This window comes from Vigna umbellata, chromosome 2 (genome assembly GCF_029865625.1).
Source record: "Vigna umbellata cultivar VRB3 chromosome 2, Vumbellata_1.0, whole genome shotgun sequence".
Lineage (NCBI taxonomy): Eukaryota > Viridiplantae > Streptophyta > Magnoliopsida > Fabales > Fabaceae > Vigna > Vigna umbellata.
The window spans coordinates 2,151,039-2,211,986 of record NC_142166.1 but is presented as its reverse complement, the minus strand read 5'-3'; the positions used below and the strand labels follow the sequence as shown (position 1 = coordinate 2,211,986).

Sequence of the window (60,948 nt, the reverse complement as noted above, 5' to 3'; positions counted from 1 at the left end):
TCACGACCCAATCAACACCCATCACACTGGGTCCCACTCCTCCTTGTTCTCATGTACTAAAAATCCCCAAATTTCATTTATGACAGGGACAGCAACACTCTCTCCTACCACATCGCTGAGTGTTTCACACACTCTTTCCCCGGCGCGTCACTCCCTCTCCACAACACACTTTTCCATTAATCTATTCCGAGTTTCATTCCCATGTACCGCGAAGCACGCACCTTCGCCTGCAGTCACGGAACCAGATCTTGCCACGGAATATACTGGGAATGCTCCTGCTGAAGATGAGAGGGAGGTGCAGGGGATTAGGATGGTGAGGTGTGCAGGGGAGCTAAATCCGTGCCTTTTTCTTTAATGCATCTTTGCCATCATCTCCTCGTTGTTGCAATAAATAAGAGCTCCAGGGTGTTTGTAGAGAGAGAAAGTGCTTGTGTGGAGGGTAGAGAGAGAGAAAAGGTTGAGAAGAATCAGATAGGTTAAATTTATATATACATATAATAAAGAATAGATACACTTGGAGTTGGAGTTACACATTATTCTCTCTCTCACTCACACTCAGAGTGCTAGACAACGCTCACAGCGGGGGAGAGAGAGACAGAGAGAGAAAGATATGGAGGATCTCGAGGAGGAAGAGAACGTAGCGGAGGAGGTGTTGGGGTCAAGCTTGACTATGGAGAAGGTGGCGGCGGCGAAGAAGTTTATTGAGAATCATTATAGGGCTCAGATGAAGAACATCCAAGAGAGGAAGGAGAGGTACCGGAATTGTTGATTATTCAATTTCTTTCTTTTTTTTTCAGCTACTCTCCAACGCCAGTGTCTAGGGAACTTAGTCCTTTCGTTGAAATCGAGCTCAATGCTAATTAAGGGTTAGATCTTATAATTTAATTACCTTTTTCAACTTCTCATGCCTTCCTAGCTGAGGTAATCTCTGTGTGAATCACTGTATTTGGGCCTTCCTTCGCTCATAATTGATAATTGCTCAATTTAACTGATCCTTGTGTGAATCTGTTTGGTTTGACTAATGATTTTTAAAGTAATCCATAATTGCCACACTCCATTTGCTTTGTTTGGAAGTTCTGGTTCTAGAGTTGAAAGTTAATGCACGGGGTATTTGACACGGTAATCAATTCATCCACATAGTTGGTGTGAGACTCAATGGTTTTATTTGGTCTCACAGTGTAGAAGCTTTGGGTAGTTTAAGTAAATGCTGTGGTGTGCGATCTAGGCTCTTGATGATAACCCCGACTTTAATTTCTCAATTCTTGTCATCATAAGTTGCCAGGAGTACGCATGTAATCTGAAATCTTACACCAGTGCAAGTGATCAGTGAGTGAGGAGAAGCCCAAGTAAGTCTTGGAGTATCATCACACTCCTCAACTTGATATCTCTATGCTTGCTTTGGTTTGATATTTATTGTCAAGCTGTGAATCTATTAATTAATTACCTTCTCTTATTGTGGTTAGACAACTAGGACCGAACATGTCCGCCCTTTTTTTGTTTTTTGCCATCTTGTGATCATAAATCATAATTTAGCTATATTTGTTAATGTCTGAGTAAGGGTTGTACCATCGACCCTGATCTACAAAAATATGGGCCAGACTAGATTGTTTGGATTGACTTAAAAGACTTAAGATAGTTGTTTTAAAGATATGGAGACCTATGAATATTTTCTGCACAATTATCAAAAAACCAATTTTGGCTTTTCCTTTCATCCTTATTATTTTGTTTACACTGCACATCCCTAATTGCATTTATTACCAGTGGTTACATTCCTCTGTAATCTCTAAGTCTCATTGGTTTCCCAACTTCATGTCTTGTTCAGCCCTTCGCAATTGAAATCTCCTTCTCGGTATGGTGTTGTTATGCCATGTCAACATTTTGGTCAATGCTAGTTTGAGCTTTTCATATATCTGTTGTGTTTGGCGACTTCTCAGCTACAAATTTTCCAAAGTTCACATTGAACTCACTAGATTACATGGACCAACTAATATTTTATTTCTAACAAATGTGTCTTTCGGTCTTCATTCTATTTGTTAAGCACAGTAAACAGTCACATCAGCACCTGATGTTGTAATTCGATAGCAGGGACCAAATTAAGGGGAACTAAAGGACAATACTGATGTAATGAAAAGACATGGCTGCTAAATAGGAATAAACATTTGTCTCATCTTGCTTAGAATCATAAGCAATGTATCTTTAAACTGATTGTGCATTCTGGTCTCTGTTAATAAATGATTTGCCTCCTCTTGTTATAGTTAGACAACTTGAACTGTGCACTTTGTTTATTGTTCTTTTTTACTTTTTACATTGGCTTTGTGTAGATAATAATTTAGTTATATTTTCTGATGTGATTGACAAATATATGGGTGCATTATTAAAAGTACTCAAGAAAATTAATCTCATAATCATACAACCTTTTTATAGATTTTTTTTTTTAATTTTTATAATGGGGTCTTTCCATTTTCATACCATTTAGTAAGCATAGCAAACAGCCACACAAGCACCTCATTTGGTTCAATGCCAAGTGTCCAAATTAAATGAAGACTGAAAGTAAAGGACAATGTTGATGGAATCATAAGACTTGGAAGGGATAAGAAGTGTGTCTCAAACTACTTAGAATCATAAACAAGGACAATGATATTTTTTTTCTATAGATTGACTCTCTGGATCTCTGAGAATAATTAAATTATTTGCTTAGGAATTATCTTCAACACTATGGATGAAATAAACTATGTATTCTCAACTTTTTTTCTTTGGAAGGTATGCCATTATGACATGATGCCTGTGTAGCCATTAATGAATGAAATTATAATATTTAATGGCTTGACCATACTGAGGTATTCCCACATTGTGTGATATGACATCGTAGTTTGGCCAAATCTGGTCAAAGTGAAACAACCTAATGCATGCTCTTCCTTATGTGAGCTTCATCTGAAAAAAGAAACAGTTGAAGATGCTAAAGTGTATCCTGGCCTCTGTTCTAGTGGCCATGCTTATTTCTTTTCATAAAACAGTCTCTAGTATGGTGCAAATCTCTTGTTCACCCTGTGTTTTAGAGTTGCTGACGCTGACAATTTTTTTTATTCAAGGCGTTGGGTGTTGGAGAGAAAATTAGCATCTTCGGATGTGCCAAATGAGGAGCGGATCAATCTTATCAAAGATTTAGAGAGGAAGGAGACTGAATATATGCGATTGAAAAGGCACAAGATTTGTGTTAATGATTTTGAACTTTTGACCATCATTGGAAGGGGGGCTTTTGGGGAGGTTAGTACTGCCCTGGCGTGCATTTTTGTGCATGAAAAAATTCTTGCTGGATAAGATGCATTATATTATTATTGTGTTGTCTACAAATGGAAATCTTCTTTGTGCTGACTGCTTACTATGTAATGATATTATTTTATGCTAACTTGTTCAATTACAGGTCAGACTGTGTCGGGAGAAGAAATCTGGAAATATTTATGCTATGAAAAAGCTGAAGAAATCTGAAATGCTTAGGAGAGGCCAGGTGGGAAATATACACTGTGCTAAGTAGAACGAAAACTAAAAATTACTAATGGATGGATGTTCCATATGTAAATAACAGACTTGGCATGTAATTTAGTATTCTTCATAGTCCCTTAAAGCTCTGTTGTGGCTGAAATGTAATATTCCAATGTTAATGGGGTTATACTGTCTCCATTTTGGAAGGATCACCCATGTTAGTGAATGACTAAATGGCTTGAAGAATGCTTATTCGTTATTTTATTACAGGTGGAACATGTTAGAGCTGAGAGGAACTTGCTGGCTGAGGTTGCCAGTCATTGCATTGTGAAGCTTTACTACTCATTTCAAGATGCTGAGTACTTGTACTTGATTATGGAGTATCTGCCTGGGGGGGACATTATGACACTGCTGATGAGGGAAGACACCTTAAGTGAAAATGTTGCTAGATTTTATATTGCACAAAGTGTTATGGCCATAGAATCTATTCACAAACACAATTACATTCACAGGTTCAGTTTGGCTGTGCTCTTAAAGTTTTTAGCTTTATATGTTTTATCAGGGGTGATGGTTTATAGGATGATGATGAAATCTGTTGTTTTTACATGCTAGACAAACATATTAATATTTTCACTTGTCATCTATTTTTCAGAGATATTAAACCTGATAACCTACTTCTGGATAAAAATGGTCACATGAAGCTCTCTGATTTTGGTCTCTGTAAGCCTCTCGATTGTATTGCCTTGTCTACACTGCATGAAAATCAGACCATGGATGATGAGACATTGGCAGAGCCAATGGATGTTGATGGATGTTTGCGTGATGCGGACAATCGGAGCAGCTGGAGAAGTCCTCGTGAACAACTTCAGCATTGGCAGATGAACAGGAGGAAGTTGGTATGCTTTAGTTATTTAAACCCAAGAAGATATTTTCATAGAGATGGTCCTAACTTTCTTCTATGACACTCATGTCTCTGTATTTGGTTTCATAGTCTGGGTTTGGATTCTGTGGTCTAAATCAAAACCTGCATTGATATTAGAAGATTCCTTTTCTTCTTTGAATGATACAAAAGTAAACAGAGCTAGAATCTTAACATTATGTGTCTATTTTTTGGAGGGTGGGGGGGATAAAATTTTCAGGAGTTCTTTAAGGAAAAAATGTCTTTGAAGGCTCCTAACTCCACACTTTTATATTTTGAATTATGAAAATGGGGGAGGTTTAAAATTTTTTAAGCTATGGTCCTGTCTAAATTGTAAAATGACTCTGTCCCCCTATGTTCATTCTTATTGTATGGTTTGAGGATACTGTACCTTGGGCTGCTATGCAATTATTCTCTTTAGTAAGACCTTAGTTCTTGATGACGGTTGTTGTTGAATCCATTGCACATGAATTATGCTTTTTCAATTGCATGGTCTATAGTTACTATTGCACTTCTTATTCTAATACTTCTGAAATAAGAAAGCCTTTCATTGTTCTCTGTTTCCTTGTTTCTGTTTCAAGGCATTTTCAACAGTGGGGACACCGGACTACATTGCTCCTGAAGTACTTCTGAAAAAAGGCTATGGGATGGAATGTGATTGGTTAGTTCTTACCTGAAGTATTTCTGTTTTAGACCTTGTAAACTTATCAGCTGGGAGGATTGCTGCTCTTTTTTGTTGTATTTAATCAATAAGCTGTAGTTATGTTGAATGTGTTTGGCTGGTCATTTGAAATTTGTACAGTTTTAATTGGCTTGATCATATGGCAGGTGGTCACTGGGAGCAATAATGTATGAAATGCTGGTTGGTTACCCACCATTTTACTCCGATGACCCAATAACCACTTGCAGAAAGGTACCATTCTTAATTGGTTTAAAGACTTCACATTATAAATTAATATATTATTGCATCTCATATGTAGTTTAGTCTGACGGGGACTTGATACTTTGCACCATTTCCTATTGTTACCCCTTCTATTCTTTCTTAAACTCATTCTACCTCTTTACTATGTCCTCTAATGAAATCCTGGAAAACCAAAGGGAGACAAGCAGTTTAAGCTGATGTATGAATTGACACTGTCTCCTGTTGTTAGTACAAGTATTCTTTGAGACTCAAATATTTTATCCCCTCTCTCTATTCCCCTGATAAAACACGACAATTAATAAAAACCGGGGATAGGTGGCAAAATGCCTGATGATAGTTGTTTCATTGGTCAGGGACACTGTTCAATCATTTCAGTTAACCACTTGAGTCAACCCTCATTTGCACAATTATTTAATTTAAAGAATGTGAAAAGTTAACTAAAATAAGACACCAAGGTGTACTTGGATGGAGATGGGACGGGGAGGTTAGTTTATTTATTTATTTTTGAATTAGGATGGTTATATTATAGTAATAGTTTATTTATTTATTTTTGAATTAGGATTATTATATTGTATTAATTAGAATAATAAGGAACATTCGAAAAATGACCTATTGGAGATGTGATAAAACTATTTATGTGCCGTCACTAATAATAACTCTAGCTTTTTGGGAGATGTGATTTTTAAAACAGTAAAAGATCATTTGCTCGAAAATGATCTTGAGTTTGATTTTAAACAAGTTGTTGATCTTAGCCACCTATTTTAAATAGTAGTTAAGCTCAAGGTAAGGGGACCTCTATATCATCTGTGTCTCAAGCGCAGTCCACTTTTCTGTGAGGGAAAATGTAAGAGAAGTAATTATTGGGTGTATTTTGCGCCTTTTTAGTTATGTTACCCAGAAGAGTCAGTGTTCCCAAGATTCTGTTCTTTTTGGTTGGCACTAAGTTCACTAATTGTTTTCAGATTGTTCACTGGAGAAATCATTTAAGGTTTCCTGAAGATACCCAGTTAACACTTGAGGCCAAGGATCTAATTTATAGGTTGCTGTGTGATGTTGATCATAGGTTAGGTACTCGAGGGGCCCAAGAAATAAAGGTAAGGTGTTTTCATTTTATTTTAATTATTATAATATTGCCGAGATGCTGTCAGCCTCTTGTTTTTTTTTTTACCTGTCATACTTAATATACGTTCTGTATATACCAGGCTCATCCTTGGTTCCATGGTGTGGAGTGGGAGAAACTGTATGAAATGGAGGCAGCATTTAAACCTCAAGTCAACGGGGAGCTGGATACCCAAAACTTCATGAAGTTTGATGAGGTATAAAATAGGAACTCATCACGCTATCCCATTATTTATTGTTCTGTATATTTTCTTACAGAAGAACTGCCACGAATTGTTGGAAAAACTGCATATATCTAATTTTGCCGTTAATCATTTGAAAATTGTGCTTCAATGTTACCAGGGATTAGGGGTGTAAGTGGGTTGCGCCCAACCTGGTAACCCACCTAATCCAATCCAATCCTATTTCACTTTTGTAAGTTGAGTTGGGTTGTAATTTTTTAGTGCACCCAATTAGAATTGGTTTCTTCATGAGTTAGAGAGCCGATGAACTCGACCAACCGAACTGATGTTCTTATGTGTCTAATAATATTACTATAAAATGTTATATGTTTTATAATATGAATGTGTGTCATAAGTATTGTTTTTACCTTATAAATATTAAGAAACATTAAAAGTATTTATTTTGACAATTTTTTTTTTCAAAAGGTGATAATATTTTTAATATAATCCCATTTGATGCTCCAGTCCAACCCAATTATAATAGGTTTAGGCTGAATTGGGTTGTTAAATAAAATAAAGTTGAACTCAGTCCAACCCAATTATTTTAATTGGGTTGAGTTGCAAATGAGATTAAATTCAATCGAATCCAGACCTCTTACACTGCAACCAGCAATTTAGCTTGACGTAGTAGCAAAGTTTCTGTTGTTAAATGTTGATTTGTCTTGGCTATATATTTCTAAATTTTGATACTCTTCATGGCCAATATGGAACTTTTAAAATAAAAAAGGTAAATTCCTCCCCAACCCAGGATCTGATAATTGTTAAAAGCTTGGATTGTATGATATCTGGAAGTTTGTAGGAATCTTTGTACTAAAGGTGAAGCTTTACCCATCATGGGCAGTTAACATCTTAAATGTATTTTCCGTTCAATCTTTTAATATAATAAATTCAGCAACAGCCGTTAAGGAATTAGTTGTTGGTAGTTAGCTATAAATAGCAAAGAAAATCTTGGACAGAGATTTCAAATTTGTACATTGAACCTGCTATTGTTACTTTTCCTCTCTGTTGAATATAGTGAAAAACTATATTTGAATTAATCTCCCTTGTGTAAAATACACACATAGGGTTCTCTATTTATAATAGAAGAAATATGGGCTAAGCCCAAAATACAAATGAGAAATAATAACAAACTAATTAAAAGATAAAAGATATAATATATCTAACACTCCCCTCAAGCTGGAGCATACAAATTGTATGAACTAAGCTTGGAATAGATGAACTCAGTGTTGAACTAGATGATTTGTCTTCAAGAGTGTGAGGCAAACATAGATGGACTAACAACAGCTTGTGAAACTTCAACTTCAAAAGTGGATGAAGGAGAGCAGTGGTGGACAATGACAAGCTGCAAGGACTGATTCCCAATCAATGATGGATGAGTGACGGGATCAACAGTAGTAGCTGAAAGCTAAGAGCTACAAAACTGCAGGGACTACACTAAATCCTCATCAATGATGGATGGGTGATGGGATCAACAGTAGTAGCTGAAATCTACAAAACTGCAGGGACTACACCCATATTTATGTGACTTGCAGTGTCTTGGAAACGTACTCCCCTTAGTGTGAAGGTGGAAATGTGAAAGATCACAGTTGCTGAACCACTAAAACAAAACAAAATATTAAGCTACAATGCTGAAACAAAGGCATCAAAGATCCAAAGACATGTTGGAGGTCCAAAATTCTTTGCTGGACAACTCCCAAGTGGTGATACTTAGCCATGTATCACAAGAAGATCGGGCTAAACTCTAGCCCAAGAAGAACTGACGCAGTTGCGTCTGTCTGAGGCGGTAGCGACTGCAACGGCGGTTGACTGCTATAAAACTGTAGGGACTAAATTGCCATCACTGACTGATGGGGCCTGTAGTGGCTGGAAGCGACAAAACTACAGGGACTGCCATCACTAACTGACGAGGTGATGGGGGCCTACAGTGGTTGGAAGCATACGGTGCCTGGACAGCGGCAAACGGCGCGGGACAGCGGCAGACGGCGCGGGACAGCGGCAGACGGCGCGGGACAGCGGCAGACGGCGCGGGACAGCGGCAGACGGCGCGGACAGCGGCAGAACAATGGCTGGACAGCGGCAAAACAATGGCTGGACAGCGGCAAACAGTGCCTGTACAGCAGAAAACAGTGCCTGTACAGCAGAAAACGGTGCCTAGACAATCAACGGCGGAGACGAAGACAGACGAAGATGGCAGCAATGGCTGCTCTGGAAGGTCTGAACAGAGAGAGGGAGGTCCGGCAAGAGCTATGGAGGTGTCGCGGTGTAACTCTGACACCGGGAAGGCGACACGTGCAGAACACGCGGCCGAGACTGGCCAGAAAGAAGCGCTGCGTGGCAGTGCGTGACTGAGAAGTGGCTCTCGAAACCGGCGTGGTTGGCCGTCGCTCGAAGAGACGGTCCAGATCCGCAGGTTACCCGTCAAAACTGTGACGGTGACCGGCGGTGGCGACGGCGACGGAAGCGGCAGCGACGGTGGCCGGCCGCGGACAGAGGTTGGCGGCAGACAGTGGCTGGCGATGGTCGATGGCAGAGGCGACTGGTTGCACTGATACTAACTATGGCACAGATTTCAGAAGAAGAGAAAGGGCTGTCCACTGAAATTTTAGGGGCTGCCGGCGGCCATGGCGACCGGCCGCCGGCAGACAGCAGAGGCCACGAGAAGAGATCAGAGAACCTGCTCTGATACCATGTTGAATATAGTGAAAAACTATATTTGAATTAATCTCCCTTGTGTAAAATACACACATAGGGTTCTCTATTTATAATAGAAGAAATATGGGCTAAGCCCAAAATACAAATGAGAAATAATAACAAACTAATTAAAAGATAAAATATATAATATATCTAACACTCTCTAATACAGTTTTGGAACCCTTTCTTCTATAAGGTTCCCTTATGCTTGTTCTTCCAGTAACATGTATTCCTAGAACTAAGACTTACTACTTGCACTAAGAGTTCTTTAATCATCTTTCCACTTTGATGACATTTTTTGATATATTCTTGATTTCGTATAATGCCCATGTTTTTGTAGTGTAATTGGCTGTAAAAAAACCTTAATGATTTTCTCGTTGTATTCTTTGGTGAATTATTAGGTGGATCCACCAACAGCGGCAAGAAGTGGGTCTGGATCCTCACGAAAGGTACACTTGTTTGGATTAGTTTTTTTTACACTTTTTTTCACTAAATTTTTTTACTATCAATTGTTATATGTGAAAACATGTTATGGACTTGTTTGGGTAAATTTCCATCTTTACTTTTAGGTGAAGAAAAAAAAATTTAAATAGACTTCCTCATAGTTATGTATGATTTAAATATTACGTTTTAGAGAACAGTATACTTCCTCTTGTCAATTTGGTTTCACTGATTTGTAATACTTTTTCAATACCGTTGCTGATAACAGTTAAAAGTGATACATGAAAATAATTTTTTATTTATTGTTCTTTATATCAAAACTATTATATGATGAGTATGCTTTTCATAGAATAAGCAAAGTAACCGTTCGTCTTCTTGAATATATCTACTTAGGTGAGTGCATTTAATGGCTTAAAAAGGAATTTGTTGTATGTTTCCCACTTATCAAGGGTGGTAATCAACAATGGATACAAACCAGCTTCTATAAATTTTTGTTGGTGCTAAGCTGATAGTTCAAGAATTGTGTATTTCGACTTGTCCAAAAAAATGGGGAAAAAAATAACAATTTGTTTGGAAATCGATGGAGGTGCAATAGGCCATCAATAAAAGTCTGCCGTAGAAGAGAAAGAAGGTTTAGGGAATGGATAGCAATGGTTTTCTTATCTCTACAGAAGGGACAGTTGACATCAGGATAGTGGAGATGAGGTTGTGGCAATGACAGGAAAGGACATGTAGAGTGTGTGGAGGATGGGTAATTGGGTAGTGGCTGGGGTCACAGGGCAGGGAATGCACTGTTTCTATCCATGATATCTTTTTTATTTTATTTTAGCTTTATACGTTTCCTGCAAGTTCCACCGTAATCAGAGCTTTTCCTCTTAATTTCCTTCTTATTGTTGGTGAAGGATAAGTGCATACCGCATTATCATACATATTGTTAGGATATTTATCCTATTTATTATACTGTGTTAAGGGTTACCTTCTTTATCATGATTATATTGTGTCTAGAGTTACTCTATTTATCATGATTATAGTGTGTTTAGGGTTACTCTAATTATCATGATTATATTGTGTCTAGGGTTATCCTAATTATCATGTATTCTTGTATCAATTTATTTTTATATATAGAAGATTATGAGAGGATCAATCAGGCCTTTTAGAATTATTTTACAGTTTAATTTTCAAGTCATATTATATTTTTTATTGATATTTTTTTTTTCTTATATTGGAATCATGATTTTAAAAAACAGTTTGTGATCACAATTTCGTCAACGGATTGCAAATTTACAATAACTCTGATTTTCTGACCTCAATTTGTAGCTATAGTGGGCCCATTTATCTGCAATTTCCTGCAATATCAAGAAAAACTGCAAAGCTGGAATCGATTCAAAATCTTGATTAGAATTAAATAAATAAGCAATTCTTCTGTTTGTTTTATTTTTAGTCTTTCGTCTCTTTGATGTTAGTTACAATTGGAGCAACTCTTCCTTTCTAGTATCACTACCTTTCTTCTCATCTTCCTCTGCTTACTTAAACACTTGAAGTTGCATTCCATATACGATATTCTAGTATAACGTTTATGGGTCTTAGGCTCTCCGAGCTAGCTATCGTGGTGGGGTTCTCCAAAGATTCGTATTAATTGGCATTAGAGTCTTTCACCGTCCCTCTCAACTGCAAACAAGCAGAGCGGGTCGTGAAGTTGGCACTCACAATGTAGTGAAGTTGGCACTCACAATATAGTGTTTGTCCAGGATTAATCATGGACTAGTGCCAGCTCATATAAAAGGGCTGTGGAGTGTGGTGGGATTTTAGGAACCAATCCATAGACTTTAGGATCCCGTATTACTGTAGTTAGCTTTCGTGGTGTGGTTCTTCGCCCTCTTGAGATTCTTATATGCATGATTTGACTCAAGTCTTTACAGTCATTACCAAAAACCTCACGAGTTGTTTCGGCTGGCATCTTATCAATTTGTTTTGCCCTTGTGTTTTACTGTTATTACGTGATTCCAAAGTCAGAAGTCATTTGATTATTCTGGTTCATAGTTGGAGGGTGTTTCTCGGTCTTCAATAGCTAATTTTTTGCACTATTAACAAGAAATACTTGTTTATATGATTTTAAGGTGATTATTTTAACCGTTAACGAACTTACTATGCATTATTATTCTTTGATTGGATGACAATTGATTGCTTATTCTTCTTCCGTCCTTTTCTTTTAGAATGTAAGATGATGACATTTAATAGATCGTTGACTAGCGTATTTTTTTGTTTCAAAGTATCTGTGATACACCTTGCTATTATAGTTAGACAAAATGGCATAATTTAATGTTTCAACATCCACCTAATTCCTACAGATGCTAACTACCAAAGATCTAAGCTTCGTTGGTTACACTTACAAGAACTTCGATGCTGTAAAAGAAGGGCTTCGTCAATCTTTTGGTATGTCTAGTGATTACCTTCTGTGGCCATGAGAACAATTCCTAGTTATTTTCTTGGAAGTTAGCCTGCTTGTCTTCTTTCTCAATGTACGTGTGCATATCAAGCTGAATTTTCGCAATCATTTCAAAATAGTTAACTGTTGAATATGCTGGGTCAAACTAGTTTTAGTGTTCCTGAATACTACGCTGACATAGGATATAGGGATCGAAACGGTATTGCATGAAGGACCCAAGGACGAACACTAGTTCAAAAAAAAATTAAGTTTAGAAGCACTGCATTGGGTCTGGCATGAAACAGTTTGAACGAAACTTAAAGAGGAGCCAGACCAACCTAGTAGTTAATTAAAGTTGACAAGATTAATGATCTAATAATTATTTGCAGGTGATTCCATGCAAGAGTATGCTTCTAAACGGGCAGCTGAAGAAACAAGTTTACAAATGCTTGCATCTTCTGGAGATCCCATGTTACCATAACTTTGTGCAAATTGAAGTCCACCGTGTTGAGATTTTGTGTACTTGCTTTGGCTTTAAATATTGGCCAAGAACATGTATTATGGAACCGTAATTCCTATGCCATTTGCAAGAACAGTGTGTACAGCAAGTAGTTGAACAGCATTGTCAAAGCTTGTAGGGTAAACACCATGTGTGTATTTGAATTTTCAACTTAGGAACTGAAAGTTGTGCGATTGAGTGCTCCTGTCCTGGCTGCCCAGGTTGGCTGTGGAAGACTTGCCTTCTCTAGTGGCAGTTGCTGGTTTAATGTTAGTTATGGTCAAATTCCTGAGGAACCATTAAAGCATCCTGAAAATTATTCGATGTGATGTGTACATTTATTGGAAGATAGCAGAATTAAACTATTGAAACAAAGACAATGCATGGCATTGGATCCTGCTATTGTCTTTAGGTGCTCGGTTGCTTACCCTTTTACCTAAATCAATTTTATGTTGAAAAGTGCACTTAGTGACGTCTACCTCAATTGTCCTTCTCACTGGCTAATGCTTGAATTGAATGAATACCAACATTTTCTTAATCTCTAACACACCACTAAGGATTGGCCTTCAAGCCCATGGCCAACCATTTTCTGCTCTGTTTATCCATTGTGATTGATTCTCATTTTCTTTTCTTGAGAAAAAATGTCTGCCCTATTTTACGATTTTCTGGTGATTAAGAAATGAGATACAATCTTCGAAGTAATATTATCATCTTCAGCATGATTGTCTTCAAATGCTTCTGCCCTTACGTAATAAGTGAGGATTTCATAAAAATAAAGAATTTAACTTTATTTTGAGAAAAAAGTTTTTAAAAAAATTCATTCTTGTTTATAATCAATTTCAATATTACATCGTAGGAATGAAAAAACACACTTATAATTTTAATGGATGGAATGTTTTATGTTACAACTTGATAAATACTATGATAACAAATACTCGGCAATAACAATTTTTAAATGAGTAGACACATACAAATTATATTATATTAAATGCTATAGATAATGAAAAAAAAATTACTAGGTGCGTGTGTATTAATTCGTGGATGACTAAAGTAATGGTGGGTTGTGAGGCTCTCATTTCATTTGTGAGACATCCCTTTCAAACAACCAAAAACAAACACATTATATATGACGAAAAGTTTATTGTCTCATCTTTTTGCAATGAACACTTTCCAATGAAAATGTTGAAAGGATATTGTTTTTTTGTTAAACTTTTAAAATATATAGGACCTTGGAAAATATTGATTAGTTATGGTCAAAATCAATTAATCATTTGATTAATCATGTTAGTAATTTAAATTAAATAGAATTGGGTTATGAATAGGTTGATCATAATCAACTCTTAATAGATAACATTTTCCAATATCAAATAGGCAGAAGCATGGAGATTCACTAAATTATTATTCCATTTGAAGCGAGTAACCTATTCACGAACTTCATGTGCCACCTAATTATACCTTAAAATTTCGGTAACGATGTCAACGCGAATTTTCCCAACTATATGGTCGCTCCTTTCTCCTATGGCCTCTTCCTGACTTTGGTCCTCGATCAAACCTTTATTAGGAGCTTGAATAGGTGTCGTAACATAATTTACAGATATCAAGCTCTGCTTGGACGACACCTATACTTGAACGATGACCCGGTGACGACGATGTGGAGATATCATAGACATATATGATAAGTGTGATTAATACTTATAATTCATGTTTATTTCTTACCTTAGATTTGTATTTATTCATGTATTTGGTGTTTTCCTTGTGAGAAGATGTTATATTTTTTTGTTTAGTTCAAATTAAATGTTATTTTATCTTTTTGTAGAACATTTTGCAAGAAAATGAAGATTTGAAGAGTTTTGGAATTTCCTATCAGTATCCTTTTCACTCAGTCATGATCCATTCACTCGATGAAGAATAAAAATACTCACTCAACGAGACAAAGGAGTTAAGAGCAAATCAAAAGTTGATTTTTCGCTTAGCGAGTGTGTTCTCTCACTCAACGAGAGGTGAATTTTTGAAGGTGATTATTATGTAGTGAACTAATGAGAGGAAGTAGTTCTGAAGTATGGGAACACAAGAGAACTCATATTTTCAGTTAGAGACAACTCTAAGGCATCAAGACTTCGTGCAATCATCAATTTCCACCAATCTTGTATATTTTAGATGCATAGGAGCACTTAAACTCCTATTTCATTAGGATTGGATGTAATGGATTTAAATTGATGTAAATCTTCTTGTATAATATAATCTCGTCATGTTCGTATGTTCTATCTTGATTATAATTTTGTATGATGGAATATCATGATGTCGAAAATATTTAATCATTGCGAAATGAATTAGAATTTGAACATAGATAGAACAACCATGTGATATGAAATCTAGGGATAAACTCAATCATTTAGTCATTCTAAACACCTAATCTTAATGCAAATTGTATGTTAACTTGACTCAGAGATTAACAGTTTGACATATTGATTTATAACTAGTTGCTAAGATATTAGGACTAATATGTTTTAAATGTAAATGTATGAAAGAGATTGAGATATACTATATATAATTTTTGTAATATTTAATTCATGAAATCTAATCCTGATGAAACATTAATCAAATCAAATCACAAATTTTATAACTTAATTATTTACCATATGTTTTTATCCTTGTGAAGCCAACTATGAATTTTATTAAAGTTATAATTGATAAATAAGCAAAATTAGACAAACAAGCACAAATTCCAGAAAAAAAATAATATATGATTTTTTTTAAGATATCTCAATTAGAGACATTATTATCTTTAAAATGATAATTTTTTCTGAAACTAAACAATAAAAAATAAATCCGAAAATAACAGTGGTGAAAATGATGTGACCCATCTAGTCGTTATTTATTATAAAACTTTGAAAGTAACTACTAAATATAGTAACAAAAAAAAATAGCAGAACAAATAACAGAAAATTATTTACATACTTTTAATTCTACACCCAAAGTAAACTAATTTCCGCGAGCATGTGATAATATTTTAAGATTATAATTCATAGCATTTTTCTGTATCCCAAATGCTGACTTCATTGAGGCCCAGATGATCATACGTCACAAACAACTTCAATGATTGATTATAAAACACAGCCTTTTCCACACTCACTCTTTCGGCATTCCATTTCTTTTTAACTCAATTTCCTTCAATTTAAAACTTTCAAACTAAAATGGTCATTTGGTAATATAATAGGTTTTTATTTATATATATTCGGTTTAATGTGTGAGTTAAATTAACTTTTTATCGAATTGACTCAAGACCACTGATATAGGTACAGTATTGACACTCATTTTATTATGATTTTCAAAGTTAATTTTAATTATAATTTTGTTAACGAGAATTGTATTCAATATATTTTTATATTGTACCTTTCAATATTATTTTAACTATTAAATCAAATCACAAAAATTAAATAACTTACGACTCTTTCTCAAATCTTCGTGAATTTTAAAATTCAGTTAATAAAATAAATATAATAAGATCGTATTAGTTATATTTCATTAACGTTCCTTATATCCATATAGACAAAATTAAATTTGCGGCAAATATCTTTTTTCAATTATATTACCAAGTCATACTAAACCTTTTTCAATTAATAACATTTTAAAGATTTTTTTCCGAAATTTTTAAATATATAAATAATAATTACATTGTTTATTCTCAGTTAGTAATGATTGAGAACTGTTTTTTCGAATTTTGGCATACCTAAATGTAGTAATGTAGTATGTGAATCTTCAATATTCGGAAAATCATATTTCAAATAATTTAGTAGCAAATACATTTAATGTTTAAAAAATATATTATTAGAAAAGTAATTAATTGTAATTTTATTTTGAGACTAGATATAATACTTTTAGATTCTAATTACACCAATCAAATCTTTTAAGTACGAAGTTTTAACTTTTTTTTTCCAATTGAAATATATTTACATTTTAACATCATTTTTATTATAGGGTCATACTCAAATTATAAATTTAAGATTTGAGTATTACAATACATCTGATTGTTTTAGAGTCTGCTATAGGACAATGACAATAAATATAAGAAAATGTTTCTTTTTTTAAATTATAATAATAAATGTTTTCAAGTTAAAATTTACTGCATTTGAAATAAAAGAAATGTGTCACCATGATTTCTTTCGGGGGATAAGAAGTTATAAAATGGTTTAAATAGAAATTTGCTTTCTACTTTGTGAAGTTTGTTTAATTTTATTTTATTTTTTAATAAAACCATATTTTAATTTGATTTTTTAATGATCATTAATCTATGTGTCAGTTAAATTAATATTATATTAATTTATGTGTCAGTTAAATTAATATTATATAATGTGATGTGATAAGTTAATATTAATAGTATGTGTTAAGTTATTATGAATCTTACTGTCTTATACTCAATTCTATCAATTTGAAACGAAATAAATTGAAATTGAATTGAAAATTTAATTAAATATAAAACAATTACACGTAATATTAATACTGGTATTATTTAAAAACACTAAATTGATACGACCTTACACATTATTCATCTTTTATTAAAGATTTAAAAATTGTTATTAAAAAGAACTAAATTAATTAAAAGTCGATGAAAATTGAAATTTGATGGAAGAAAAAAAAATGAGGAAATTAAATGAATAAAATAGAGGAAAATAATGAGATTTAAGGCTTTAAAATAAATGCAAGATTAGATAGAATGGTGAAAAGTGAAGCCAGGTTGGGAACGGAGGAAAGGATGGGTGGAGATGCTTTAATATGCTCTTCAAGATTTGACATCTGTCCAACTCCATTGTCTTCTCTCACACAAAACCCAACACAACACCTTACTTCTCTTTTTTCTATGTCTCCTCTTTCTCTTTTAAGTCCATTTTTCTTTCATTAAAACTTTCTTTTTTTGCTTAAATTTTGGTCATTTTCTTTCTTTCTTCTCCACTCCCTTTCTCGCGCTTCCAACACACACCCCAACACACTCAGGTATGCTTATTATATCTATATCACACCCAGTAAAGCTCTTCATTTTTATTTACTTAAATGGTTTCGATTAAGGAAAGTCCATGCTTTTATTTTTTCTCTTGATTCTTTCTTCCTTCTTCCATCATGGTTCTCTGCTGTCACAGTCAGAAGATGAGGCAGTGAGAAGAGAAAACAAACCAAGGAAGGAAGTACGAAAGGAGACTCTACATGGTTGACAAAATTAGGTAATGAATCTCTTTTTCTTCTTTATTTCTTTTACCTTTTTTCTTTCTTTCTTTCATTTTATCATTATTATTATTGGACGAGGTTGAGTTGTGTTGCCTCAGATCCAGGCAACTCATGCGGTAGTGTGAAAAAAGGGTGTTATCTTTTGAGGGCTTCCTTGTGATTCCTGAGACTTTGCTTTTCCTGGGGTTCTTTCTCATGACCCTTTTCTTTTACTCAATATTTCTTGTGTGTAGAGATAATGAGTGTTAGCTTTGTTCCTTCTCTCTTTTTCTTTTATTTTGGTGGGTTTTAATCTTTTTTTGTTTTTTGCAGATAAAGTTTGTTTTTTTCAAGTTTCGGCTGATTCTTTCTCACCAGAGTTGACGAAGGTAGACAGAGAAGAATCTAGAAAATAATATGATAATAGTTGAAAAAGGGTGTATTTTAGCTAATTTCGATTGAAATTTCCGCAAATGGAATTTCGGATCCATTGTTGTTGACCAGATCTGACTATCCCCATTTCACTTTCGCCACCTTTTAACTATTCCATGATTTGCATAGGTTGAATTTGCCTCCGTCTCTGGGCTTCTTAGACATGGGAAATGGTTTTTTTACATCCACGTTTGTCATTCCAGGATCGTTTTCACTCATAAAAGACGATGATAATTTAGTTCAAATATGACAGGCTGTGGGATATCAGTAGGGTGGGAGGGTAACTTTTTGTACTACATAGATAAGGATTTTGATGGAGGAGATGTCAACCACGGTTGCAGTGCCATTGAGAGTAGGTAATTCAGTGTGTGATAAGCCAACCATTACTACTCACATGGATGTGTCCAGAATTAAGCTGATGACAGAGGCAGGGTTGTTATCCAATTCTATAACCAAGGTTTCTACTGATACTTTTATTGCTGATGAGGATCTGGACAGTAATTGTCTTGGGGAGGAAGTTGGTAGTGCAGCAGTCACACCTCCAGAAAAGGGAAGAGTAGAAGAAATTCCGATGTTGGGTATGGTGTCCCAAAATATAAACTCTTTGGTTGTCGGTGAAGAAGTTTTAACCCCAGAAATTGAGGATGATGATTTGATATCGCTAGAAGGTGATCCAATTATTGATAGTTCTCTTTCAGTAGCCAGCGAGAATAGTAGTTTTTGTGGAGATGAGTTCATCGGTTCTGAGATTTCTGCAGATTTAGGAACAAGAAGTTCCATAGAAATAGAGAAAAGCATCAACACTGTGAAAATTGCTGCCAGGGCTACTGATTTGGGTGTGTCAAATGTAGTCGCAGATGTAGCAGTTAGCGTTGGAGAAGAGACAGGAGTTATATCTGTCCCAGAGCCTACTACAGGTGTTCTTCATCAACTAACTCTAGAAAGATCTGTGAGTGGAACAGTTGGTAGAAGTGTTTTTGAATTAGATTGTACCCCACTTTGGGGATTTACATCTGTGTGTGGAAAAAGACCTGAGATGGAAGATGCACTTGCAACTGTACCTAGATTTTTGAAAATTCCTATTCAAATGCTAACCGGTGATAGGGTACCTGATGGCATAGACCAATGTTTCAGGGAGCAGACAATACATTTCTTTGGAGTCTATGATGGCCATGGTGGTTCTCAGGTAAAGTTTTATTTTGCTTTTTACGTGTTCTAATGTCCAACCATTGAGCATTCTTCACACGTAGCTTGTTTACTTTTAGGTGGCAAATTATTGCCGCGAGCGCATGCATTTAGCCTTGGCAGAGGAAATAGAATCTGTCAGAGAAGGTCTTTTAGTTGAAAGCACCAGGGATGATTGTCGAGATCTGTGGAAAAAAGCCTTCACCAGTTGCTTTTTAAAGGTTGATTCTGAAGTTGGAGGGGATGTTAATACTGATCCTGTTGCCCCAGAAACTGTTGGATCAACTGCTGTTGTTGCTGTTATATGTTCATCTCATATTGTAGTTTCAAACTGTGGTGATTCAAGAGCGGTTCTGTGTCGTGGCAAAGAACCCATGGCCCTATCAGTTGACCATAAAGTAAGCTACCTCAAATTGTAGTTGTCTCCTTTCGAAAGAATTTTAACTAAATAGAAGAAATTTATGTTTGATTGTTGTATGATAGCCAAATCGACCTGATGAATATGCAAGAATTGAGGCAGCTGGAGGCAGGGTGATACAATGGAATGGTCACCGAGTTTTTGGTGTTCTCGCAATGTCAAGGTCAATTGGTATGAGCTTAATCAGAAGTTTAATTTTATTTCCTGTGGTGTAATGATTTTGGTTACTTGGTGGTTTTTTTGGTGAGCATGGCTGACAAGGAATTTTTCTCAATGCACATATCGGTAACTTAGTGTGTGAATGGAAAAAGGAACATTGGTTGCATTCTTCATATCTGCACTCTTATCTCTGATAGAAATGGTGTTATTACGAAGATGGTGTAGTCTTTTCATTTCCTTATGATGCTGATCACATGAGTAATGTTATGTTTTCCTACTAATCCTTACTAATTTTCTATAAAATAAGTATTAATTGAAAAGGTAAATACATTTCATACCTTAGAAACGTAAAATGCATTCAATTCTTTCTGCATTTAGTAATTCAGAAGATATTATTGGAGGATTTAGTGGTCTTCTTTTTCACAGGACTAAAAGTCCTGCAATTTACCCTCCTCGCTGGTGCATATAGTAACCTTTGTACGATTTCCAACTGTCTTAACCGATTTTCTGTCATCTTTTTGTGTACAATTATTTTGTATTACGGCTTTTCTTGTGTGGTCAGAGAGATTCATATTACCCCTCGCATATCTGTTCTCACCTTTTCTCTCATGGGTCCTTTAAAGTCGAACATTCAATACATAATAATTATTATACTTTCCTCTAAGCTTGATAGACATTAAAATCACAAACCTTCAATATCCTTTTTCATTCAGCTATGATTTTATCTTCTATAACATCATTAATTTTCTCATCATTACTTCTGAGTCATGTTCCCAGTCCTTGCTAAAGTTGTAACGTACTCTCATTCTTATAAAGGGAAAATACTATTTTCGTCTCTGAAACTCAAGTTTAAAGTTAAATGCTTACTTATTCTTTTTAAAGTTGTTAGGCACGTACTCTCACTTATTCTTGTAACTGTGTAATTCCTTAATTAAAAGTTTTTCTTATGCAAAAAGCATGCAATTAGGGATAACATTTTGTGTCTTTGTTTTTACTTAGAATAAAAGTTACAATGAATGTACACAACTCTTATGCCAAGAATATCTTTCAACATTCAACGATTCACCCTATAAAGTTTAGCAGACTTTGTTTGGACAAGTTATATTACATGGGAAACGATGCCGAGAAAGCAATCTCCCTGGGGAGTTTCAAAATTGAAAGGTTTTGTTGAAAAGAAAGGGAATGTGAAGGGAACTGTCCTCAAGCTGAGCCTTTTTTTGCCCCCAGATTTGTGTACTTCTAAAAAAATTGTTTATTCATAAATTTACTTGACAAGTTTCATATGGGGTAATATGAAAATGGTTACTATGGACACTAAATATGGTTATGCTTTGTTTTCATTTTTTTGTCTTGGTTGCATTCTTTGTGCGTGTAGGTTTGATAATCTGTTGTGGCTCTAGTGTGTACTTGTGCAGTGAAGTTGCATGTCCTTGAAAAGTTTTTGTCGAAAGCGGTTTTTGTTTACTGTTGGCTTGATAATTATACAGGTGATAGGTATTTGAAGCCATGGATTATTCCAGACCCTGAGGTGATGTTTGTTCCTCGTGCCAAAGACGATGACTGCCTCATTCTGGCCAGTGACGGCCTGTGGGATGTCATGACAAACGAAGAGGTGTGCGACATTGCTCGGCGGCGCATACTTCTCTGGCACAAGAAAAATGGGCTGCCACTGCCCTCAGAACGGGGAGAAGGAATTGATCCTGCTGCACAAGCAGCTGCAGAGTACCTCTCAAATCGCGCCCTTCAGAAAGGAAGCAAAGACAACATCTCTGTGATTGTGGTGGATTTGAAAGCTCAGAGAAAATTTAAGAGCAAGACGTGACTGTTTCTTCAACTGCACCTGGGTGTTAGAAGATATGAAAAGCTGAATTATGATCGAATATAGGTTTTTTTTGCCCATAAATTTTTCATATGGGCATCATCAGAATAGCACCCTGTACAATACATCCACCTCTCTCCCCCCTAGATCACTCAACTGATTCAGAGTCTCCTTGTATACTGCCACATTGGGGCCATGTAAATCTTTGCTGCTTTTTTAGGTTTGGTATAGGAGACCAGTTCCATGTTTATCTGTCACCATATTGTATTCATTATTATGCCTCCGAGAACAAAGGCTCTGTGAGGTATTCACTTCATATTGTTTTAACCTGTGTTGTTTATAAAAAAAGGTAGTAGTTAATTGGCATTGTTCTTTACCCTTATAGTAATGTGGCAAAGCATTCTCTCTGTTTATGTCGGTGGTGTTGGTTTATGATGACTCAGTTCCAGTGGTTGTACTGCAATCATGATGATGGTGGGGACAGTTATGGACAAAGTTGCTTAAGAAAAATCCCAGTTATATATTTCTATTTTTATTTGCATTTTTGGTATTTGATGGTATAACTGTTCTTGTCCATGGTTGAGTAATATACTTAGGAATGTGGCTTCTTATCAAACACTATTAGACCTTGTCACATTCTTCTTTTCTTAAAAAGATCACTGTAGATTGATCAACTTTTAAGATATTTATTTATATTCATTCAACCATTCAGGTTGCCATTTTAAAGATATTTTCCTTTTTCATGGCTGTGATTTATGAAACATAAATATCCAAACATTGGAGTTCTGATTCAGATTGCTGCGAGCACTAGGACAGACTTTAGGTCCTACGTGTCTGCCTGTGTGCTGCTTTCTTCTTTTGCAACAAAATAAAACTGGAAGAAAATGACTTCTGAGCCGCCAGGGGCAAGGTTGTTGCATTCTCCAACTTTGTTTTGCACCTCTAAAATGTTTAATTTGCTAAAAATCAAAATAATACAGAAAACCACCAACTAAGAAATTAAGAATAGAAATATTTATAAGAATTAAAAGTTTTCTTGATTAAAATGTATTATCATGATTATTATTAAACAAATAACTTGTTATCCGTCAGAGCAAGGTTGAAGTTAAAATTTGTAACTTTAATTTCTACAAAGAATTTAAATGTTAAAGAAAATATAAAAGATAGTATCATAAAATGATTTTTTTACAGGAGTAAAATGTTCTTAAAGAATTAAAATTGAATATTCATAATTTCAAATATTCATCTGAACATTGATGTTCTAACACTTCATTTTTTTCTTAAATTAGTGTCTAATTAATTTTTCCTTTATCTCCTCCTTCACACCTCATAGCGCACCATTCATCAGAACACATCCTTCACATCTCAGAACGCACAGTTATAGAGCGATACTCCAGGAAACAGATATACAGTGGAGATGACGAGATGGAGCTGTAACTCAAAGGATTAGAGCACGTGACTACGAACCACAGGTGGCAAGGGTTCGAATCCCTTCTCGACCGGCCAAAAAAGGGACTTGAGGGTAAAAAAATCATGATCGGACTAGTAGACCCAAAGCTATGGAACTTGTGAATAGTTTGTAAAAATGGAACACTTCATTTTTTCTTTAAATTAGTGTCTAGTTATTTTCTTGATAAAAATCTACGAGTGCCTTATAAAGAAGAGTCATATACATATTACTACATTCTGAAAAAAGAAATAAAATAGTTATTGAACTCATCATTGTGTTCCAACTAACGTCTATAGTCTCTTAATCTTCGACAAACAAAGACATACACGTTTACAATTACACACACACAGTAACAGTGTTTAAATAAGATTAAATTATGTATGAAATCAGATTACTTTATGGCTGGTCCTTTGCTAAGCAGATAACTGGTGTAATTAGCAACTAGGTGGAGCCACATGACATGGAACTTTTGTCAAATTTCCCACATTAAAAATTCTAGCATAACTCATCTTCTAGTTATCTCTGCACACCCCACAAGCAGTACCCTAATCTACGAGACATGGTAGGACAGGCAAATGCTTCAAAGCTATGCGAGGTGTATAAAAACCAGTCAACAATATTGTGACAATCTATGTCACATTAATTATGGTAACTGGAGTAAAATAGGCCACTTTTAAATAACAAAAAAACCCACATTTAAAAAGGACACAATTGATATATTTAAACCCACGAAATGACATATTGAGTCTATTTTTATTCCTAGGTGAGGCAACTCGCGAGGTTCATCCTCAGCAAAGACAGTAAGGTTGACTGAGTGAAGAAAGTTTAAGTAACATGTTCAGAAAAGACAGCAAGACTAATATTTTCTGTATGCCAGTTCCCTCACAGCATCAGTAAGGCTGTCTTCCTTCCGAATACTCTCAACCCAGTTTGCGTTGATATTAACCCGCTCAAGGCTCTGCCTTAAAGTTCTTGCAATGGAAGGCGTAGCATGGCTAGCAAAGAATTCTTCTACCTCCTTGGCCTTCTCAAAGGATGCAAACTGCACCAACAATAAAAAATGGAGAATTATAGATAAACATTCCAGAGGGAAACTCGAGTATCAATGGGACAAAGCAGGTTGAAGAGGGTTTTTATGAGACGAACCGGTGAGACAACTGCACTGACAAAGCGGGTTATCAGAAATCCTGAACCATATGTTTTTATGAGGTGTTCCCAATTTTCCTGCATAACATTGAGAACATTGAGAATATCATAAAAGAATGGGGGAAAGGGTTTAAAAGAAAAGTGTACGTTTGTTTCATGAACTCGTGATCTCAATCAGAATTTTTGTTTTTTTTCGTCAAAATCAAATATAATCGTTGTACATCAATTGACAAAAAATGACATTGCTAAGGACAACTAACAAATACAAAATTTAATGTGTTTAAGTACTAGTTCTGGGTTGTTTATACCTTAAGCCATGCCCAAGCTACATCTCGTCCTTCTCTATTAACAGCAAGTCCAAAAACGGCATCCTGGCTCCGAACCTTAACATCATATAACAACATCGCAAGTTAACATTTTAATATACATTGCGCAAACCAAAAAAATAATCAGCTGATAATGTGAGTATGCGCATTCTGACTTCAAAATATCAGAAAAAAGGTTACCTCAGATGACAACATAAAGTTAAGAGCTTCAAGAATTAGATCTGGATCACGTGAAGATGACAGAGAGCCTACAATTGTAGAAAATATTAGTATCAAGACCCAGAAGCTAGTGTATGCTCTCAGAGAAGATATTTCATTACCAAGAATTCGTGTTTTCTCCTGGCTTAGGTCAGTTTCTCTATATACTTTCAAAAGGGATTCATAACCGGATCGATTAGATTTGCTTGCCCCTTGCATTACAGCTACATATGCTGCCTGCCAACATTTCACACTAATAATCAGCAGAAGAGTCCATAGGGAGATTTCATACATTAAAATGAAGATGCGGCCAACCTTTCTTGTATCAGGCGGGAGAAGTGGTGTATTCCTGTCCTCTAAGAATGCTTGAAAACGCTCGCTTGCTTCTTCCAGTGTTAAATCATGACCAAGCAAAGCAAGAGCAGTCAATATTTCTCCTCTCAACATTGCATCTAGATGACTTTCTCCTGGTTTAGGCTCCCAACCAAGCCTCCTGCAAGGCAATGCCAATATGAGATAAGTAGAAGCCAAGATCTAATAAAAACTACTACAAAAAGTGCATAGCCAATGTTATCTTATTTAGGTCATCCAAATTCCAGATCTTCCAATACCTTTATCCCCCAGTGTGAGTACCAGCCACATTACCACATACAAACATGATTCTAGCAGATGACTTTCCAATCACCATGCAAAGCTATAGAAATTATACGTAGTCTATAAATTCTTATTAACAGAAACACTAACACTATCTTCTTCCCAGGATCATGCATTCAGCAACTTACTCAGCACAGTGCTGGAGAAGACCAATAAAGAACTGCCTGAAATAATCTAGCAATTGAGGTACAGCATCGGCTGCAATGCGTTCAACTTTAAGAGTTATCTGTCAAACAAAAGTATTGGAGTTACATTCAACATATATAGCCTACGTAAGGAATGAACATGATTTGGATTATAATATTACAGTTATTAGGTTAGACAGCACGGTATAATCAACTTCCTCTCTGTATGATCCCATCAAGTTAATCAAGGACGTTAATGATTCTTGGCGAGCCATACAAAGTGCAAATGCATCATCCAGAACGCCTATCAAAGTAAATAACTCGCAAGTTATCAATCTTTTCCTTTACTACCATTGGAAATAAATTTTCAAGTGACTATTTAATTTACCAAATCGGTCTGAGGGAGATAAGAGTTGCTTCTCTACTGCATATCTAAGTTTAGCAGCAATCACCTCATCGTATTTCACCCTGTAAAAACCAGCCTGATCCACATTTAGTTTAATCCAATAATTTACACTTATGTCTGCGGTACCAATGAAGTCTTTGACGTCATGTGCATCAGATTTTGTTTGCAAGAGGAAACTCTTGCGGACCTCATAAGTGCCAGAGCATAATGTTACTGGAACAATCCATTGGCCTTCTCCTTGAGCACCGCTTGACAAGAATTGTGACTGTCAATAAATGTACAAAGCTTACACATGAGATATGATGGATTTTTTCTCATAACATAATCGTATAAAAATCAAATGAAAGGTCAAGATGCAATGAAACCTGATCAAATTCCAATTTCTGCTCATTGACTTTAACAGATACAACAGGATATCCCATCTGCTTTGTCCATGAGTTCATTAACTTGTTCACAGGTTCACCAGATTCTGCCTCAAGTGCAGCCCAGAGATCCTCAGTCTTAGCATTTGAGCAAGCATATTTTTTTATATATGAAGCCAGCGACCTCTGGTCACAGGAAAAAACAATGTAATAGCATGAATGCATGATATATAACTCAATCACATTTACAAGGATTTTTAGAATCCAAACTTCTTAAAAGCCATAAGATAATATATAAAGTGCCTGTAACAGTGAATTACATATAAAATACCTCCAATTTATGTACCACAAACTAAACTGTACAACCTACCTAATTTAAAAGTACAAAAACCAAAGTCAATTTAGTTGAGACAGAACTCTACCCCCAACAATAGTTTACTGATGCACTAGATGATAAATATATTTTATTATGCTTACATGAAGAGTTCACTGTTTTATCCCATCAAATTTGACATTGAATACGAAAGGGACCAAGTACTAACCTGAAAGCATTCAGCACCGAGATAGCTTTGTAGCATCCTAATAACAGATGCACCTTTTCTATAACTTATTGCATCAAATATTTCATCAATCTCACAAGCATGATTTATATCCACCTTCAAACATAATTTGCATAAGTTAAAAATTTAAAATGCACTAAAGACTGATAACATGGTGTGAACATTTTAACCCAAGAAAAAAATATAAGTTCAATTTAGTTATACTTTAATAATATATATATATATATATATATATATATATATATATATATATATGTGTGTGTGTGTGTGTGTGTGTGTGTGTGTGTGTGTGTGTGTGTGTGTTTAGTATTATATAACAAATAATTATAGTTACATTTAATTAATATTCATGAAATCACAGAGTCATATAAAATTAGCCAAATTTGTTATCTGAGACAGACCAAACCCACAAAAAACTTGACCATCAAACAATACCTCAATTGGGTGGGATTCTGCAAGTCCATCCAACCTAAGACCCTCAGTGGATTCATGAAGAAATTGAGACCATATTTTCCACTCAGGAAACAAGCTATCGGTTGCTAAATAGCTCACCTGACCATCCCAAAAGAAGAGAAGAGGATTTAAAATATCAACTAGTTAACTAGTTATAATGTTAAAAAAAATGAAATAAAGGTCAGTAAACCAAACACCAGCTCTGCAATGGAATAAATTTTTGGATGTATGATCCACACAACTTACACTTCAACTATGTAAGAAAATAAAGAATTATTTTGTTGAAAACAATTACACAAATGTAACGATCAAAACCTTTAAAAAAGAAAATAAAAACAAGTTGAAAATAATAGGAAGATTATAAAACTATTTTTTTTCCTAATAATTATTGAGATATTGGGAATATTTTTTATCCTAATAAGTACAACTCTCACCCATGTTGCAAAACCTTCATTCAGCCATAAATGTGTCCACCACTCCATTGTAACAAGATTGCCAAACCACTGGTGAGCTAGTTCGTGAGCTACGACAGTTGCAACCTTAACAGTAAAAAAACATTTTGTCCTTCAGTTATAATAAAATAAGTAGTTTTGAAATTAAGATTAGGAAGCCCCAAGTAAACAAGACTAACGACAAACTTCATGGTTAAGAAGAGTACCCTCTGTTTGTTTGCAGCCGCAGAATGCTGCTCATCATATAGCAAAGCAGTCTCCCGATATGTAACCAAACCATAATTCTCCATGGCTCCAGCAGCAAAATCAGGGATCGCAATCATATCCAATTTTGGCAGAGAGTAAGGAGTAGCGAAGTAACTATTAAATTATCAGTTAGTCGAGTAATGAATGATAAACAGTGGCATGAAGATTAACATGTAAATTAATTATTAGCCACTTATGTTGCCCGTATAAACTGATAAATCAAGAAAGATAATGTGACTGACAGTCAATACATAAAAATAGAAAGACCCAAGGAAACTGAAGAAGAGATTAGAGAGAACAAAAGATCTTTTGTAAAATGAGAAATTCTGTCTTAAATATGTTGGAGATGTTCCTTCTAAAGCATCAACCATATTCTAGAGTCAAGTGCTTATCAAACATAACTTAACTACTTGATAGTTAAGCTAGCTTATGAACTTAATCACCTCATTTATGAAAAAGTTGCCACTTCTCACTCATCCATTGAAAGGGATGCTCGGCAACCATGGAATTCATCACCCTTGGTTTGTTTTGCTTCTCTTAACCTTCTTGGTAACCTGCCTTCTAAACCTATAAATAGAAGGCTTTTCCTTTATACAAAACACCCTTGAGAGTTTGACACCCTTAGCTTAGATTCTTAGCTTGGAAAGTTTGTTTAAGTGGTGAATCGTGCACCTATCCTTGAATCACTTCAAGTTGGCGTGTCCTTCCTTATCCCTCACCTTATCCATTTGATTTTCATTTTACTCATTAGTTTCTTATTTGTTTTCTACATGGCAGAAGACTCCCGTGCTTTTTGGAGGAGAGTTTTTATTCCAAATCTTTCTAAGAGTTAATAGATCTTTCAAGTTTTAAGAAGGACACCATCACAAATTACTTGGCTAAATGGTTGTCAACTTATATTATAATGATAATGATTTGCAACCATAAAATGGAAATTGAAAATAAATGATGTCTTGGATTATTTGCAATGAATTTTCTGTCTAAGAAGCCAATATTGTAACGGTTCCATACTTTTTGTAAAGTTCCAAAGTTTTCACAGCCACATCAAGCGCAAATTTCCCCTGGTTTGCCTTACCAACTTGACCATACACTCGGACTTTGACACCTGTAGAGATGTCGAATTCAATTATGAGCGGGAAGGTAATAAACAACTAAAACCTAAAATGTAAAGAGAAAACATGCTTTTACCGTCAGAGGTGTGATCTTCCACATAATCAAACAAACCAACGACAACAGCAACCAAGTATGTAGACATGATTGGTGATTCTTCATATGAAACTGTTTTTAGATTTCCATTTGTTATTTCTTCAGCAACTGGCATGTTGGAAAGAGCAACAAGCTCTGAAGGCACATCCAATGTGATCTTGAAAGTAGCCTACAAGATTAAACAAACAACGTGAAGAAATAAGTTCGTCAAAACAAGTTGAATACCAAAATCCATCCAGACTTGTCCATCCTCGTAGCCCTTACCACCCAAGACATGAACTCAAAACGTTATTATTTGAAGTGTTTGGCTTGCACCGTTGCAACAATAAATATTTTAGCCTTGTGAGTTCTGACAGAAGGTTCATTTAGAAGGGAAGAGAAGGAGACAGGTATTCAAACCTTGCAAGCAGGTTCATCCCAACAAGGAAAGCACCGCCTGGCATCAGCCGGTTCAAACTGTGTAACTGCCATAGTCTTCTTCTCACCATTATATTCATAGGTACTACATATAAAAAGTATCCATATAAATTAATTTAAAAACAAAAACTCGAGTAAGACATCCATCTATGTCCTCATAAAAATAGTAAGGCGATCTAGGATCCTGTTTGGGTAAATCTGTTCGTAAATACTTCTATGATGAAAAATAAAATAAAATGATAAAACGAATTGAGTTTCTGCCGTGCATTAAGATATTCTTATGCACTACAGCTTTTTAAAAGTTACATGAAAGAGTTTTTACAACGGTTAAGTACATAGTTAATTTTAGATCATGGGAGAAGTTCATTTCATTTTACCTTCTACTTTCTTCTTTTTCAGACAGCAAACGATACCGTCTTTTCTAAGGTTTACAATAACATTCCTGATAGGTACACAATGTAACGCTTTTAAACAATTAAGGAAATTAGCGTAATGTATAAAGAGTTCCATTGTAATGTTTATCAAATAATTAAGGTGTTAGTTTAGGGATAAAAAAAGGGATACCGCGTGTAATCCGACTACATCTCAGTGGCAAAGTAATTTAGTCAAACATTTTTAAACACCTTAGGGTTTTGAAATCACCTATATACACTGATAGCCAAGAAATTTAATAACAGAGAATCACGATCAAAATGCAGCCTCAACCAGAATTCAAGTACTTCAGCTTGTATAATATCAAGCAAAACAAACCACAATAACACATACCTTCTGTAGAACCCTTTCATTCTATCGTTCAAGATTCCTTCAAACACAATAGTCAATACACCCAGTCCAACTGGTATTTCCTGTGGGAACTCCAGAACCAGAATCTCATCATTTTCAACCAACTCAATTCGCGAAGGCTTAAAAACCTGTACAGACAACATCCGTTGGTTCTACATCAGCAACAACCCTCCACACAGAGGGACACAACATAATACGAGGTTGTCAGATATGGATAAAATAGCTGCATAGTTATGAATCTTGAATGTACTAGAGAAATAAATATTTATAACAAGGTGTCAAGGGAAGATAATAGAGAGAACCGTGGAAGAATCTCCAATGGTGAATGAAACGGAGTCGGCGGTGACGGAGAGTTCGGCAGCATTAAGAACGATGAAAGAGGTGGGGGCGATGATGTCGAGATTGACGGCGACCGATCCAGCAAAACGGTGCGAGATGAGGTCGGGCTTGAGCCTAATGTCGTACCGTTTGGGAACGGCGAATTTTGGAAGACGAGGTTGTCCTTTGAACTGATCCATTCTCTCTTTCTTCTGTTGTCACTCAGAATTTCACGCTTGTATGATGATGCTGGGAGTGGAAACTGAGGTTAAATGGGGTATTTATAGAGATTGTTCCTGGTTCTGTTCCGTTGAAATGAAAATGAAAAAAATAATAATTTGAAGCTAAATTATTCATAATTATGCCAGTTCAAACTATCATAATCTGCATTTTACTGAATTAAAATATGTTTTAACTGATTGAATTAAAATAGTGACTTAAACTATTTGGCAATCCCTACTTTAGTAACTTCAAAATCTAAGATATATTGATCCAAGTCTCATTATTGTGCTTGAGGAACTTGAACTAAAGCTCAAACTTATTATTAATTTTATTATTAAAAATAAAAATATTATTATTAATTCGAATTTGGACAATTTCATAGAACTTGTCTTTCTATATGAACACTATTTTCAATATTAAATGTACTTTTTAAAGAATTCAAACTTAAAATATGTCATTATACAATAACTTAATATTGTGTTTGGATTAGAGACTAAATTTGAATGATAATTTTTTTATATTAATATATTTAAAAAATAATTTATAAAATAAAATTTAAAAAATATTTGGTATAAACAATACTTTTCAAAATACAAATTAGAATTAAACAATTTAAATTAGAATAAAAAATCACTGAAAAATTAATAAATAAAAAAAAGTTATATTTCAAAATAAAAAAATATTAAAATTAATTAATTTACAAAAATATTATACAATAAAACATATATTAATAAAATATTAAATCAAATTATTTTTATTTAATTAAAACATAAGTATATATTAATAAAATATTAATAATATATTTATTAAAAATTTATAAATATTTATAGTTTATCTTTTGTAATATTAATATATCATAGTCTATTATTTTGTAAAATTAATTATTATTGAAATATTTTATTAATATTTAGGTTTTTAATTTATTATAAAATAGTAAAATAGATATATATTAGTTTTGTTTTTTAATCCACTCTATGTTTCGCGAAAAATCTTTTCGAGGAAAAATCTCCTTTCGTCATTCTTCGTATTTTTCATGTGGTTTTTTCAAATTGAGTAGATATCCATAATATGATTTTTATAGATACAAGCAGAAGCTAAATAATAGAATTCACCGATTTATTTGTCTTTTTTATGTATTATATACTAAAATGTTAGAAATTTTTAATTGATTTTTTTTTTACAAACTACAATTAGCTCGTAATTTTTTTCTAGTAACACCTAAAATTCCATCCAGTCTAATATTTGGACAGACACTCTCAATTTGAATTTATACACCAGTTGAAACTTATTTATTTAAAAAGTTAATGACTAAAATGATGAAAACTTAAAAACTAATTGATAGAATTAAAAGTATTTGATAAGTGTATGTAATAAGTTATTTAATAAACATTAAAAATTACATTTTATTTGCCTTTTTACTATTGCGAAACTTACCATGACAAAAATTAAAGCTAGAAACTTGAACAAGAAAGTAGAGTGTCTTTGCCTCTTATTTTCAAAAACAAAAAAAGTTGCAGAAGGTTGAGAATTGAAACCTTATGATATGTTGAAGTGTAGTATGACACACTGACTACAGAACACATACAGGTGTGGAACCGTTCTTTAATCTGAAAGCTCCAATCTTTGTGACAGGAACAGGGTTGGCAGCCAGCAGCCAGCAGCCATTGGTACTTCCATGAGATGAGGGAGAAGAAAGCCTCCAAATCTTTATCTTCAACCTCTCTTTGTGCCACACTTCGTGACGCATACCACAATTGCTTCAACAGGTTGCATTCCTAAACTTTCTTGTCCCTAATTTGTTCCCCCCCTCTGGTTTTCCTCAAACCCTAATTCCAATTTCCAAGGTGGTACGCCGAGAAATTCATGAAGGGTCACTGGGACAAACAAGATTGCGTTTCTGAGTGGCAGAAATACCGGGAGTGCCTTTCTGTAGGTCTTCACTTAGTTACTTACACGCTTTTGATCCATGCAACTTTTCGTGAAAATTTAATTGTAGCTTTTGGCAGCAACATTTGGAAGATAAGCATCTGATTGGTTTCTTACAAGCTGAAGGCATTGTTCAAGACAGTGGTGTTACTTCTCAGTAACTTGTGGAGAGTAAGGTGATTCAGACATCAATTGTATAACTTCATTGCTTAGCTTTTTATTGTTTTTTTTTTCTATCAGCACTTAGCTTTTAGTTTTGTTGATATGCATTTTTAAAACATTTATATATATATATATATATATATATATATATATATATATATATATATATATATATATATATATATATATATATATATATATTTGTACAGTTGATATGCTGTTTAAGAAATAGAAACTGTGGCTGTACGCATCAGGTTTAAGAAGGGACCAAGGCAATGGTCATTGCATTCTTCAGTAGGATGTCAAGTTACAGGATTAGTTGACAGAGCTTTAAATGTGAGTAGGTCTATTGTTGTTTTACCCATTTGTGGTGTTTACGGAGTTGAATGTCCATACCTGTGCTTTAGGCAAGATTGAGTCATTTGTCATTAATGTTTCATTGGTGTTTGCTTGTTTTCCTGCTTCATCAAGTGGTTGCCTTTAGTTCCTTTCTTGCTCTCATTGTAGAATGGCCTTGAGTTCATCTCTTTCTTGTTACAAGTTTCTTGATCTACAACTCATTAATGTAGTCACAAAAATACACTCTCGTATGTGGTTGGGATCTTACTCGTAACTTCATGTGTATGACGTTAAAACACAGAGAAATGCATTTAGGGTGGAAGGAAAGACTTCGTCCAACGAAAAGTAACCAAAAACAATAAACCCGGAAAGCTCTGCTACATGGCAAAATCACACATGGCAACTCCCTTGAAACAGCCACGGAACATTGTGCTTCGACTAAATGCAATTTTTGGTTGAAGAGACTTCATACCGCCCCAAATTTGTCTCATGATTTTGCCACAAATTTCCTTTCATAATATTACAAGTGCTGGTTGAAAACTGTTTTCTTCCTATCACCAGTGTCTATGAAAGTTTAATTAAACTGTTTATTGAATACAAGAAACCTGCCTTTCCTAGGTAGCATAAATTAGCAAACATGACTTTGAAAAAAACAATTAGAGCTATTTAAAGAAATGTTTTGGAACAGAAAAGGAACGGGTGTAGTGAGAAAAAAAATTGGAACTCTTTGTTGGGAGCATTTTTTAGGACCCAATGGAAATAGGGTCGCAGTTTGGATAAGTGAAGGAATAGAATAATTTTATTTTCTCTACATCTCCATTATCTTACCCCCATTTAAGCGTCCAAACGGTTGGTTAATTCTTCATTCCATACACATCCAAAGTTTCAAATAGTAGGATTGAACAAAAAGTATATACCTACTCATCAAAGCAAGCAATTGTCACTCAACCCATCATGGTGAACCCAACGTCTTCTGTCAATCTGTCATTAATGACAGGTCTTTTATGAAGTGAACCTGTTGTGAGCAGTCCCTTGAAAGCTCTGGTTCTATTTCTAACTAACATTCTGTTTTTTCAATTTCAAACCTCTCACGTTGTGTTTTTAAATTTTTAACTTCCCTTATTCTGTTCTTATGATATGTCTTGTAATTTTTTAATTATTGATTCTTGGCTTTTTGGTTTCTCAAACTTATTTTAAGTTATCCACATTACAGAAACGTTGGTTCTTAGATTAAACAGTGTTCGGATACTATGATACGTTTTTTATTTTTTTTTTGTATTAGGTAAACCTTCTTATAGCAAGAAGCCTTCTGGCACAAGGGTACAAAGGTTTCTTTATTTTTGTATTATGTAAACTGCTATCAGCTGAGTTTACACTTACTAGCTCATCATGAGTTTCGGGTAGATTATGTAGTTTGACAATCTAGAAAATGAGTTATGGGATGCACGGCCCTAGAATATATTAGGCACTCTTTCAACTGCATTCTGGATCTCTAAAGTTACACTGTTGTTGGGGGTGGGGGGGTATTGAGCTGTCTTGCAAAGCTCATGTGACATCACCCAAATATTTTGAAGAAATGACTTTTAGGCCAGTCAAATTGACCTCCTTGCATACAAATGTAAACACTCATCATGATTTCATGAGTTAAATCCCAAGTTTCATGAGCACCACAACAGCTGTGTCCTAGCCTGAACAATCCGTAACAGCTATATCTCATGCTCCTAGTTTGAATGAATCCCTCACTGTTTTCCGCATCGAACCTAGTTGTCAATGCAGCAATGAGTTGAACCTAGCATCCACCTTTATATAAGTATTCCGGACCATGGGAAGAATTAGTTATGTTCTGTTTATGCCCCTGCTATTAACAAATGTTGTAATTTGTGAATTTATCCATTCAATTTGAATTTGTTATCTGCTGTTGCATTCATTGTACTCTAAGCTATTCCCACTATAGATATCTGAAATTGGTCATATTAGATTACTTTTGGATACTCTAATAACTTTTTTAATATTATTACCGTATTAAGTGAATTATTACGAGTTTTTTGTGCCTTACAAATTTATGTAAACTCTTGAGCTTGAAAACCTTGTTAGACACATCTTTCTTGTCATATTGCCCTGTAGTAAGTTGGGCATTATGAGTTTGTAGTTTTGGTGCAGGTAACTGACTGCCAACGGAGAAAGCTTATTCCTGTGATGATCATTGTTGATGTGGTATTATGTCCGCTACCTGTGCGCTGTATCTTTGTTTGAATAGAGCAAGCTTTGTATTTCTGTAAGAAATCTTTCTGGTTTATGGATTATGGAAATCAATTGTAGTATCGTTATTTCTATTTATTTTTTTTGGACTTTGGATCTTGTTGCAAAAAGGAAAAATTCAAATTTAGTTTTGCTTATTGGTGTAATATAATTAGATTGATAGTACTATAGTTTAACTAATGCAATATTTAAATTTGTTTGTATATAAATATTTAAAAGTAAGTATCACTTAAAATATATGAATATTAGTTTAACAAATAGATTTTAAATAAATAAAATTGTCTAAAATATACCATACTTCTCTATTTTGAATTAAAATTTATACTCACCTCACTTCAGAGGTGATATACACGGCAATCCATCTTAACATAAATAAAAACTATAAGAACTAAATTTTATAAGTGTTTTTCTTTTTTTCACTCTTTGCAATTCCTAATATTAATGAGATGTATTTCTATTGTTAAAATATCTGTAATAGTTTTTATTCATTTAATCTTATTTATTATTAATATTTTTATTAGCATTGCGTTGACATATCTGAATGATCTAAGTAAAGTTTCAAAAATGTTTCCGGTAAAAAATAAAATTAGACTTTTAAAAAAGCTTCCACGTTAATGTATTTCATTGATCTTAGAAAATAGTTCAAAACTAAGAACATTTTACTTTTGAGTAAAGCAATTAATATAAGAAACATTCAGATTGATTCTTATAGAAGAGGTTTCAATAGCATTGATGACGAGAGTGGAAGAAAAGCAAAGTTAGAGTAGAAATGGCTTGAGCAGAGGCGATTGTCTGAAATTTATTGTTAAGAACTTAAGTATAAATCTAAATTTTATATTAAATAAAAATAAATCATCATTTTAAAATTTTAAATTAAAAATGATGTTAAATTTTTATGTAATTAAACTTAAATTTTACTAATGTCGTGTCTTTCCATATTTATAAAAGTTGTGTTTGATCACTACAGCAAGTATAGAGTAAAATGTTCCGAAGTTGGCGGTGAGAGTGAAAGTGACCGTATCCATCTAATTCAGAAACAGTATTTGAGGGTGAGAGTGTTATTTCGTGTCGTGCTGTGTTCAGTGTGTAAAAGCGACTTGTTTCCCATCAAATTCATTAAGAGTTGTGTCTGTGTGCACCGACATCTCACATCACAAAGTTTTGTCTTTCAATATATTAACCTTTCTGCTAAGTTTTCAAAACAATGTGGTCCAATCAAACCTTTCATTTCCTTTTTTTCTCTTTTCTTTTCTGTCACTGTTCGCTTACCATGTCAATCTTAAGTGTGAACGCAAAGAAACAACTAACTTCCATCCCTATACTATAATAATACCACACAAACATGTAAAACCCTTAATTCGTGTCAGCCATCAATTAAATATGCAAAGCCGACGTGTTTGCCATGCACTTCTTTTCTTCACACCCAAAGGGGTGTGTTGGGGAAGATATTAGAGTAACTGGATAACAAGATTATCATGTGCTAATCATGATTCTTGTTCATTTTTATACAGTATATAATTACATGTCATTAATTTACTTTTTTCTGAATAAAAAGACTCGAATAAGTCAAATAAAAATTAGTGAAGACTGTAACTACAAGGTGAACTTACAGCTTGTACATTCCTATCAACGTATATATTTTTGCATATCATATACAAAAGTTTGATTCAATCATTTTAGTACTTTGCCTCAACTAAGGAATGAGAAAGTATAACAAACAAATAAAGAAGTATAGATGTGGATTCAGGGTTAGAGAACATCATAGAAGTATTAGCTACCATCACTTGTAACGAGCAAAAACTGTTCTGTTTCTGTACCGGGTCTTTTCTTACAACCATATTGGACAGTGAAAATGTTCTCTGGTTGCATCATTTAAAAAACTGAGCTACTCAGAATGGTTCTAGTTTAAGCATAAACCATGAAGACTTTATGTTTCGCTTGGACAGTGAAGCGGTTGATAGTTTGCGAAGGATCATTTTCCTATCTTCCAGAAATTAATGCAGGAGGTACATTCGTTCTGTTTTCAAGCAATGGATGGTATAATATAAATGAGAATATTCTGTTTTTTTTATTAAATCGCTGAGAAATACAGCACAGAAGAATGATTTTACTTACTAAATTATCTCTCGTTTAGATAGTTAAAGGAACTAGAATCTTTCAAGTACGTGAATCTTATAGATAAAACCTGGCACCAACGATTACAATTGATCAAATATTTGTGGGAGGGGCAAATATACCTTTTAGTTACAAAGCCCCTTCTACAAACAATGATGAATGCCTTGATTGAATTCTATATGTCTAAATTAAAAAACAACCAAAAGAATTAATTATACATACATGATCTGAACCTTAAGTTTTCAATTCTAAATTATAATCAAAGAAAAGAAGTGCCAGCTAGTCCATGGTGCAAAAGGTTATGAGCAATTGCATCCCTAGCCTTCAAGGAGCTAACAGATCTCAAGGGAACCTCTGGCTCCACCACCAAATCATCATCATCATCGTCAACAACATCATCATCAATCTTCAACAACTCAGGATCCATTTCCTCATTCTTCAACTCACATATATTATGCAAAACACAACAAGCCCCGAGCACAAGAGGCAAATCTTGAAGCTTCACCTCAGTCCTCTTTCGCAAGCAACCCCACCTTCCTTTCAACCTCCCAAATGCATCCTTAGCAACCCTCCGAACCCCCCCAATCTTCTCATTGAAAGCATGCTGCGTCCAAGTGAGATTCTGCTGCGTATAAGGCACCAGAACCCAATCCAACAAAGGGTACCCGGAACCCCCAACAATCCAAACCCCACTGAGATTAAGTCCACCATTATTAGCCCTCTGAAAAAGTGCCGACTTTTCCAACACCTGCTCATTACCCATCGAACCAGGCCACCCAATGCATACATCGGTGAAAACCCCTCTATGGTCGACAACACCCTGAACAGTCACTGAATATGAAGTCTTGTGGTTCCTCTCAGTGTGCCTCTTGTTGAAGTAAGCAGAGACACTCATCTTAGGAGCTATGATGGGAACATGAGAAGTGAACATGGATCCCACAACGTTGGGGATCCCAGAAACGTTCTCAAACTCACCCTTGATGTCCCTCAAGACAACAGCATTAGGCCATTGCAAATACTTTGGCATAAGCACTCTCTTTATGGCAGTGCAAACCTCAAGAACCAGTTTGTGGCAAGTGGATATCCCCAAACCGAACCTTTTCGAAACCACGCTCAGAGGGTCGCCGGTGGCCAACCGCCACAAACAAACCGCCACCCTTTGCTTCACCGGAATGGCGTTTCGCAGCGTCGTGTCCTCCTTCGCAATCACAGAGTTCAGCTCCTCGCAGATCGCTTCGAAAGTCACCCTTCCCATTCTGAACGCTTTCCGGAACTCTTCTTCCGGAAATTCGGCTTTGTTACACTCCTCCCACCACGCCCCCGAACGCTCCTTCACCCAAACTCGCCGGTGACTCACCGAGTCACCGCCGACCTTGTTTCTCTTTCTCGGATTGGACTCTTCCACCTCGCTGTAGTAACCATCGATCATGCCCTTCATTTTTTCGCGTTCTTCTTTTTCTTCTTCGTCTTTCTCTTTTCCATCCATGAACACGATTGTTCTGAGAACACCCTTCAGTTCTCTCTTCTTCTTCGTCTTACGGGTTGCCCCCTCATCGTTCTTCTTACGGCGTTTTGTCGTGGGTTCCTTCATTTCTCGCCGAACGAATTCACGTTCACGGGTCTCTCAGAGTTGCTGCAGTTTTTGTGCAGATAATAATGAACAGTGTTGCGGCTTTCTCTTCATCTACACACGTACGATACACTGAAGCTGCTTTCTTTTGCCACTCTTCCTCTTTCCGACCATGCGTTTTTAACGTGGGATAAACCTCCGTGTGAACGGGTATTTGAAAACTTTCATATGTCACTGTCATCCCAATTTAATATTACGTACTATAGGTGGTGGTGATTGAAGCCGATTCAATCTTCTCAATTATATCTTGATTAATTAAAGAAAAACAACCTTAATCGTGTGTGCGAAGGATGCAAGAAAATAACATTTAGATGGATGTGTTCCACGTACGTTACGGTGGATTATGTGTTCATACTCACTTGAATACATGAATTTAATAATCTGGGTCTCTTTACTTTGTTTTCAGTTTTAATTTAACACCTATCTGCTGTCAATCACAAATCAGTCACATTAGAAAAAATATATAAATTTTACTTTGAATTTTGTTTAAGGTAGCGATAGAAAATTGATGGATTATGTGTGTAACGGTGAATTAATTAATCTAGGGGAGCGACAAGCTGGGAGGAGAATAGTGTGAACACGATTTAGGAGTGGGGCAGTTTTTTTATATTGGATTGGCACTTCTTATTTGGATTTGGTGGGGGTTAGGTAAAGGGTGCTTAAGGTAATTTCGAAAAGAGGAAAAAACTATTTAACCTTTTTAATATATTTTTGGTCTTATGTATACTATCATCTAAAATTGTTAATGTTTAAGTCTAAATATTTAAGAGTATTTTTTAAAATATTTTGACGTAATATTCCTGGATTCTTATTAATCAAACTTAATTTTAGTTTAAATGAAAGAAAAGAGAATTGATAATTTTTATTTTTTTATTTTTTTTAAATTGTGGTTACTTGGAACAATACAAAAAAATAAAATAAAATCCACGGATATGTACAAAATAATTGATAAAAAAAAATGCGAAAAGAAAGAAAAACGTGCCCTATTTTTCTATACTACATTTACCTTGTTTGGTCACTTTATTTCATACTTAAGTAGAAATAAATTGAAATATTTTGTATTAATTAATTGTATACTCTGAATAGCTATATAATCAATTATACATCTTTTTTTACGATGAAATTTGTATATTTATATGATCAATTATTGATTGTTATAACTTATTAGTCCAAGGTTTTGTTCACTGGATTTGGGAGAGAGTGATTCAGGAGATTTGAGAGAATTTAAAGATAATTTTTTTTTGTTTATTTCAGTGTATTTAGAGGTGGGTGACAGTGAATTTTGAAGTAAAGTTTGTGAGAATTAGAGTAGGATTTGATTGACGTGACAGATTAAAAAAAATTATTTTCAAATTCACTCTTACCTACTTCCAAATCTACTCAAATAAACAACAAAAAAATTTATCTTCAAATCCTCTCAAATCCCCTTCATCACTCTCTCCCTCAAGTGAACAATAATAGGCAAATATTATTTATCTAATAAATTATACTAGAAGGTAATATGATTATTTTCCATAAACGTGTTTACCTTATAATTTTATTTGCATTTCATTATTTTTATTTCTATTAAACTAAATAACTTTGTATTTTCACTCTTCTCACCTAGTTTTCTCTCCTTTTTCTTTTATCCATTCTCTCTATTTCTATTTCTTTATAACCTTTAAAATAACCTTTAAAAAAACACATATTAATTAGTTGACAAATCGTCAAAATTTTATACATTTTGTTTCAAAACTACCTTTTTTTATTAATACTCACCTTTTTTTATCAAATTATTTTTGTAAATATTGTAAAAATGTAGTTGACAGATATCTTGTGCTAAACTGTTAAAATATTAATGTGCTAATAGTGACATCATTATGTGTAATTTAACAAAATGTAAGAAATGTTAATATACGTTATTTTAAATTTAATCAAATTATTAATTTCATTTATTTATTAAATAACTAAGTTAACGTCTAATTATTTTTGCAAATTAATATCTGTTTGTTCTTGGAGGCTTCTGGTGTTGCGTCTGTTAAGGCATTGCATGAAAGAGTTGAATAGTTTGGAGCATGCATGCACATTCAGACGTTCCTTTGGGTCCCATTTTGACATGCTAATTCAACAATTAACACTACTTTTCACTATTTCTCTCTCCAATTCATACCATGAAAAGCTCCAAATCATGAATGCTGAACCCTTAATTTCAGAAAATCAGGTGAAAAAGGAAGAAAGAAAACAGACCCAAACCATTCACATGCATTTTTTTTGGCAATTTTTTCAACATAGTTAAAGACTATCCAAAGGATATATTAACCAATTTTTAATTTTCAATTACGCTTACTTGACCGATCTATTGTGTTTCACATCTCCATAAATATTTCAAAGAAAAAAAAAACAAAGTTTAAATTAAATTTATATATAAACAAAAATTGAAGATGAATAGTTAATGTTTACATTTCAATTTCTTTTTTCATTTTCATCTCCAAAAGGTATTTATTTATTTATAATATAAAGAAAATATTTCAAATATATTATTGTAAAAGAAAACAAAAAATAAAAGATAAATGATTGCTTGTGTAACAAGAAAAACATATTCTTGCACACTCAGGTTTTCTTCTATTTCTTAGCCAACTAAACGTTTTCCAGGAAATTGATGAGTTTTGTTGTAATTATAAAACTAACTAATCATTACAACGAAAAGCATCTTTGTCACAAAATATATATAATTAAAAATATATGGTATTACTTTATAAGGCTAGTTTTCTAAACCAAAAAGAAAAATAAAACAAAAATAATACTTTGAAACACATAATTATATATATATATATATATATATATATATATATATATATATATAAATATAATAAATGTGTCTCAATCTATATTATTATTAAAAAAAATATATCCTTGTCAGCAATCAATTGTATTTGGATCAAGCTTGTCCCACTTTACCTGTCTGACGGACCAGCAACTTTTCTTAAACAAATCCTCCACAAAAACGTGCTACTGGTGAAAAATTAGCTATTGTTTTTTTAAATTAAATTATTAGAATTAATTATAGTAAAAAAAAAGTATTTATGAGTTTATATTTTTAGCTGAATTTATAACATATATCTATGAATCTTTGATAGATAAATAAAAAAAATGAATTGGGTTGATTTCCATTTGGAATTGGTGAAGGGTTGGTCAAAGCAATGCCAAAATTAAAGAAAAGAACGAACGGTGGAGGAGGAATTGGGAAGGGTTTCCTGTTCAGAGGAGCTCTTTCATTATCCTTGTTCCATCAAGGCTTTCTGCGTTTGGTGGACCAAACACCAAACCGGCGGCGGCACCTTCCTTAACGTGCAATCATGTCTCTTCAATACCCAGGTGCCGCCCTGCCGCAGAACGTCACAATGGTAGCCGTCGACAAGGACAAGAACAGTGCCCACGCTTTCCGTTGGGCCGTTAATCATCTTGACAACCCCGTCATCATTGCCGTCCATGTCAAGCACAAAAACTTTTCTCATCGTAGCTACCCTCTTATTCACGCATATCATATCATATATACATATTTGTGGTCATATAACATTTATGATAATCATTGGAATTGATTGATCAAAGATAGCTTGTGATTTCCCTTTTTTATTGATGTTGCGTGTGCATGCATGCATGCAGATGTCACCAATGTGTTTCCACCCGACGAAGACGATGTAGTCAATATTTTCAATTCCTTACGCGGAATCTGTACTCGCAAAGCTGTATGCATTAATGTCAATGAGATTTTCGGTTATATATATCGCACTTGAAACTTGCACTCACTGTAGTACTGATTGGTGCGTTCAGGTCATGATGAAAGAAGCCGTAATTGATGATGCGGATGTTGTGAGAGGACTTCTAGAGTTTGCTAACAGGAATCTCATACATAGTATCGTGGTCGGTGCATCTGCCAAAAACACTTTGTCAAGGTTTCGTTAATTTTCTACTTGTTCCTATATATGTTTATCCCCTTTTCATATATCTATCCATATCTATATATATATATATATATATATATATATATATATATATATATATATATATATATATATTGTGTAACGAATTACTTTGTTTGACAATGTTGTGGCGTGCAGTCTCAAAAAACTTAAAGCCTATCAGTATCAGGATATACCAACAGCCATGATCAAATCAGCTCCGGATTTCTGCTCTGTTTACATAATTTCGAAATTGAAGATTATGTCTGCTCGATCAGCGGTACGGTCATTGTCAAAAAGTTTAACTACACCGAAACCAGTTCCTGTGCCGCCAAGTCCGCCCAGTCCAGGAGAAGGACCATTAAGGTGCCAAGAATGGAAGTTACTTAGCTAGCAACTTGATATCTATGTTACATATGTGTTTTGTTGAGATCATCTTCGTTTAAAGTTGGTGCAATTAGATGTTTTTAATTAATAATTTTTGGTTTGGTTACATGCAAATAGGGGACAACTACCTAGAAGTAGGGGCACTTACGAAGTAGCAGCAGAACCAATGAGAATAATACAGGCTAGAGAAAGACCAAAGAGTACGGGAAATGTTATATCAATAGACCACATTGAAATACCCCCTCGTCCACGAAATTGGTCAATGGATGAAAAAGAAATTTCATGGCTTGGGGTGGATTTCAATAGAATTGACTCTGGTATATCAGAATCCATCCCCGTGACATATTCTCCTCAATCCGCAGTAAGTGTGTAAAAGAAAATGTTATTGCATCTGAAAAAGTCGGATTGTGAATTTAACTGGCTTTGCTGTGGAACAAGAACCAATCTTTGTCCGAACAAAGATGGTTAGATGAACCTAACATTCCAATATTTAATTTACTTCATCACAGAAAGAACTAGAAGCCGAGATGAAAAGATTGAGGCTTGAACTGAAGCAAACTATGGACATGTACAGCTCAGCTTGCAAGCAAGCAATCTCGGCCAAAAACCAGGTTTGTATATACAGGAAAATGTGATGGGAGGAAGTCACCCTTTAAAGTTTTTAAAAAATGCTACGTGAGGGATTTTCTACTTTCTGACAAACACATTCACTAATAAGAATAAGTTTCATCCTTAACCATGGTGCTTCATATATAGTCCGAGAAAGCCAGTGGAGGAGGCTGTTCTGGTTTTAACTCTTTATGGTTATATATCAAATGAAAAATTATGAAATGACTCTTGAATGTATGATTGGTTAACTAACAGGCGGAACAGATTCGTCAATGGAAACTGGAAGAGGATCGCAAGGTTGAGGTAGTTAGGATGTCTCAAGAGGCCGCTCTTGCAATTGCAGAAAAGGAAAAGGCTATAGCCAAAGCTGCAATGGAAGCAGCTGAGGAGGCTAGGAGGAGGGCTGAACAGGAAGCACAGAGAAGAAAGGATGCAGAGGAGAAGGCCAGGGCAGAGGCAGAAGAGAAAGAACGAGCATTATCTACGTTGGCTCAAAATGATACCCGGTATAGAAGATACACCATAGAGGAGATTGAAATGGCCACAGAAAAGTTCTCCCCGTCAAACAAAATTGGTGAAGGAGGATACGGACCTGTGTATAAAGGCCACCTTGATCACACCCCCGTTGCAATCAAAATTTTAAGGCCTGATGCCGCTCAGGGCATGAAGCAGTTCAACCAAGAGGTAATTACACTATTTTTCACTCCTATATTTAAAACTATGACTCTTAAATGTTTTTGCAAAAGTTCCTGGCATAATAATGCTGTTGAATCTACCATGCACAATAATATGGCTAGTAAGAACCTTTTGCATAATTCTAATGCCAATTCTCTCTATTCAATTTTGGCAAGTGTTGTCCTTAAACTCTGTGAAGTTTCAACAGTAGAGTAAGAAAGGAAAGTTTTAATAGAAAATAGAAGTTATCGGACATGATTGATAGCATCCTTTCTCTCTGAAGTATGTGATTAGATTAAGATTCTTCTAAAGAAACATATCAGAAGTGGTCAATCCCTCGATATCTCATCTTTGGCCCCACTAAGGATATTGGATTCCCCTGATAAAGTAGTATGAAAGTTAGTTTATACTTATTTTCAATTAATTATAAGCATTTAATAGTGTATTTCAGGATGGACCCACAGACTTTTCATTGCCTTCCATGACTCAGTTATCAAGACACTAGTAATGCAATGCAAGATCATGTTTATGCAACTATAACAATATATACTTTTTTTCCTTCTTAATTGCATTCACAGATTGAGGTACTAAGCTGCATTAGACATCCGCATATGGTCCTCCTCCTTGGTGCATGTCCGGAGCATGGATGCTTAGTGTATGAGTACCTGGATAACGGTAGCTTAGAAGACAGACTGTTCCGGAAAAACAACAGCAAACCAATTCCATGGAATAAACGGTTCGAAATATCTGCTGAGATAGCAACTGCACTCCTTTTCCTCCACCAAAACAAGCCAGAGCCCATCGTGCACCGAGACCTCAAACCATCTAACATTCTCGTGGACAGGAATTACGTGAGTAAAATCAGTGATGTTGGTCTTGCACGTTTAGTCCCTCCTTCAGTAGCTAATTCTGTGACACAATCTTACATGACTTCGGCTGCTGGAACCTTTTGTTACATTGATCCCGAGTATCAACAATCGGGGATTCTAACAACAAAGTCAGATATATATTCTCTGGGGATAATGCTACTTCAGATAATCACAGGCAAGCCTCCCATGGGTCTTGCTCACCTAGTTAGGAAGGCAGTTGAAAAGGGCAGGTTTGAAGAAGTGCTGGACCCTGTGATCACAGATTGGCCGGTGGAAGAGGCTCTGTCATATGCCAAATTAGCATTGCAGTGTGCCCAACTCAGCAAGAAGGACAGACCAATTCTTGCAACGGAGATTTTGCCTGAGCTTAACAGGTTAAGCAGACTTGAATTGCCTCCTCAGAATGATCAATTTTCTTCAAGCAGTGATGATAATCTATAGCTGTATCTCACGTTCCCCCACACCTCCGCGAAGTCAATACTCAGATTCAGAGACGTCCTATAGGGTCTAGGTTCGTGCATTGACTTATATGTCATGTACAAAAACAACCAAAATTTAATCCATGCAACTCAAATTGTTGATCTATTGCAACTGAAGGGAGCAAAACACAAGCCATCAATATTTTCCAGTTGTAATTTTTTTGTATTTCTTAACAGTGTTGTAATTATATTGATATGTTTTCCACCAACTAGGAAGTAATATATTGGATGGTGTTGGGGAATGTAATGCTACCCCAAGAAAGGAACATTGCTGCTGTTAAAGTTGACTGTAACAGAAAACGGTCAAATTATATATAAATTCTGTGAGTTGGAAAATGAAGTGGGTCTGCCGTGTAAATTCTTTTTCAATTTCTTTTAACAAAGAATTATGTGCAGGAAGTTCGTTCATGCGTTGTCATAATGCCACGCTTTTATAAGAATTTGCAAGAACTTTTCAAGTAAAAAGGAGGCTCCGAATTTCCACTTGCAAAGCAAAGTATATATAATAAGATCGACATAAAGTGAGATGGACTATGTTTGGAAATTGGTATAAGAAAAAGGGAGAGATTATTGCTAAAGAAGCATTGCTTTGGCCCTTACCAGGAAAATGAAAAGGTGCAGAATTACATTGTCCGAATTTGTATTATTGTCAATTAACATAGTAATCCCTCGTTAACTATCATCTTTTATGAAGTAATTATCATGTAATTATTTAAAGAAGAGTGATTCATAATAATAATAATAATAGTAATAAATAATGATATAATTGATATTTGTAGTATTTAAACTGAACAAGTATTTAGATGACATAGAGAGGAAGCATCAACAAAGATTCTGACATCAAGTTCCCCCAAAGAATCATTCTCATTACAGGAAGTAGCCACCTTTGTTAGTTCTGCAAGTCACCCGATTCTTCAAACCTTGCAAATCACAAAAAAATGAGCACCACCACCACCACTACCTACTCTATCACCATACCTTCTCAGTTTCTCGGAGCTTCCCCGGCTTCAGTCCAAATGAGTCACATCAGCGATTCAGGGTTCATTACAAAAAAGCTGTTTTCATGGATAAAGGTTTCCTTCATTGTGCTGGCTTTGTTTACCAGGGTGACATGGGAGGAGAAAGTAGAAGATCCCTCAAGTGCCCTTTTCTGCATCAGCGACTGCTCCACATGTCCTGTGATATGTTCACCCCCTCCTCCATCACTCCTAACACCATCACCTTCACCTCCGCACTCTCCGTCACCATCACTACCTTATAATTCCTATTTCTCACCACCACCACCTCCTTCCAAGCCCAAACTAGCACCACCTCCACCGCAGTCACATTCTTCAGGGGCTCCTCCACCACCCCCACCACCTTCAGGTTTGGGACAGCCCCTACCTACGGTGGTCTCCGCGCCGCATGACTTTTCCTATCCCTATTACTATTTCTACGCTTCCGCTGCTTCTTCTCCTTCCGTTCATGCACCCTTTTTTCTCTTGTTGTTCTTCCTAGTATTCTGTTGTTGGTAACCAGATGTTTTGTTCTATAACGTGAAATTAATGTGTTGTTTGGTCTCTCCTACATGTACTGATGAAAGTCTCAAATGCATTGTTTTTGTTTTCTTTTAAATCGTATTTGTAATTTTGTGGCAAATAAATAATCTGTGTTACAAATGATTTTGGTCTGTTCCTGCCACCCTTTTTCTCGTTTGTCCCGTGTTTCCTGTGTCTGCCGGAGAAGTTTAAACCCTGTTCTAAGTGAAAGTAAGCGATTCTCACTGCAATATACATTACGTTTTGATATCTTAACCCATCCATAAAAGAAAATAATTACCGAAAAATCAACTGTTTTAATATTTTAATCACATTTTTCTATTTTTTAATTTAAAGTATTACTATATATTATTATACTATTATGATGAAGTTGTTAAGTAGATTTTTTTTGTGTTTAATAGTAAGTTAAAGTATAATTTCCCTTTTCCATATACATCTTACATTTTGATTGAAGTTAAAGTTGAGGGCCAAAATATAGGAAAATGTAAATTCTACAATCACATTTTTAAACAACTCTTTTGACAACATTTTTCTAATAATAAAATATTATATATAGATAATGATAATAATAAACATAAATAAAATATATATAATTGTACAGTGGTTATATAATATGATTATCCTCCTCGTTAAGCCTGACCATGGTAAGATTCCGTAGGGTTTGAGTTCAAAAATACAAAATAACTGTAAGGAATGGGCTTGGCTTTCCCCAAATGTTTCTGGTTGGGCCAAATTCCACCACATATAATGAGCTTTTACTTTCTGCACCTCACAATTCGTTCGCAACTGTCAATAATGAATTACAAGTTAAAAAGACAAATTACAAAGCTAAATGTTAAATAAAAAAATAATGTTTATCTTATTCGTATCTTAAAATATAATGTTTTATTATAAGTTTGTATGTTATCTTATTATGTGTCGTGTTATGAATAAAGAAAACCCCTAGGAAGTACTAAAGTTAGATTAAGAGGACCACTCCGTTGTAGAGCTACTAAAACTTGAGAAGAAAACAAAATAAAAAAGAGAAGAAAAAGAAAAGAAGGGTTAGAAAATGGATAAGTCCAAGGAAAAGAAAACAAGTGGCATCATGCCTTTCCCTTCTGCTTTCTTCTATTTTTGTATTCAAACTCTTCACAATTCAAAAAGAATCCCAAAAGCTCCCAAATGCCAGCAGCTTCCTTCTAAACTATTTGACCCCTTTCATTGTGTTCGAATATACGTTTTTAAGGTCACCTTGATTGTATCATAAAATCTTTACCCAATAGATATACTAAAAAAACATGATTCAATCAAATTTATTATAGTAATATTTATTTTGGAATGATTCAAACTTACATGAAACAATATTCATATATCATAATTAATTTTATAATTTAATAATAATAATATTATTATTAATTACTCTATATTTAAAGTAAATATTATTTTAATAATAATATAGATTTACTATTTATGTGAATCATATAAATATGATTGGTATTTTTTAAAAAAATATTTATTCAATATTTTATACTCCTAATTCATAATTTTTTTACTAACTTTCCAAGTTAATTTTTTTTTCTATAAATAATAACAAATTCAATTCTAATAATTTAGACAATCGAGTAATTATTAATATTTTATCATTTGTCCGTAAATATCACATTTAAGATTTTAATAAAAATAAACTATAATTTATGTAAAACAATCGCAATTACTAAATTTTAAGTTAAAAAACACATCATGACAAAAGCTACTTCAAATAATAAAAAAAACACAAAACACTCACTTCACATTGAATTTGGACCATTCGTGAAGTTTTTTTTTCTATGTTATCCTCTCCAAAGTCTTCAAAATATATTAATAAACATTAATTTTAATAATTTAAAATGTATTAGTTTTTTTAATATAACTACAACAGTGTATTTTGAAAGTTCAGGAACAGAATTAAAAATTTACTTTGTAATTTTCCTTTAGTGAAAACTATGTTCTTCAAATATCTTTCAAAAGAAGTTGAGAAAGTTTTTTATTTTACATACAACATATTTGGTGGTTTAGGCAAGCGAATCAAAGATATAAAAGATGTACATTGCCTCACATTCTTTAGTGTTGGAAAAAGTTCATTATATGTTAGAAATAATATATTTCTACACCCATAATAACTTTGTCCGTGAATTATTGGTGTGTTACCCTTTTGCATATTTATTTGTGAGAAAATCCTTATATTTTCTAACACTTTTTAATTGAAGTTTATTAAAAATTATAAATTTGATGAATGGCACTTCTTATTTGTGAATTATTTGTTTCTAATAATTTTTTATCAATGATATAATGTGCATTTTAAAAAAGTGTGTTTATACATATATGTATTGCCTCTGTCTCAAACTATTTACAATTTTAGCTTTTCTTTTAATTATTTAAAAAAAATCTCGTACAAGTTTATGAAAATAAAAGTTTGTGGATTTAGAGAACAAAAATTTTTTGTTGTTAATTATGTGACTAAAACATTATATTTAATGATAAAAAACATTGGTAACTAATTACTACAGTAAATATATTTTAGGGTAACAAATTTTCAGTACTGGTATAATATTTAATTCGGTAGTTAAAACATTATTTTTAGTTACTTTTGAGTCACTAATTATTAAATAGATAATTCACAAATTTTTGTGCCTAATACAATATTATTTTGGTGATTAAAACAACCATAAAATCTTTTCAGTCGTGATACAAGTAAACATTACTATATATTCATTCAATCGTTATTTTTGGTCATTAATTTGTATTTTTCTTATGTGTTATAATTTGTTATCGTTATCTTTTCTAAATTTACCTTTACATAATTTTATATTCAACAACCACAATTTATTTTTAAAATTGTATAGAAAAACACACGTTTATTTTCTTTTTTTTTATCAAGGTATAGTGAAACATTATACATTAAAAAAATTGGTGTAATTTTTGTGCGTTTCATATATTTGAGATTTGTGCAAGACACTTAATAATAATGAGAATGATCTCTACACACCCGAATAAAATCAAACCATTTTCATCATTTTTTACATTTAAAAAATTCCTAATATATGGAATGCAAAAAAATTATAGGATTGGATTTCTTGTTAGTACATAAAAACTCTTGTGTTAAAAGAATTTATATATATATATTAAAAATTATATATGAACTGTCTTATTTAGTAAATAACAGTATGAATACTTTATATATTTTTAAAACATTTCATTTTTCAAATTCTGTAAACCATTAAAATTGGAAAGAAAAATGAAAAATTTAGTTTCTGCAAAGATCTATGATAACCGACTATACGTATTCGTTAAAAAAATATATTGAAAATTTAATTATGCGATCTTTAAGTTCAATGTTAATTTTGTGCATAGATTTTTACATTACCAATCTATAAAAAAAAATTAAAGTATAAGTTTAAAAGTTATTATTATAAAAAAATATAAAGCAACTTATAATTAATTCAGGAAATTACAATCATAAAAATAATATTCAATGATAATTTCTATTTTAAAGTTAATCAGACTTTTTCAATAATAATAATAATAATAAATATTACTACTAAAAATAGCAAAGGCATTTTCTGCTCTTCATATACTAACAATGTATTATTTCACACAACTTCCCAGTTGGAAAGCAAAAATAAATACACATAAGTAGTAGTTGATAAAAACATATGCAATGTAATACAAATAAGTAAAAGAAAATTGCATCAACACTCTATATACTATCTCTAATGTTTTATCTTTTAAAATGGTTTCTGTCAGCTAAGACTTGATGATCCATAAACTGTTATATCTTTAGAAGATCTAGTTCATTTTCTGTATTATGTACATAGTTAAATTGTAAATACTTTTCATACAGATATATAGCATTGAATATAAGATAATTTTGACTTAAACTAAATTATATGTTTTCTAATTTTCTAACTTCACCTCAAATATGTTGAACCTTTGAGAACAACATATATAACAATATACGATATTTAACGTTGGGCTAAAAATTATCCTTTACAAATAAATTTTCTTTTTTTTACAAAGGTTGGAGGAAAATGAATGGAGAAAAAAATATGAGATATTAATAAAGAAAGATATAAGAAAGAATGAATATAAAAATGTAATAAAACTAATATATTTGAAATTAGTGATAGGAATATTTGGTATCTGTCTGGCCTCTCCCTTTTGTTTTTGCTTTTAGCATGTCATGAGTTGATGGAGTGCAGGTGGGATGTTATGTTAATTAAGATTAATGGTGAAATTTTAATAAATTAATCCATTAATTAAAGCAGTAACCCACCTGCTTCATACATCTAAAGCCTCTGAAACAAGAAGGACCACTCTATGACAGACTCTCCTGAATCCATCCCTTTAATTTTTTATTCTCATAGAAAACCTATAAAGAAACCCTCAAGAAATATGAACATCCATATCTTCTCAGCATTCTATATCTGCCACAGCTACACCTTATACTGCATTTAGTATTTATCTTTACAGTACCCTGCATGTGAACCATCAAATTCTTTTCAGAGATGGATAAAACTTCTCATTACTGTAATTAATTCTCTAATCAAATTATCACTTTTTATATATTTTCTTTCTTTCTCTCTCTCTCTCTCTCTCTCTCTCTCTCTCTCTCTCTATATATATATATATATATATATATATATATATATATATATATATATATATACTAAGTAACCTCCATCATATATACAGATAATATAGATTATAAAAGTATATTTACATATGATAAGAATATCACAATTTTGGTGCAATGGCTTCCCAAGAGAACATCAAACTGAACTTAAAAATATGTATGTGAAATTTTGATGATTCCTTATACTATCTAATCAAATGATTCCTTTTCTTTTGGTGAAGGTGGAACGGTGGGGTATGGATTGGGACCATTCATATTTCATACTATAAAAATTTATAGCACATGTTTATAATTCTTATTTATTTTTTTCTGCTAGTTAAATAATGCTTAGTAATTGTTTAATCAAATTCTTGATGAAATTGAAAGTTGAAGCAGATGAGATGAAATAATGCCACATGAGTTAAAATTTGTAAATGTAAACATCATCTTAAGCATTAAATATTGATAAAACATGAGCTTGTTCTATCCTTTCACTTTCAATCAATGATCACTAATATTACAGACAATAGATGAGAATAATTCTAAAATTTAACTGAGGATTTCCATGGAATTCAAGAACTTGAACCTTTGAGTGTAGTCAACTGAAAATGTTTTATCTCAAATTGAAGCCAATTTAATTTGAACAACTGCAACAAATATGGACCAAAGCATTTACACATTCATGCCATAACTCATTTCTTTGAAAATCAAGCAATGCATGGACCAGACTCTTTCTTCCCTTCACAAAGGGAATACATCATTGTTTGTCGCACCGTTCAATAAGTATCCATAGTTTACCAACAAGATTGTCACAACCTGAGAGTGGGAAACTTATATTTCAGCAAACCCTAGAGTGCATAGAAAGATGACAAAACAATATATAGTTTTATCTTTCTGTTTCCTTTCACAAGGGAAAAAAAAAGGGATTTTCATCCCCATAAAACCAGCATGGCTGTTTTGTTTTTTATTAAAAGGAAAATATCGTTTATGGAAGTACAAAAAATACCCCTTCTCTTACATTAAATTATTTTTTCCTTCTACTTTGGTGAATCATGTTAAAGCTAATGCGATAGAAAAATCAGTAGATATATCAGAAAGAAATTCCTCCCAAAATCTATCTTGTTTCCAAGTTCATGATATTTTCTCAATTCCAGCATCTTTTCAAGATCCAAAAGTTCCTACTTAGATTGCCTGAGTTACAAAAAATCAATTAAAACTCGTGATCAGAGTGCAATCTATTCTGAAGGAGAAAGAAATTACAGAAAATCAGTTTTCTTAACCTTGAAAATCTAAAAAAACCCTAATTAAGGATAAAAGATATATAAAGATATTTTCCATGAATACCAACTTGAGATATATCTTCGGTTATCTCTTTTAAAGATGGATAATGAATATATACACCCAAAGCAATGTCATCAAAGAAAAACCACGTTTCTTGACTGTCTGAATTGAATCAAAAGACGAGCTAGGTTTTCCAGATGCTTTTAATTAATTAATCATCATTACTCGGTCTCTTATTCATCATAACAGTATATTGACCGAGAACAACAACATTGATGAAGCAATTAGAGTTAGATAAGTATAATTGTTAAAATAGATTCTGTATCAAAGCACATGCCTGCCTCGTAGACAGGTGTTAAATAAGGTTTTGACGAAGTAGCTAGGTGCTGCAGGTCAGCATGCTAAGAAGCAAGAACTAATTAAGAACAATCTGAGAAACACATATACCTGAAACATGTATCAGATCGATGTTGTGTTGATATTATTTGGCTGATAGTGAGGTCCTAATAGCTGCAACTTAGGGTTAATCCAAGCAAAAAAGGGAAAGCTAGAGAAAATAAATAAACAAAGACGCAAGCAAGTATATATATATAAATAGAAAATGAAAAGAGGGTGGTGGGGTGACAGATAGAGAGTAAGCACGCATAGCTTCAAGCATGAATCTTTATCTTGCAAGAAACACCATGTGTGCTCACTCTCTTCTGTCACCTCCCTTACCCTTTGACTTGTGCAGAATCTATGAAAATTTGAGTGGCTCCTCCAGTTTCTGAAAAGGGTAATAAGAAGGGTTATAAGGAGACAAAGAATTCCTATGGATTTAACAAAAAGGTTGCGACATTTAATATATGTAAAAGGAAGAGATAACAAGGTTTGAGATGTTGTGTGAAGAGGTTGAGGAAGATAGGGGTTTATATAGAAGCTTAAAGAGAATTTGCTTGCATCATGTATATGTGAGGAATAAATGTGAGTTTATCTCCCACTGACCATTCTTCAATATTTTAAACATTTTTTACAGAAGAGAAAAAGAGAGAGAGAGAGAGAGAGAGAGCATAAAAAACAAGTGTTGAGACTTTATCTTTATGATCTCTCCACCCATATGCAATGTAACTAGCTCAACTACAAAACCCATTTATTCATTGTTGTTACCAACGCATCTTGTAATTCTAAATCTATTAACTCTCCAATCCTCGCAATTCAACATCCCTTAATCGATGCCCTATCTTCAATTCTGCATCTAGAAGAAAAATTCTTGTGTTTTCCGTTAAAGATAAATATTTTTTTGTGAGTGCTTACAAAAAATAAATAGTAAAAGTTTTGTAAACATCAAAAGCCAGTGTACACCATGAAAGATACATAAAGATAAGTAATATGATATAATAAACGACAGAAATACAAAGAAAATTACTATGGTGTTTATGGGTAAAATTATGAATAAAAGTTCTGTTATTTGTACTTTAAACATTAAAATCGGCTGTTATTTATACATTCTTCTCTCTTCATAACATTAGAAGGGTAAAAAGTGGAGTGGTGTCTCGTTGCCACATTACTGTAATTTAAATAAAAAAAGAACTACTTATTTTTAATCATATATATTGTTAAAATTATATAAATTTAATTTACTTCGCTAATATTTTGAAGAAGTCTATATTATCATCCAATTACTAATTATTATTTTATTACTTACAGAGTATATATAATATGATATATGATTAATTGATAGTATAAAACTTATATACTAGTAGTACAAAAAAATTAAACTCAAATTATTATATCAACAATTTTTTTAACTATATAGCAATTATTAAGTTATAAAGCTAGAGCTATGTCTTTTTGCGGTTCACAAGTAATAATTGATTTTATTCTTAAATTTCTTACATCTTCTCTAAGTTATTAACACTTACTTTTATATATTAGTTATTAACACCTTTTCTTTAGAAAAGTTCATTTTTAAATTTCTTTATATTATCTCTCCTATTATTATTCTTTTTATCAAAATCCATAATTCTTTTTATAATTTTGCATTTAGTAAACGATAATTGCTATAAATCATTAAAATAAACTTATTCTTTTTCTGGTGAAAGGATAGAAGATTAGTTAGGTTAAAAGAGAGAAGGTTAGTATCTGTAGGTGTTGACTAACATCAAAGTACTCTATATACATGGACAAAACTCGAATCGAATTTCATTATAATATTTGTGGTACTCGAACAAAATGAAGTTTCACTTTCATCATTCGCGTTAACACTTTAATGAAAATTTTACTATACAAATCATCTAGATAAAATTCTATAGTATGAAAAAGTACCTAAGAAATTACACTAAAGTTTAGTCTTTTATTTTTATATATATATATATATATATATATATATATATATATATATATTAATTTTATAACTGTTGTGATCCACATTCATTGATACAGAATGGAATATTTTTCTTATTCCGAAAATTTATAAGTCTCTCATATATACTGTGGATTTGATCTTAACTGAAATTCGGGGTCTTCAAGATTGCTTTGTACCTTGCTTAACTTAGTACTTAAACTTTGCTCGGTTAATGTAAGACACAACAGAAACAGTAGCAAAACAATTAACTATTCAACTAGGATCTTTGTTGCAGAAGTTGGTGGTGTTGGAGTTCCTGATAAAGAATTTTGAGTAACAATAAACACGATTAGTGGCGGCTATATACAAATGGTATTTAAGTGTTTGATTTGCAGCAATTTGGTATTAGCTGTTCAAAACTTTTCTATCAATTAACAGTACTAGAATTTGTTTAAACTAAGTAAGCATATTTTAAAAAATATTCGCTTTTCAGATAACAATAATAATGTGTATGATTCTCGTAAATGAGAAAGTCGATGATTGAGGTATAATGGTTCTTGCTCTGAAATATCAGCATCATAAACTATTTAAATGTGGTATTATTGTTGTCCATCTTTTAAGGAATATGCATGGTGCCCTTATTTCTACACATAATAGGGTAGTGATCGAATTGAAGGGCAACACATGGAACTATAATGGCAGGTACCCTTCCTTTAATAAAAGAGGAAAAAAAGGAAGGAATTGCGTTAAAGAAGTAATATATTGGCCACTTATTGCTCAAGACAGCCTCATACACACAAAAGGTCACACAAAGATCTAATGCGCCGCTAAAGCAGTTTAAAGTATATATGCTTTATGCCTTATTTTAGTTCAAACATTATTGATGTCATTAGCGTCTATGTTCCAAGCAATTGCAGCAAGTGCGTGATTTTAGTTTTAGGCATGTTATGCCTTTGACAATTCCAAACATTATATATGCATTTAATATTAAATTTGTATAATTCTATATTAAGCACTTTCATTGGTTCAGCTGCTTTGTCCCTGCTAAATATGGATTGAACCTCGCGATTCCAGGGACCAAAACCAATCACTTTTCTTGTGTAAATTTCTTGCCCTCTTCTTGCAAAAACATCTAGCCATATTCTTGGAGATGTGTCTTTGTTATATTTCAGTCCTTCAAGATAATATAATATAACTCAAATTATAAACTAGGTCTCCAGTAACGAATGCAAAATTTAAGTGCAGAGTGTGGGAAAATCCCCAAAGAATCAATGTAATTATTGATTGCATATATAGATTGATCACGCCAACCAAAAGGCTCTTTATATAATACTATGTTTTGTGCCAACTATACATTAAAAAATAACTATATATTATACTCCCATGATGATATGAACTATGAAGTGATGAGGTATGGGAAAGAAATGGCTAGGTTTCCCAATAAGGAAGGAGCATGAGTGTAAAGTTTTAATCTTTTTGGTTAGTGAAATGGTTCGTGGTTAATTCCAGGTGTTTCAACATGGGACAATGAAAAACCAAACAAACAGAGAATGATTATAATGATCCATGTTCGGCAGTTTCAGAATGCATGTGAATATGGTTTTAAATCTTATGAGAAAGCTCAGATTGGAACTTCTTATAATCAATTTCAAAATGTTTACTTATGAAATGTATGATTGATAAGTATATATGCCTTGAACATGTTGATTGCTGCAATAGAGCTAGAGAAAAATAGAAACAGAAGTATTTTAAAGTTTCGACATCACAAATTCTCAATTATTAATTAAGAAAATGCTTGTATTCTCGATTTTCTATAGGTTATTTTCAACAATAATTGAATCATTCAGGTAAACATGTAATACAATAAATGAATGGTTATTATTTAAAAAAAATAAGGCATGATCAAATGCCTATGTTAATTTATATATATATATATATATATATATATATATATATATATATATATATATAAATTTATAATTGGTGAAAAATGTCAAATAGTTTATACCTTTTATTTTAAGTAAATCTATGTGCCACAAGTCAAGCTTCATCTTTGAAAGAAATAATCAACTTTAAGTCTTATCATGTAAATCCATTTGTATTCAATGGTTTCTTACCTTCAAAGAAAGGAATAAGATCTCTAACATCATTTTGTTAAGAGCCTCAACTTTATTAGTTTGCATTACCTTGATCCAAATTGTAAATTTAAATAAAATCAATTCTTTCTATGGGTAAACTTCTTCTACAATAATATCAATTTATTCAACCATAAAGTTTTTTAGGTCATTTATGTATATTATGTTTTGTGTGATATGTATAATCAAATTACAATTGATTTAAGAGATAGTGTTTTCGAAAAATCATGTTATCACTTTAAGATAATCATAGCAATCAAATTTAAATATAAAAATAATTAATTACTTACTAAATTAAAATTATTAAAAATTGTTGATATCTATAGTCTCCATTATTAATAAAAATATATATTTAATTCGAGAATAAAGTGTAAATTAATTTATAATATTGATTATCAAAATTTTAACTATTTATTATTATGGATTCTAAATTAATTTTTATTTTTAAATTAGAGATAATTTGAAACAAATAAAAATATGATATATAAATTAAACAACAAGCCAATAGTAATAATTTTACAAAATTAATTTATAAAATAAAATTTACACTTATATAAATTTATTCTATTTATAATTGATTGTGAGATCTTCAATAAATAAATAAAATTATATATTCAAAAGAATATAATTGTCTCTATCAGTTTACATGTACATGGCTATCAGTTATATATTTTGATATTTTCAATAACATATTAGGTCATAAGTGTGAAACTGGAATTTGAATATATTCAAAAAGATATTGAATAAGAATTTTAGAGATACCATAATTGTTTTTATTTTATTTATCTCTTTACTTTTTTGTTTTGATTAGTCTGTGTGTCTGGCGTCATTGAAATAATAACCAATTGAAATCCCACATCGTGTGGTTGGGGTAGGCTGCTTCAAGTGGACTATTGATTTGATTCCTTTAAGATATGAAGTGGGGTTGGGGTGACGATATTGACTGATCTAAGTGATAAACCCTAATAATCCTAACAATACAATTTCCACTGTGCACACATCCTTTGGAATTCGACACTCCAGTGTGTTGGGAACTGGCCAACAAAACCAGTCAATGAAGGTTACTGCATGCCTTATCAGAAATTAATGGGGTCAATTCCTTTTCAATTTTTTATTTCTCTAACATGGTGGCAAGCATGCATGCATGTGACCAGAATTTGGAGTCATGTGCTTCATATCACATATTCATAATATCTTTATTGCTGTGAACTGTGCACGCCAATATTGGCTGAATTTGGCGGTGTATATGTAACCATATCCCTACCTCTGCACTGTTGCAGAACCTTGTTGCTGCTTCTGAACCTGCTCCATCCATGCATATTTTTTATCTTTAACTATTTTATGCCTTCTTTACTTCTTTCTTTTCCTTATTTTTAGTCTTTACAAAAGAAATTCAACTTTATTCCTTTTGCTCATTTCTCAACAGTAAGAGAATGCCCTCTTTGCAAGTCTAGCTTCTACCACTCGAATAAGGTACACTGTGTCTGAAATAAAGTTTACAGCATCATATATACATGTTTATAAAGAGTTTCTACCTGGAACAAAACATATGCAATTTAATTTGTATCAGCAATAGATTCTGCAAAGCAATGTCTTATTCTTAATATAATATTCTTTAACACAGTTTTCAACGCACTTCTTAACTATAATAAGATAAATTTAACTTTTTCTGCTGTAAATTATAGTTTGATCTCTATAGACTGTATCTAAAAGTGTATTACTAACATTACACTTTGAAGATTTACGTAATACCAGAGTATTATAATATTTTAGATATTAAATAAGACATCAATATAAACATTGCTGAGATTATTTGTTAATTAACATATGTTAGTTCATATGTAAAGTTTCAAAAATATTTATATTAATTAATATATAGTTTTATTTTTCATTAAATAAAGACAAAAAGGCTAATCTAGTGTCTGAGGAGTAATTAATTTGCTTTGGTAAGAGCTCTCTCTTGCACCATTTATTTTCTCTGTTCCTTAATTGGAGCAGCACAGTTGAAGTATCAAACAACGTTGCAGAAATCAAATTGTATGTCTTGAAATAAGAAAAATTCAGGTCTGTTCACATGTAACAACAAAAACACTGTGCATCGTTGCACAGTAACGGGCATGCAGTGGTCTTTTTGGTCTACCTTTGCCATATTTCTGACCACGCACACTGCTCATTTACTCCAAGCACGATACTTTGTCAGTCTAAAAACCTGAATGGAGAAAAAATAAAAGTGCAGGATGAAATCATTTCTTTAAAGTTGGCAAAATATATTTCCTTGTTTCTACAGTTACCAAATAAATTTAAAATTTTAGTTTCAACAAGGAGAAAAGGCAAAACAATTAGTTCTGGGTAACTCAATTTTGGTGTGAATAATGAATATTGTTCTTGTCCTTGTAA

General features: G+C 33.4%; 6 protein-coding genes across 10 annotated transcripts; 5 read left to right on the top strand and 1 right to left on the bottom strand.

The window, feature by feature from the left end:
- The first annotated feature begins 302 nt into the window (after positions 1–302).
- LOC124829465 (uncharacterized) lies at positions 303–13,195 on the top strand. 2 transcript variants are annotated; one of them, XM_088105714.1, is made up of 12 exons: positions 320–753; positions 3,090–3,264; positions 3,422–3,505; positions 3,751–3,992; positions 4,133–4,376; positions 4,981–5,060; positions 5,228–5,312; positions 6,284–6,415; positions 6,524–6,637; positions 9,754–9,801; positions 12,142–12,226; positions 12,608–13,195. In XM_088105714.1, exons 1-12 carry the CDS (start codon positions 611–613, stop codon positions 12,697–12,699), a joined length of 1,524 nt encoding a protein of 507 aa, XP_087961840.1. In that variant the 5' UTR covers positions 320–610; the 3' UTR covers positions 12,700–13,195. The 2 variants fall into 2 exon arrangements, with proteins under 2 accessions (XP_047158936.2, XP_087961840.1); XM_047302980.2 differs by lacking the exon at positions 12,142–12,226 and having other exon boundaries at positions 303–753.
- A 4,324-nt stretch (positions 13,196–17,519) lies between these two features.
- On the top strand, positions 17,520–22,295 carry LOC124827810 (protein phosphatase 2C 50-like). The gene is made up of 6 exons (XM_088105711.1): positions 17,520–17,709; positions 17,853–17,933; positions 18,250–19,534; positions 19,614–19,931; positions 20,017–20,122; positions 21,598–22,295. Exons 3-6 carry the CDS (start codon positions 18,662–18,664, stop codon positions 21,930–21,932), a joined length of 1,632 nt encoding a protein of 543 aa, XP_087961837.1. The 5' UTR covers positions 17,520–17,709; positions 17,853–17,933; positions 18,250–18,661; the 3' UTR covers positions 21,933–22,295.
- A 1,682-nt stretch (positions 22,296–23,977) lies between these two features.
- Positions 23,978–31,279, bottom strand: LOC148203174 (aminopeptidase M1-like). The gene is made up of 19 exons (XM_088105710.1): positions 31,016–31,279; positions 30,696–30,841; positions 29,913–30,015; positions 29,496–29,682; positions 29,319–29,412; positions 28,268–28,421; positions 28,044–28,148; positions 27,592–27,708; positions 27,139–27,252; positions 26,600–26,782; positions 26,217–26,499; positions 26,011–26,132; positions 25,832–25,929; positions 25,365–25,542; positions 25,172–25,286; positions 25,032–25,099; positions 24,834–24,908; positions 24,526–24,603; positions 23,978–24,421 (listed from the first exon to the last, which is right to left on the bottom strand). Exons 1-19 carry the CDS (start codon positions 31,229–31,231, stop codon positions 24,236–24,238), a joined length of 2,622 nt encoding a protein of 873 aa, XP_087961836.1. The 5' UTR covers positions 31,232–31,279; the 3' UTR covers positions 23,978–24,235.
- Positions 31,280–32,728: 1,449 nt separating this feature from the next.
- On the top strand, positions 32,729–36,074 carry LOC148203173 (uncharacterized protein At4g33100-like). Of its 4 annotated transcripts, none has more exons than XR_015784021.1 (5): positions 32,729–33,019; positions 33,098–33,182; positions 33,260–33,355; positions 33,596–33,677; positions 35,841–36,074. XR_015784021.1 is itself a non-coding variant. In XM_088105713.1 (4 exons), exons 1-3 carry the CDS (start codon positions 32,934–32,936, stop codon positions 33,338–33,340), a joined length of 252 nt encoding a protein of 83 aa, XP_087961839.1. In that variant the 5' UTR covers positions 32,729–32,933; the 3' UTR covers positions 33,341–33,355; positions 35,830–36,074. The 4 variants fall into 4 exon arrangements, 2 of the variants coding, with proteins under 2 accessions (XP_087961839.1, XP_087961838.1); XR_015784022.1 differs by having other exon boundaries at positions 35,830–36,074; XM_088105713.1 differs by lacking the exon at positions 33,596–33,677 and having other exon boundaries at positions 35,830–36,074.
- A 6,798-nt stretch (positions 36,075–42,872) lies between these two features.
- On the top strand, positions 42,873–46,757 carry LOC148203172 (U-box domain-containing protein 52-like). Its single transcript, XM_088105709.1, has 8 exons — positions 42,873–43,179; positions 43,327–43,409; positions 43,495–43,616; positions 43,782–43,988; positions 44,127–44,370; positions 44,519–44,620; positions 44,874–45,302; positions 45,872–46,757. The coding sequence occupies exons 1-8, from the start codon at positions 43,020–43,022 to the stop codon at positions 46,601–46,603; spliced, it is 2,079 nt and encodes a 692-aa protein (XP_087961835.1). The 5' UTR covers positions 42,873–43,019; the 3' UTR covers positions 46,604–46,757.
- Positions 46,758–47,531: 774 nt separating this feature from the next.
- Positions 47,532–48,302, top strand: LOC148203171 (uncharacterized). The gene has a single exon (XM_088105719.1). It carries the CDS (start codon positions 47,580–47,582, stop codon positions 48,153–48,155), a length of 576 nt encoding a protein of 191 aa, XP_087961845.1. The 5' UTR covers positions 47,532–47,579; the 3' UTR covers positions 48,156–48,302.
- The last annotated feature ends 12,646 nt before the right edge of the window (positions 48,303–60,948 follow it).

Excerpts from the sequence above, each read along its gene's own strand:
- LOC124829465 (XM_047302980.2), top strand. The coding sequence starts at position 611 with ATGGAGGATCTCGAGGAGGAAGAGAACGTAGCGGAGGAGGTGTTGGGG. Across the intron at positions 754-3,089 it reads ATCCAAGAGAGGAAGGAGAG|GCGTTGGGTGTTGGAGAGAA; the intron begins GTACCGGAATTG and ends TTTTTATTCAAG. Across the intron at positions 5,061-5,227 it reads TATGGGATGGAATGTGATTG|GTGGTCACTGGGAGCAATAA; the intron begins GTTAGTTCTTAC and ends ATCATATGGCAG.
- LOC124827810 (XM_088105711.1), top strand. The coding sequence starts at position 18,662 with ATGGAGGAGATGTCAACCACGGTTGCAGTGCCATTGAGAGTAGGTAAT. Across the intron at positions 19,535-19,613 it reads ATGGCCATGGTGGTTCTCAG|GTGGCAAATTATTGCCGCGA; the intron begins GTAAAGTTTTAT and ends GTTTACTTTTAG. Across the intron at positions 20,123-21,597 it reads CGCAATGTCAAGGTCAATTG|GTGATAGGTATTTGAAGCCA; the intron begins GTATGAGCTTAA and ends ATAATTATACAG.
- LOC148203174 (XM_088105710.1), bottom strand. The coding sequence starts at position 31,231 with ATGGATCAGTTCAAAGGACAACCTCGTCTTCCAAAATTCGCCGTTCCC. Across the intron at positions 30,016-30,695 it reads ATGAAAGGGTTCTACAGAAG|TACCTATGAATATAATGGTG; the intron begins GTATGTGTTATT and ends TTTTATATGTAG. Across the intron at positions 27,253-27,591 it reads CAGAATCCCACCCAATTGAG|GTGGATATAAATCATGCTTG; the intron begins GTATTGTTTGAT and ends TTATGTTTGAAG.
- LOC148203173 (XM_088105713.1), top strand. The coding sequence starts at position 32,934 with ATGAGGGAGAAGAAAGCCTCCAAATCTTTATCTTCAACCTCTCTTTGT. Across the intron at positions 33,020-33,097 it reads TACCACAATTGCTTCAACAG|GTGGTACGCCGAGAAATTCA; the intron begins GTTGCATTCCTA and ends CCAATTTCCAAG. Across the intron at positions 33,183-33,259 it reads AATACCGGGAGTGCCTTTCT|CAACATTTGGAAGATAAGCA; the intron begins GTAGGTCTTCAC and ends AGCTTTTGGCAG.
- LOC148203172 (XM_088105709.1), top strand. The coding sequence starts at position 43,020 with ATGTCTCTTCAATACCCAGGTGCCGCCCTGCCGCAGAACGTCACAATG. Across the intron at positions 43,410-43,494 it reads GAATCTGTACTCGCAAAGCT|GTCATGATGAAAGAAGCCGT; the intron begins GTATGCATTAAT and ends TGGTGCGTTCAG. Across the intron at positions 43,989-44,126 it reads CCAGGAGAAGGACCATTAAG|GGGACAACTACCTAGAAGTA; the intron begins GTGCCAAGAATG and ends ACATGCAAATAG.
- LOC148203171 (XM_088105719.1), top strand. The coding sequence starts at position 47,580 with ATGAGCACCACCACCACCACTACCTACTCTATCACCATACCTTCTCAG.